Consider the following 72,089-nt stretch of genomic DNA (forward strand, 5'->3'; position numbering starts at 1 on the left):
CTCAATTTTGTTTTTGGTTTGCTCTGTTGAAGAGCTAATCCAGGAAGTGACACCTTCCATCACTGAGCTACTTACCCAGGCCCTCCATTTTCACTTTTATCCTGGTCCATGGGATCTTAGTGCAGAAGCTTAGTTCAAAAAGTGATGGCCTTTCATAATTTCTGTTTAATACTTTGAGTGGGAATAAAATGCTTGTGGTCTAAAATTTATGTGATATTCTCTGAAATCACTAAAGATGATATTCTAAATTCATATATATTTAAAAATTACACTTTAACTTGTGATCATTGGTACTATAATTTTACACTCTGATTTTCAATTTGTAAATATGTTTTCACAATTGTGAATAATAATTATTAGTGTATTAGTGAATTTTTTATTGCTTATTTCTTACAACTTTCTTCATACCAAGAAGCAAGCCTTCATTAAAGCTAATGTCAAGTCTCATCAAGAAACAAGGAATTAGATATGGGAAAATTAAGGAAATACATACAACAAATATAAATTTAAATCAGAATAAGAATTTGAAGATAGACTTAAAAGATGGTTAAGGCATGGTGGGTGGGGATTTCAAGGTGAAAATAACTTCAAGTGTCAGAAAAAGCCATTGAATTTAAAGGGTGGGAAAAACACAAGTGGGAAAAAGTACCAGAACATTTGAGGTTTCATACATCTCAAAAATTCTTTCTATTCCAGATTCCTTTTTTTACTGGCATAATATTTCTACATATTGATGGGTAGATTATTGTAATTTGAGACATGTATATGATGTGTGATTTAAATCTTGTCAAATATAAGCATTTCTGTTTGTTGGTAATATTCATATTCCTTTTATTTATTTTAAAATGTATAACTAATATTTCAAACATTTTCTTAACTGTTTTCTATTTTTTCAATTCACGATAGCTAAACTGTGGAACCAAAATAGATGTGTTTCAGTAAATGAATGCAAAAAGAAAATGTGGTGTACATACACAATGAAATATTACTCAGCAATAAACCGAATGTAATTGGATGGAGTTGGAGAATACAATGCTAAGTGAAGAAAACCTATCCAAAAAAAAAAGACAAATATTTTCTTTGATATAAGGAGGCTGATTTATAGGGGGGCTGGGAGGGGGAGAATGGGAGAATTAGACAAACTCTGGATAGGGCTAAGGGGTAGGAGGGCAAGGGAGGGATCATGGGAGTAGAAAAGATGGTGGAATGAGTTGGACATCATCACCCTAACTACGCGTTTGAAGACAAGAATGGCATGAGTATATTTTGTATACAACTACATATGAAAATTTTTACTTTATATGTGTAATATGAGTTGTAATGCATTCTGCTGTCATATATAACAAATTAAAATAAAAATATATAAAAAAACAACAAAAAATGTGCACTCTTTAGCTATCTCCTATACTTTTTTTTCCTGTCTTCAAACTGAAAACTGAGTATTTTTAACCTAAGAGAAGTTATGTTGTATGTACAGCTAAACTGTATGTCTTAGTAATAAATTAAACACATATCTTACCAACTCATAATGCATTTTCAAAATGAGACAAATCTGTATTGTAAGCAAAAATAACTGAAATTAGAGCAGATATCATGGGCAGTAATTCTGTTTATTGTTCTGTGTAGTCAATCAGTCAGGCACTGGAGGTGCACATTTTCATGGTGGAAAAATGGACACTGGGTACAAGTGGAGTCTGTGTTTTATATGTTACATTGAGGCTGACTTAATTTCTGGAAACTTAAGCAGAACCTGTCAGTTTGGGGAGTCAGGAAAACACTTATAAAAGTGTGAAAACCATTGTTACCAGCAAGGAATGAAAATGCAGAACCTGGAGCTCACTATTTTATTTTTTACACTGGGACTCATTGTTATCCAGAGGTCATTGTCTGCTCTCTCCCTCCAGGACCCATCCTCACTGGGACAAGGTGAAATTCCAGAGCCCAGGCTCACTATTTTACTCCTCCCTTCAGGATCCATTGTCCTCTTCTTTCCTTGGGTGTTGTTATTTTTCATATGTTTAATCTATCAAAATACATTTTCTCTGGGAAACATAACCAAGTGGATCTATAAAAGATAAACATTAACTTTGGCAGGTGTCAGTGTAGGAAATTCTATAACAAGCATATTTGCCCTTATTCCCTCAGAGCTGCTTAACTTTCAATTTAAGATATTTAAATGTTACAAATTTTAAAAATCTTTTCGACATTTTTTGATGTCAACATTTGTTACTCTTTACACATGATTATCAACCATGCTCTAGCACTTAAAATTCTCTGACTAGTCTTTGGGTGCTTAATTCCTAGAATCTGGAACACCTGTGGTGGCAGCATTTGCTGTTAATTCAGGCAACTACTTCTGCTGTTCACACACAGCAATTGCATTTGTCAGATGGTCTGCAGCTTTCTCAAGTTTTCCTTGGCTTATTAACTCTTTACTAGGCTCTATTTCTTCAAGGAAGAATTGCTGAACAGCTTCAGCTTTATTAATATCCTGTAAGTTGGAAAACCTCCTCTCTCCCCTTGACAAACTTCTGCTTTTCTCTTCCTCCCCAAAGTGTGCTCTTGAATTTGGAGTTTCTCAACCTCTTGCCATTGAAGAAAGTGCAAAAGTGGATGATGAGCCCTGAATTTTCCTGCAGCCAGGGTGCAGCTTACCTTTTTTCCCTAGGGGCATGGAGTGGTGCTTCCTTGCCCATGGAGTAGTAGTTGGTGGAGCCTAGAGAGAGTGGAATTTTAATAAAGTATTTAAAATAAATTTTACATATTGGTTGTCTTCTCTTCATCAGTGTTTGCTCTGCTTTAAATACAATGAACTGCATTTTCCTGACATGGCCTTCTTAGTCTCCCTTGCTGCTTTTTCTGTTATATGAATGTGTGTGTTTTCTTGTCCTAAGTCACCATAGCTGGTGCTTTAATCTATCATTATTATATTATATTAAGACCAAAATTGTTTTCTAGATGTGTCAAAAACTCCAAATTCATCCTACTTCTAAACCCTTGTCATTTTTTGTTCATGTTCTCTTCTTCCTTGTTAACTAAGTACCCAACAGCCCACATCATTCCCCTTCTTACTCAGTATGTTCTCCTTGCTTCTCCATTGATACACAATCTTAAATGAGAGTCCAAGATATAGTGTCAGAGTACTTTGGCAATAGCATAACTGCCTGGGGATTGTGCTCATGTGCATGATCTTCAAATAATTCACTGCCAGCCACTACCCTGCTGCACTATCAAGAGGACAGTGTTGATTAAAGGACTAACCCACCTAGCAACTAGCTGGTTATCTTTGCTGCTTCTTCAGTTTTACCATCAAGAAATACTGGCCAGTACCATGAGCATCATTGCTCCTGAAGCTATTGGGGCATCTTACATTATTACATTTACAAAGCATTTCCCAAACTTGGAAAATGACTGGCTTATCCAAAACATAAAAATAAAACAAATATTACGTTCTAAACATGTATCAGCACATGCATTCATTCTGTAAATATATCATTGTATATTGTGGAGAGGGATAGTTGGGGCTCACTTACCCACAACACTCAAATAGAAAGTCACATGTAGGAAAATAAGTATAAGTACATTTCCTCTAATGCTCATACAATTTTTAATGATGTTTTCTCAGAAGGAATTGTCCACAATCACAAAAGGAAAGTGGGCCTCATTTAAATGATATTTTCCCTATTGTCTCCTTAAGGAGTAAGATATAGACCTTGCACTGGAGTCATTATCTAATTGAATATATTTATACATGTTTTTACTTTTTCATTAGCCTATAGGCATCAAAGTGAAAATGACAACACATAAAGGGAAATGGCTTGTACTAAATTCATACATGTCAACAATGCTATTTTTCTGATAAATGTCATTAGAGGCATTGGTCACATAGCCTGGCTGCATATTCAGTGTGGTGAGTGCAACAACTGGGGACACAAGAAGCAATATGGAGTAAAGGTGGTCAGCTGCCATATATTTCCCCACCCAAAAGAATGAAAAAAAAAAAAAAACAATACATTTACATCTTGAAGGTTACTCCTAAGATGAAAACTAAAAATATATACATTCTTTTTCTGAGTATGTCATGTTTTACATGAGACAAAGGGAGAAATTATTGAATTAAGATTTTATACTTGCTAAAAGCTGCTTAATGAATTCTTCTTATTTGTTAGGACAAGAATTTCTGGGCTATGGCCAAGCAGATTTTAAGAGTTTTAAGGCACATTTTTGTTTTGTTTTGTTTTTGCAATCCCCAACAAAGTCATACAAACATATCTAATAATATATGAAGGTACTCATTTCACATTATTACAATATTGGTGGCTATAATTTCTTAATAATCTCTAATTTCATAATTTAATAATGGTCATTTGCTTTCCAGAGAAATTGAATGCCTTACTATAATGTACTTAAAGCCCATGATTTTTAGTAAGTGAATATCCTAAAATTATTCAAATATTTTATTAAATTCATAAACATATAATATTTATTTATTGTATCGATAAATGTATAGTTGACCAAATAGCATAGACAAAATATTGCCTTATTTAAAATTAATTATAACTGCATACACCTAAATAACTTTTTATGTGATTATATGGAAGATGTGCATATTATAATAGTTATTATTTTTTATGAGTAGTTTATTCTTTTACAGCATTTATTTTTATTACTAAAAATCATAACACATAAAAAAGAAAACAACAAAAGTATTTAAAAAATCACAGGAATTATTACAGTGGTTAACTCACCCAGCTCCTGCTTCAGCGTCCTGAAAGCCACTGTGATTTCAGGAATATGCCACCATTCCAGGAGAAAGTATGATATTTTAAGTGTCAGTGGATTTACAACTTGTTCAATGTTAATGTAAATTTGTCAAACTAACAAAAAACATTAATTCTTTACTTTTTATTTTCTTTTTCCTTTCAGCCTTTCAGAGGTTCTTCTGTTCATAGCTGTTGCTATGTCCATTCATATCCATCATTATATCAAATCCACACTTTAAGTCAGATTTATGTATTGATTTGTAAAGATAACAATACATTTAAGCAGTAAATTAATTTAATCTTTTATACTTTATTTCCTGTTGTTGTACTCTTCAGTGAATTACTTGTTTGAATTCAGATGTAGTTCAACATTATTTTTCAAATTATCATTTGTTTCCATCAAGAGATCCTTTCATGTCATTTGAGTTTGATCAAATTGTGCTTTTAACCAAATCATCTGGAATTTTAGAAAATCTATTACTCATATTTCTTTTCCCAAGCTCAAAGTTAATGGATCCAGAATGACAGGCATTTAACCCATTAACACTCATTCTTCTAAAGCCACCAGAATCAGTTACATTTTGAGGTCAAATGCCACCTTAACAATAGAGTTTATAGAAATTGACCAGCCACCCAAAGGATAAAGACAATATTAAATCCTAGGCCATAGTGAAGATAAGGCAGAAATTATCAAGGAAGGATAGGATGCATATTCAAGTATAATGTTCAAACATAGTCATAGGTGGGGCAAGAAATGGGATTCAAATATGGGATCCCTGAAACAGAAAGGAATAGCCATTTGCTTGTGCTCTGTGTGAAAGTCAATTACAAGATTAAATCCCTACTATAGGCTATTTGTAGTGAGTTATTTATGGAAATCAGGAAACAATCTAGAAAATTTTCAAAGGCACACGTTTCCTGAGCATTTCCAAATGCCAAGATCTAATCTGAGTGGGGCTGCAAGCATCTTGATAAGGCTTTCTTAAAATAAGAGACTCTCTGTTAGAAAGCATTTAGGGTCTCCTGGACTGTGGAGAACGGAATGTTTCAGCTGTTTTCCAAGAGCCCAGAAAACACAAAATCTATTATTGGATTTGCTGTTTGTCCTGTAAATTTTTTGAGATTGATTATAGAATCTTCAGGTGAGTACAGAATTTCTCAGATATAACTCATATTGCTTTAACTGAAAAGTTAAAAAGAAAACAAAACTATATATATATATATATATATTTTTGGGAGGGGGTGGTTACTGGGAATTGTATTTAGGGGCACTCGACCACTGAGCCACATCCCCTGTCCAGTTTTGCATTTTATTTAGAGACAGGACTTAACTGAGTTGCTTAGTGCCTTAGAGTTTAGCTTTGAACTCACAAGCCTTCTGCTTCAGCCTCTTGAAAGCCACTGGGATTACAGATATATGCCACCATGCCAGGAGAGAGAAAGTTATTTTAAGTCTCAGTGGAGTTACATCTTTTTCAATGTCAATGATAATTTGTCAATTTAAAAAAAATCAATTAATTACTTCTAGGTTTTTCCCTAAAGTATAGAACATAATTCCTATTATTGATTTGAATTTTATAGGTTTAATAGGGCTTTTAAAATTTGTGGTGTCATGTGTAGAAATTTCCTAAATTTATAAAGAGATTTCTCTTCAAAAAAAATGTTGTAGAAGGAAAAGAAATGACCTTGAGACATCAGTGTGTAGTCTTCTTTTTTAATAGTGATCTTAAACATCTAAAACTCCAGGATGGTGGAGAAAGGTGACAATGAGTAACACAATGAAGTTTCAAGGTGAGAGTTTCTGAATTCTTTTTGATCTACAAATCAGGAGCTGATTAACTTCACCTTTCAAAAATATTGCTAAAAAAAGGATCCCCTTTATTAAAAGTCTTGTATTATCTATCTATCTATCTATACATATACATTCACACACACACACACACAAACACACACACACACACACACACACACACACACATATATATATATATAATGCCTTGTACCACCTCATATGTGAAATTTAATTTAGGTCTAAAAGTTTACAATATATATATATATATATATATATATATATATATATATATATATATATATATACACACACACACACACACACACACACACACACACACACACACACACATGTGGTACAAGGCATATACTTATTATATTTGGACACATTACTTTTATTTTGTTCATTTTTATATGGTGCTGAGGATCAAACCCAGGGCATCACATGTGCTAGGTGAGCAATCTACTGCTGAGCCCCAGCTCCAGCCCTTGGCTTTATTTCCTGTTTACCAGAGAGATAACAGCTTTTTTTCATTTTTTAACTTTACTATACTTTATCATTCTTCAATCTTCTACTGAAATTTTTATTTCTGCTCCTTTTAAAAACCTAAGGTCCCTTTTATTCTCTGAATGTTTCTTTGAATAATTTCTTGAAATTCTTTTGGCAACTTACAAATTTATTATGCAAAATCAATACTATAACTCTAAACACATATTTTGAAAATACACAAAAGATTAATTGTGTGGAGTGAACAAAGACTATCTTATTTAATACATCTAAATTTTGCCATCTCCATCACTTTGGCACATATATATTCTTTTTCATTTTACTTGATTTCTTCATCTATGCAGTGAGGAAATAATAGCAAACATACCAGGCAGTGCTGTAATGATAAACATGGGAAAATTAGTGTAAAGCCCTGTGGAGGGAACCTGGGTCGTGAAAGTGCCATATGGGAACAACACTACATTTATGTGGCTCCACTCACATCCTAACACTGTAGGAAAATGGAAGAAGAACCATTCTTCTTCATTGGAATCACATTCCAAATATTCCACATCACATTTGGAAAGTAAATTTTATTTAATTTATATTTTTTTCTTAGATTATGTCTGTTATTTAATTTAGTCATAAAAATTTTGACAAAGTTGGAGGTGGAAGATAAAACTTTTCTTCTGAAACTTTTGAGTTAATGTCATACCCCATAATAACAGATAGGTTTATTTATTAATCTTGTCCTTTTGTGTTTTTTCATGAGAAAAAAATCTGTCTCAATTATTACTTCTATCACTTTATTAAGATTCATTTTTCTTTCCTGAGGACATTAAAGAAGTTGTGTATTTATTTATTTTTTAAAATTAAAACTTCAGTGACTTTGAAGTTTATTCTCTCTTCTCAGAGAAATCCCCATATTTTAATATTTTTATTTTTTGTTCCTAATTTTAAAATCTTCTCTTATGAAGGATTATTTTAATTATTTGGGGATGGTGAACCACACTTGAGCTCCTTTTTATTTTTTTTTTTTTTATTTAGAGACAGGATGTCACTAAGTTGCTTATGACCACACTAAATTGTGAAGGCTGGTCTTGAACTTGTGATCTTTCTGCCTCAGCATTGCAAATTGCTGGTATTACAGACATGTGCCACAGCATCCTCTTTTTTTAATCTGTTTTACACCAGACATGGTGGTGAACACCTGTAATTCCAGTGACTTGGGTGTCTGAGGTAGGAGGACTGCATGTTCAAGGTCAGCTTTGGCAACTTTGTGAGATCTGTTCCTCCCCACCAAAAAAAAAAATTAAAATATAATATAAAGAGGCTGGGTAGGTGCTCAGTATGAGAAAGCTTGAATACCATGTGTGAGATCCTATATTTAGTGTTCAGTACTTAAAAAAACACGTTTCTGAATGGTAAATATTTTTTAATCAAATTTGTTGTTCTTCCAAAGAGTAACAGTAAAATTATTTAAAAAAATATCTTTACATAGTGGAGTACAATATGCTGGATGATAATTCTTTTTTTTCCACCTCATATGTGAAGTCTAACTTTTCTCTAAAGTGTTTAAGTATTTTGATCTTTTCTTTTTGTTAATGCATTCTTTACTATTTATCCCAGATTTATTATAATACAGTCATCTCTTAGTATTAGTAACCTGTAAAGAAAAAAAAATCTGTAGATTCTTGAGTCCTTAATATGAAATGGTGAAATATTTACACATAATCTACATGCTTCAAATATCTCTGGGTTACTTATGCAATCTAATAAATGAATGTAAAAGTTATGTTACACTGTATTGTTCAGGAAATAAAAAGTCTGAACAAAACATGTTCAACATGTGTGTGTGTGTGTGTGTGTGTGTGTGTGTGTGTGTGTGTGTGTATATATATATATATATATATATATATATATATATATATACTGAATTCATAAATGCAGAACCCACAGGTATAGAGGGCCTACTGTAACTACTACTGTATTAATATATGCACCTTGAGTGTATTTAGAAGTTTTATTTTTAAATGATATAAATGCTGTCCCTTTATAGCTTAAACTTTTGAACTTAATTTTAAATTACTAAGACAGTGGTGAGAACCGCAAAACAGTGGCAATAGGGGCACTGAGAAGTTTCCCTGAAATATCCAACTCCAAGAGTCAGAACCCAAGTATTTGAACAATAATTTATTTTAAGTCATAGTTTTATGTGGCTGATTGTCTTTCATTTGATGCATCTTAAGTTATGAAATTTTTTCTAGTTAATAACTGTGAATTACCTCTGAAGTCTATCAGCATTACAATATTTTCCTATTTTCCACTTAAATTCATCAGTGTTACTAAGAACTGGAAGATCAACTACTCAGCATTGCTAGAATAAAGATTTCTGTTAAGATATGATTATGCATATTTTAGATTAAAATAAGTCTTCTCAGGCTGTGGCTGTGGCTCAGTGGTAGTGCACTTGCCTGGCAAGTGTGAGGCAGGGAGTTCGATTCTTAGCACCACATATAAATAAATAAAAATAAAGATCTATTTAAAAAAAGCAAGAAAGTGTTTTAAAAAAATAAAATAAAATAAGTCTTCTCTTTTGTTTTAAAAAAATTAAGAGGAACATATAACTTTAACTGTGCTCCAATTTTTCTGCCAGAAATCAGGATTATAATTGTTAGAGTACCCAAGAAATAAGGTTGTGATGAAAATAACATGTGAATTGTAATAAGATTATTTTTAAAAAATAATTTATCTAGTTTTTTAATACTCAAGATTAAAACAGAAACCAAACCAAACAAACAAAAAACATTTTTTTTTATTTCTTACCCTTACAGAAAACCTAGATTGGTTTTATTTTTTGAATTGATGTGGTTTATGTGTGCAGTGGTTAAGGTGAATTGTCACCTTGGTTGGATTAAGAAAGAAAGAAGATTTAGAGTTTTCTGGGTGGGTCAAGAGGGTGTGTCTAGGAATGATTAGCAAATGGAATAGCCAACTGAAATGAAGACTCTCCCTAACTGGGGGCAATACAGTCCAAAAGGGTGATGGATTGGATGGAATAAAAATAGGAAGAAGAAAGAAGCAACAGCAGATGCCATCTTGATCCTCTTTGAACTGTTTCTTGATTGCTGTTTTGAGCATCTGAAATTGTCTGATACTGATTTCTTCACTCTTCCAAAGCAGACTCTGCCAGTGATTCCCTAGGGAGTTTCCAGAAACTTGCAGTCTTTGACTTGGAATTGATACCTCTTGTTTTGAAGCTTAAGCCTCTTGAACTGTACAGCTAATTGTTCTTCCAACTCTCCAGCCTACAGGCATCCTTTGTGGAACACCCAACTTCTGGTCGACCTAAAAAAATACCATTTTATAATTATACTTCATATTGGTTTCCAATATATATATTTATCCCAGATTTATTATAATACAGTCATCTCTTAGTATTAGTAACCTGCATATATACATTTGATTTTGTGAGTTTTACTTTTAAAGAGCTGGGCTCTTTCTAGTGAACTTCTCATACTTCATTGGCCCAAGTAGACTTTCCCCAATAAACCTGCTTTCATTTTCCTTTTATTGAAAAGATGAATGGAAACAATTATAATTGTATGTAGGCCCCTTATGACCCAAGTCCTACACCCACAGCCAGATGATTAATATTCAAATTTCTATTATGGTGGGAGCAGAAACTCAGTATGGCCGGAATATGAGTTATCTAGTCAAAATTATGCCTGACATAATGCTGAAGGCTCTCCTTGTGCATCAGTTCTTTTGTGTTATAGAATAGAGTTTGTACTACTTTAATGACCATTTTTTAAGAAAATTAAAATGTAGTTATTACTCCCCAGGTATGGGTCTGAGGAACCATTTTGCCTAATCAGGCTCAGAAATAACATGTTGCTTCTTCTTCTTCTTCTTCTTCTTCTTCTTCTTCTTCTTCTTCTTCTTCTTCTTCTTCTTCTTCTACTTCAAAAATATGGATTGCAGAATCAAGCAAGCCTTCAGGAAGGAAATCATCTGCCCTATCTGCATAAAGTACTTTATAGATCCAGTCACCTTAGCCTGTGGGCAGAGCTTTTGTAGGCCCTGTATCTACCTTGGCTGGCATGATCTCTCAGTTCTTGTTACCTTCTCTGTATGCAAGCAGATGGTACAGAAGAAAGACTTTAAAACAAATGTTTGTGTGAAGAAACTGGCAGCCCTGGCCAGAAAAAAACAGTCTTTGGCAATTTCTGAGCTTGGAGTAACACATGCGTGAGGCTCATAAGGAGATGAAGAAGATTTTCTGTGAAGAAGACAAGAACTTTCTCTGTTTGCTCTGCTCTAAATCCCAGGAGCATGAAGCTCACAGACATGGCCAATCGAAAGTGCTTCTGAGGAGCACAGGGAAAGTGATTCCTCTGAAGATCCATTCTTAAAAGATCAAAGAAATCAACATGGGTGTGTTTTCTTGGGGGAACAGATGACTCTATGTTTCCCATTCAGAATGCCTTCTGGGTTCCAAGTCTCAGGCTTCCCATATTTGACAAACATCTGAAAGGAACAAAGAAAACATAATGACCCTAGTATTTTCAATGAGGTTAATTTATCTCTCATTTCTGATTTCTTCCCTATGTGAAGGTCTGAATGTTACACTATTATTTTTGCTGCTTCTCTAACTTATGGTTCTTGTACAGAATTATCTGCTGAAGAAAATGCAATGTTTATGGAAAAAATATTGTAAAAGTCACAGAAATCTGGCCATGGAGATATTGACAATGGACTCATGGGAGGTTAGTGCTATACTTCTGCCTTCAACATAAACTTAGGGGTCCGATATGCAATATTTAAAGTAGGAAATAGATCTGAAACTCTAGTGTTCTCTAGGAATGAACAAGAAAGGGGAGGAGTCAATAGTAAAAGTATTTCCTCAGTTTCTAGTTATAAAAGTTTGGCCCTTAGACAGGGTTTCTATTTGAGACACAGATACTATCAAAATCACTCTGCTTTACTACATGTAAAGGTACACTTAGTACTTACACAACAGGTATAAAAAACTAGGCCATTTCAAAATGTCATATGTGCTGGGATGATGTAAATGGCAGGAAAAGTGGCATTTGGTAGTTACTGAAAATTCAAATGTAGCTTCCAAAGCAGATTAAGCTGACTGCTAGTGAAAAATAAGTGGTGATAAATGGGTGCAAAATTCCAGAGAGAGGGATAAATGGTTCAAATATAAGAACAGTCTGAAATTACTCCAAAGAATTAATATTTAACAACATAATATAAAGTATGGAGGGGAAATATGAATAGTAAAGCAGCTTTGTGTTTGAGTAGAAGATTACAAATTTGATAATAATTTTTAAATAACTAATTTTCTTTGTGGATGTTTATCCTGAGTGTCTTATAATTTAAATTAAAATTAATTTAAAAATTGTTTCATGATAACTCTATTACAAATAATAAGCTAAATAACATGCAGAAAACAAGGCTGCAAAAATCTCTTATTGGAAAGGTTAAGATACAAATCAGAAAGGAAAATGACCGTCATGTAAATAAGTAAAGTTCTTGATATATTAGAGCATGATAACATTTTTTAGACTAATTAAGCAGGAAAGGTGAAAATGAGTAAAAGAGCACAGACTGCAAATTAGGTTTAAATTTTAAATAGTTGGTGGCAAAATTTTTAACTAAAAAATACTTTAAGATTAAGTTCTGAAGAGGAACATAGCCATAGAATGTCATCCCAGAGAGAAGCACATGATAAATAATTGCACTGGTATATTGGGAGGGAGGTTACTGAAGTTATGGTGAAGTTGATGTCATAGATTGGAATGACTTTTGAAGAGAATTTAAGAAAATGGTCTCAGAAAGATAATAAGATCAGGTGCTAAATGGCACTTCAGTATTACAGTTAGCTGGATGAAGTGCTTGGAGATGACTATTGTACTCTGAAGTTACAGTATGTAGGTGTAAGTGACTTGGCTTAAACTCAAGAAGAGTGAATGGATTTCAATCTATTCGTTGTAGTCTAAAGTCCTTAAGTATGAAATGGGTTATGTTTCCTCACATATGGGTTGGAAAGGATAAAACAAAATTTTTTGTGTGTGTGGATTATTTTAGAAAACTCTTTATTATGAATTAAGTGAATTTAACCTGTTGATTAAAACTGTTGGCCATGATGAAGAGAAAAGGACATGGTAGTGCAGTCTTGTAATCTCAGCTGATTGGGAGGCTAAGGCAGAAAGATTACAAGTTTGAGTCTAGCCTCATAAAATTAATTAGAAAGAAAAAAACGAGCCATGAGTATTTGTAAAAAAGGAACGGAATAAAAGTTTGTGGATTCTGAAAGTTTGACAAGATGAAGGCTTAAATATGATTGTTAATAATACAAATAAGAATCTGGGAGTTTATTTTATTTTTTGTTTGTCCTTTTAAAATACACATGACAGTAGAATGTACTTTGATCTATTATTAATACTTAGATTTTAACTTATTCTGATTAGAATCCCATTCTTGTGATAGTACATGATGTGGAATTCCAATGGTTGTATATTGATATATAAACATAGGAAAATGAAGTCCTAGAATTAGGGAGTTTCGACAGGATTTAGAGGGATAGGTTCATATTTTGATGAATTTAATTTTACTGCAGAACTAAATAAATTTAAGAAGAGAAGCAATCAGAGTTGAATATGGGAAGATGCCTCCATTTTACTATGAGGAAGAATGGCATCATTCAGACAGGATGCAGAAAGAGAGAAAAGACATTTTTGAGCAGCTCAAAGAGAGTATAACCAGAATGATTCATATGACAGAGATCTCAAGAGGACCTGAATGAAATATGCCACAGACAAGATGTGGAGTCACTCCAGGTAACTACTGATACATGGGGATATAGGACAGGCATGTATAGCTATTACATTTTACAACTGAAATACACTTCCCTTGTTGCTTCAAGTTTGGTTGGACAAACATATCTCTCCACAACTGTGATTACTTTGCTACGAGGTCACTTCTTCCATGAAATTCTAAAAATAAGGATCCCTCCTATGTTATCTGTAAGTAACAAAAATGTATGTAATGATTAATGGATAGTCCCCTTCTGAAAATCAATGACATATTTGGGACTTTTAGAAATTCACCAAGTTGTAAGCTGCACATTGGTATTCTTGTTTTTTTTTTTTATTTTTTTATTGGTTATTCAAAACATTACAAAGATTTCAGAATCACATCGGTTACACATCCACATTTTTACATAATACCATAATAGTAACTGTTGTATTCTGCTACCTTTCCTATCCTCTACTATCCCCCCTCCCCTCCCCTCCCATCTTCTCTCTCTACCCCATCTACTGTAATTCATTTCTCTCCTTATTTTTTTCCCATTCCCCTCACAAACTCTTATATGTAATTTTGTATAACAATGAGGGTCTCCTTCCATTTCCAAGCAATTTCCCTTTTCTCTCCCTTTCCCTCCCACTTCATGACTCTGCTTAATGTTAATCTTTTCCTCCTGCTCTTCCTCCCTGCTCTGTTCTTGGTTGCTCTCATTATATCAAAGAAGACATTTGGCATTTGTTTTTTAGGGATTGGCTAGTTTCACTTAGCATAATCTGCTCTAGTGCCATCCATTTTCCTGCAAATTCCATGATTTTGTCATTTCTTAGTGCTGCGTAGTACTCCATTGTGTATAAATGCCACATTTTTTTATCCATTCATCTATTGAGGGGCATCAGGGTTGGTTCCACAGTCTAGCTATTGTGAATTGTGCTGCTATGAACATCGAAGTGGCAGTATCCCTGTAGTACGCTCTTTTGAGGTCTTCAGGGAATAGTCCGAGAAGGGCAATAGCTGGGTCAAATGGTGGTTCCATTCCCAGCTTTCCCAGGAATCTCCATACTGCTTTCCATATTGGCCTCACCATTTTGCAGTCCCATCAGCAATGTATAAGAGTACCCTTTTCCCCATATCCTCGCCAGCACTTGTTATTGTTTGACTTCATAATGGCTGCCAATCTTACTGGAGTTAGATGGTATCTTAGGGTGGTTTTGATTTGCATTTCTCTGACTGCTAGAGATGGTGAGCATTTTTTCATGTACTTGTTGATTGATTGTATGTCCTCCTCTGAGAAGTGTCTGTTCAGGTCTTTGGCCCATTTGTTGATTGGGTTATTTGCTTTCTTATTGTTTAATTTTTTGAGTTCTTTGTATACTCTGGATATTAGGGCTCTATCTGAAGTGTGAGGAGTAAAAATTTGTTCCCATGATGTAGGCTCCCTATTTACCTCTCTTATTGTTTCTCTTGCTGAGAAAAAAAATTTTAGTTTAAGTAAGTCCCATTTGTTGATTCTTGTTTTTAACTCTTGTGCTATGGGTGTCCTATTAAGGAATTTGGAGCCCGACCCCACAATATGTAGATCGGAGCCAACCTTTTCATCTATCAGACGCATAGTCTCTGATTTGATATCAAGGTCCTTGATCCATTATGAGTTAACTTTTGTGCATGGCGAGAGAAGGGGATTCAGTTTCATTTTATTGCATATGGATTTCCAGTTTTCCCAGCACCATTTGTTGAAGATGCTATCCTTCCTCCATTGCATGCTTTTAGCCCCTTTATCGAATATAAGATAGTTGTAATTTTGTGGATTGGTTTCTGTGTCCTCTATTCTATACCATTGGTCCACCCGCCTGTTTTGGTACCAGTACCATGTTGTTTTTGTTACTATTGCTTTGTAGTACAGTTTGAAATCTGGTATCGCTACACCTCCTGATTCACACTTCCTGCTTAGAATTGCTTTTGCTATTCTGGGTCTTTTATTTTTCCATATGAATTTCATGATTGCTTTATCTATTTCTACAAGAAATGCTGTTGGGATTTTGATTGGCATTGCATTGAACCTATAGAGAACTTTTGGTAATATTGCCATTTTGATGATGTTAGTTCTGCCTATCCATGAACAGGGTATATTTTTCCATCTTATTCACAGACATAACAAGATGAGGTGATTCAGGAATATAGAGCTTATTGCTACTGCTTTGTGTCTGCTCACCTGAGACACAGGGTCTTTAGACAATTGCTGGGATTTATTTATGGTTGCAGCAGAACCCAGACTCCACAGCATCATCCCCTTCCCCACACACAGAATATTGATGAACCACACTTTACAACGATTCTATAGTGGACTGTGTTCTATTGAGTAGAAAAGAAGTTGGAAATGCACCCTAGGATGGAAGACAGAACTTCTTAGGAACTAGTAGCTTCTGGAGCTGATTCAAAAATCTCACACTGTACTTAATGGTAGAGGGATCTTGTAAAAATCACTCAGAATTTTTATTTTTCTTTTCCCAGGTCATTGGAGACACAATGTACAGGTGAATGTTTACATGCCTCCCAACAGATCCTTTTGCAGTTTTTACAGTACTTGTCAGGACTATTACAGCGCATGATTCACTGGAATACTCAGTCCCTCTTGTCATTGATCTACTTTTTTCTTCCCCCACCTAATTTGACATCTCTCTTAGTTCTCATTCTCAGTAATTTTAGGAGTAGCTTCAATTAAAATGTTGCAAAAGAGAAATTATTTCAAAATCCTTTCATTCCTGGTTTTCTTTCCAGTTCTGGAAAGCCTATGCAGATGAAGGAGAAATACTAAGTGTACACAAGGTTGATGAAATCAAACAATTCACAGAGCTAATAGTGGGAACACAGGCTAACAGGAGAGGTAGAGTGCTCCAATGTGTGAAACCTCTAGAGATTTGTTAATTTTGTATGTATAAGTTGAGAGTTTAAAATGATAGTTGAAATAAACTTAAAGCATTAGAACTCTGTGGGTCCTCCAGGCAGCTCAGCTTCAGAAACCAGATATCACTGCCTAGAATTCTTCTGACAGTCTCCCTGTGAAGGAGGCAATAGCCAGTTCTAGTTCTTAGAGACGCTTATGATTGCAGATAGGGAGATTTCAGTGCAGACTGGAAATGGACACCAGATTTTTACTCTTATATATATGCAAGTGAACAGAAAACTAAGCATATTTACAGAATTTGAGGAGTAACAGAAAGTATTAATATGTATTTCAACAGCATTTAAAATATATTTAAATATTTAGGAACTGTGAATAAGAGTTAATTTCAAAAAGTGATGATTTCTGTATTTCCACACCTGTGTGTTACTAGAATTCTTATAAAGGGTTATATCAAGAAAAGTCATGATTTTCTGACTTTACATATGTTCACTGCATCTTCCTTATTGCAGGATTGAATCTATGCAGCTGTATATAGCCCAGCCTCTGAATCCAGAACTCAGTGCAGGGCGCATCACTGGATTAATCCACAGCTCAATTGCTTTCAAGGTAAACATAAGCACTTTGGTAGTATTCTCATATGTATTATTTGTTCTTAGGACCACATGGGTGGTATTTCCCTTTTGTTAAATATCTTACTTATTTTTATAAATAAATAATATGACTGAAAATCCTTGAGTATGTATCTATAGTCAAATTTACACTATAAAGAGTGAAAAATATGGGGCTGGGGATGTGGCTCATGTGGTAGTGCGCTCGCCTGGCATGCGTGCAGCCCGGGTTCGATCCTAAGCACCACATACAAACAAAGATGTTGTATCCACTGATAACTAAAAAATAAATATTAAAAAATTCTCTCTCTCTCTCGCTCTCTCTCTCTCTCTCTCTCTCTCTCTCTCTCTCCTCTCTCATTCTCTCTTTAAAAAAAGAGTGAAAAATAAAAAAGAAAACTACATAAATATAATCCAGGCTCATATGTCCTGAGGTATATATAAAACAAGCAATATAAAAATTGGTAATTTTAATAAACAGAGCTATACTCAGATTTAAGTTTCATTATTCAATTTCACAAACAAATTTATGCAGTTGTTCAGTATGTTCAGTATTTAAAAAAAAATGGCCCTGGCATTTTAACTTGGGGCCTCCCACATGTTAGGCAAGCACCATACCAGTTAGTCAGATATGCAGCCCGCAGTATTTTTTGTAACAGACTCTCATGAATTTGCCCAAGCTGGCATTGAACTTTTTATCTGCTTATTCCAGTCTTCTGGGATTTCAGACATAAGCCACCTTACTCTGCTAAATTTGAATTGTTAGGAAAAGCTTTGGGGGGTAAATAGTTGAATAGTACTTTATGTTGTATATACCATGGGTATATATGATTTATATGACATAAAATTTTGAATAGCTATAGAAAATCTAAGAAAATAAATCAACTTTATCACCAAGAAAGGAAAATAAAAATAAAAATGATTTTAGTTTGCTCAATATAAATAGCTACACGTTAAATCTCATAAATTCAGGGCAGTGCAGAACATGCAGAAAACTTAGGGATAGTGAAAAGATTTGCATAAATAAATATTAAATTATTCTTTCTAAAATCACAGGATTTGAGGAATAACAGAAAGGATTGAAGTGGATTCCAGCAACATGTACAATATATTTGAATATTTAGGAAATGTGAATGAGAATTAATTTCATAAAGTGATACTTTCTAAAATATATAAATAGATTTTTATACAGTTGCTTATAAAAGCTTACAAGAGAGAAAATCTTCACCTCTGGTCCAAAGAATGACACCTTTTTTTTTTTTTTGAAATAGGAATTTTTTTTCTGATAGTTATTTTTTATGTCTTCAGAGAGTTCAGGACATCCTCTCTGTATCTATTTTGAAACAAAAATAAAATTTAAAAAATTGGTTTCATATTTGACTCAATATTTGATTCTTCACATTGTCAACAAATTTATGAGTCTGTGGTAAGGAATTTATTTGTTCTGTAGAATTACTATTCATGCCCATAATGTATTAGATTTTTACATCCAAAATCATTGTTGCTTTTACAATTTCACATTTCTCAGTAATATTATTTCTGCACAGGAAGACTTTTTTTAAAGACTTTAACTTCTTATTTTTTACATTCATGTCTGTAATATTTTTCTTACAGTTGCTATTACTCTGTGTCCTGAAAGAGCCAACTGCCACGTCTTCCTGTAAAGAGAGTTGAGAAGCATGAATGTTGGATGTGATCCACAAGGTGCCTCCTGGATCAATCTAACATCAGAATGCTTTCTTGCGTGGGGTACTCAGACTTTTACCATTGGCAGATATTACTGGGAGGCGAAGTGGGAGACCCTTGAAACTGGGCAACTCTTGGAACTGGGCTTTTGGAGTCTGTAATGATTATTGGAAAAAGAACAGAAATTACAAGATGGATGAGGTGGAGGGGCTCTTAGTTCTTGGAAGTGTTAAGGAAGGTTTCTATTGCACTCTCTTTGCCACCTCCCCAATTGTACTTCAATATGTACCAAGGCCCATTAGCCAAATAGGAGTATTTCTGGGTTATTAAGTTAGAACTGTGAGCTTTATTAATGTTGCTCAAATTTGCTGATATACAGGATTCATTCCTGTACCTTTTCTCCCTATCTTTAGCTTGTTTTCTGCTGTAGTCACTTCTGACCAGACATAGATAAGGACTATGCCCCAATGTATGGGAAATTCAATATCTAAGGAAGCCCTCCACCTTGGGTCTTATCAAACATGACAAACAGGTTGCATTTTGTTAATTTTACATTCCTTCTAATGTTGTGAAAATCTATTTAATGTGTTATTAATTATGGTGATAATATTAAAAGCCCATATATTCATAAAATTTATGTTTTTTAAAAATTTATTTATTTGAGGAATATAATTGCCTATGGTACATGAAACAGAATATACTTCCTGGTTTTACTTTATTCCTGAACTGTCACAAATGAAAGAATAGATAAAGTATGATTTAATAAAGTTAAAATTCAACCTAAGAGAACATGTCTTTTTCTCTAACCAAACAAGCATAACCATAAAGACTCAATGGTTGTAAGAACATAATTTTCTCCCTTCTTTTTTATCTAACTTTAATTTACTCATCTTGGTCCATTTTCTGTTGTTTTCACACAAAATCTGCAACTGAGTAAATTATAAAGAAAAGATTTACTTACCTCACAGTTATGAAAACAGGTAAGTTCTACGTCATGGTGCCTCAGTTTCTTTTGTGTTTCATGATAAATCTGCTCACAGCAGAGAAGCAGAAGGAGAAATCTTTCAGTGCAGAATGTTGGACGACAGGGGTGGCATCCTTCATAACAATGCACTTTCTTAAAAATAACTCTCCAAGGGCCCAGAATTCACTCTTTTATTTAGGTTCAGTCCCAGGAGAAAGGCACTGATCATTTTTCATGACTTAAAGGCCCCATCCCCAAACACCACTGCTCTATGAAATTACACTTTAACTTGGTTTTTATTGAGGACAAAGCATATTCAAACCATATTACTATATATTTATCCTGTCCATAATACTGAGTAATCATGCTTAATTGTTAGTGTGATGATTTCTTTTCTAAAATTATAATCATACATGTGAATATTTACAATTATTAGTATTCTCCTTTGCATTGGCAACCACAAGATAATCAATCTAGTGTTGAATCTAATAGTTATACAAGTGGACAAAAAGAAACCTGAGCCCTACCAATACATAGTCCTTTACAGATTGACTTAAGGCTCATAGAGAAATTGCCCAGACAAGACATAAAAACAATAATCATTGAGGAAAAATTCAATTGGTCTGAATTAAAATTAATGACTGTTTGCTTAAAAATACTATTCCTCAAGAGTAAACATACAAAACTGGAGTTGGAAAATTGCCATGCACTATAAGCTGTGCCTGTAGCTACTTGGAAGCCTGAATAAGTGATTGGTTTGATTCCAGGTGTTCAGAACAAGATCTTCTATCAAAAAAAAAATATATAACTAGAACCACGCATGATTGTAGATGCCTTTAATTGGAGCCACTTGGAAGGCTATGGCAGTATGGTCAGAGGTTTACCAAGGCTTTAAGCAACTTAGTGCGATATTTTCTCAAAAAAAATAGAAGTGACATGGTATGTGATTCAGTGATAAAGCTTCCCTGGGTTCGATTTCCAGTGCCCCTCCCTTCAAAAGAATATATTTACCAAGTATCTATGAAAGATACAATATATATGCATCATTGATACTATGTTGGTGGTTCTGAATTGTCAGTTTGGATTAAAGTATGCTTAAGTTTAGGATGCTTCTGGGAATGTCAATGAGAGTGTTTCTAAAATGATTGTCATATGCAACAGCAAACTGAAATACAGACTCACCCTATGGCAGCCATAGGTTGAGGCCCTGGATGGAATAAAAGTTGGAAAAATGAGGCATCAATGCCCTCTAGCTTGATTTTTCTTGAGGGGTTATAGATTGCTGCTGCAAAATTCTGAGAGCATCAGACTTCATCTCCTTTACTCTTCCAAAGTGGACTCTGACCAGGGAATATCAGGTTGTTTCCACGTCTTTGATCCCACTAGGGCTACATCATTAATCCCTCTTGTTCTGAAGCATCAGTACCTTAGACTCAGCAGCTATTGGTTTCTCCAGAACTCCAACCTGAAGATAGCCATTGTGAAATTATACAGCTTCTGATTCTGTAAGCCAATGTAATAATCCCCTTTCAATAATTATATATACCCTGTTGGTTCTGTTCCTCTAGAGAGCCCTGACTAATAAAGATGCATAAAGTTTGGTAAAAAAAAGAAAAGTAAATCTGCTAAAAAAATTAAATAACTTTTCTTGAATGGTAACATCACAAAACAGAAAACGCATTTGTAATCAGTGAAATATGAAAAAGTACTCACTTTTATGAGACATTAGATTATTGCTAATTCAAACCATAAATTGAATCACTAGACCTTGATAAGAATAAATCAAATTTAAAGATGAATAATATGTGTTGACAAAAATGTAGAATAAAAGAAGTTTACTCAAGGCTAGAGAAAATATTAATTGAAAAAAAATTTTTTGGCTTACTTACTGAGAGGATTTCCTAAGGCTTAGATATTCCAGAATGGATAAATATATATTATCAGCAATTTCTACATACACTTGTTAGGTAAAATTTATACGCAATGTTGCTTCTTTCAGCACTTCAAATAATGCCCTAAAATATGTAGGCAAAAATACTTACCAAAAGTAAAATAGATAAATAAATAGTTATAAACTCATGCAAAGCAATTCTATGAAGCAATGAAAATGAACAAACTCTCATTTCGAAAATGTGAATGAATCCCAAAAGCGTAAGCTGAAAAAAAATACTCAGTTTTTCCACTGTTTGTATCTAAGGAAAGATATATTGGATATTTACTAAGAGAATATGGTTTAGATAATTTTACAACACACACATGCACACACACACAACACACACACACAAACACACACACACACACACAATATCAATGGGGGATTATTTAAATAAATTGCAGACTCCATGAAATAACATTAAAAAAAATTTTTTTTGGCAGGGTGCTGGGGATTGAACCCAGGGCCTTGTGCATACAAGGTAAACACTCTACCAACTGAGCTGTATCCCAAGCTCCAAACTTAAAATAGTAAATAACTTCATAAGAAAATACTTATACAGGTCAGTAATAACTGGGAATAAAATATAGGACAAATTGCAATTGAGGGGAATATCTTTTCTTTATCAGGAGAATGATTATCTCTCCTGTTTTACAAAACTTTAAGCCACAAAGAGAAGAGCAAAATATATTATTGCCTTTGGGGAATTACAATTTTGGAAAGGAGAAATAAAGATATATAAAAATCAGTGAAAAACTTTAAAGCAGACACAAATATGTGATTAGTTAGACCTATAGGTAAAGATAGAAATGATCACTGATAAAGCCCCTCCTAAGACTCAGGGTCATGGAATGTGCTTAAGATCTTGGCTTTATTAGAATCACAAAAATGCTCCTATATCCTTCATATTTCCATTGCCCAATGAGACTAGCAAGTGATGAGAAACATGTAAAAGAAGTTTGTCTGAGAGCCTGAAAAGAGTTTATAAAGAGAAATAGAGTGTGGAGCAGTTATTGAGACAAACTGGTGAACCAGTCCAACCGTAAAAACAAAGTAATGCTAGGTGAATATGCAGCCCAAAAGCACTGAAATAATGACATCAATAATGAATTCCAAACCAACTCAACTTTTCACCAGATTAATTCAGACACTACACACAAAGGTAAAGTCTAGTATGTGAGAAAGCCTGTCAGTTTACATTCTACATTATCACAGAATTGTTAGATTTTATAAGAAAATTATAGCATATAAAAATAAACAAGAATAAAGTAAATCAAACACCACTCAGACACCAAGCAAACAACCATACTACATTGAGATGTGACACAGGTGCTGGAACTCTTTACAGTTAGATCAGTTGGCACAGTTCTATAAAAGGTGGGTAAGGTGTCCTTGCAATTTGTGACTTTGTTATCCTTTGTTTGAACTTTTAGGGTTACTTATATAGAATGGAAAGGAAAAGGGAATAATTTTCTTTTTGCATATGTGTGGTACTGGGAATTGAACTTAGAGGTCGTCTATCATTGATCTAAATCTCCAGGCCTACTAATTTTTTTTTTTTATTTTGAGCCAGGTCCTTGCTAAATTGCCCAACCTATAAACAAACATGTGATTCTACTGCCTCAGTCTCCTTAGTAGCTGAGTTTACAGGAGTGTACAACCATTCTAGCTACAAAAGTGACATTTTATACAATGTTTTCATAGATAGATCAGATTTATTACTTTTCTACAGATCACTCATTTATTTCAAGTATGCTAAAGTCTTTTATTTATTATTCTGTTTGATATTAAAAGGCAAATTTTAAAAGTTAAGCTATTGATATAAACCTTAAAAAATAAAAATAATGAGAAAGAAACATCGAGATTGAATTGTGTTCTAAAGGTTCATGATGTTGGCTACATGCAAAAGGATTAACAGTGTGCCACCCTGGCTGTCTGTGCAGAATGTCTGGGTTTTTAGCATGTAGCTTCCACCTCCTGCCTGTACCATGCCTCCACCAGCATAAGAGATAGAAGCAGTAAGTAGCTCAGAGGTTAAGTATCTTGATGTCACCGACTCACAGAGTATTTGACAGGTTTTTTCTCTCCCCTGTAATACTCCCAAACACTTCAACAGGAAGTAGTGAATGGTTTGCTGGTTCCCAGGTAAACTCAAGTTCATTGCTAAATTTTTAGCGGCATTAACATTGTCTGAAACCAGCCCTCCCAACCATTTTTTTTTTTTTAGATCGTCTTGCTCATTTTCACATTCTGGCCTTAAATTCTTTATCCTTCCGAATAGCCTCAGCCTCTTGAGTACTGGAATTATTGACATAAACCCCTGTGGACAGCAGCTGTCTCAAAATTTTTGCCTGAGCTAGACCTTTTAGATAACTGCTTTATCCAAGGTGTCAGAAATTACTGTGACCACATTGCGCGTTCCAGATGGGAAGTATGACTGCCCAAGCCAGTGTTCTAAAGCTTGTATCTCCTTGATTTATCTTTTAGGGAAGAAATTTAGCAAATGTAAACATTTGAGATCTCTAGAAATGAGGAGCTTTCCTCATCTAACACTTTGAAAATCTGGGGAAAAGAAACAGGGCCTCATGGGAAGCCTAATGCCTTTGTAGCTCAGGAAATTTCAGGGCAGCTACTTCTTCTGAACACTCTCCCTTAAAGCCCAGGATTCTTATATTAGAAATCAAAGCTTGAGACCTGCGACTCACCAGCAGATCAGGCCCAGCAACCCGCGGAGTGGCAGAGCCACCCCCGCGCCTGCAAGGTAGGCGCACTTGCCACCCACCGGCAGGTCAGGCCCAGCAACTCTCGGAGGGAAACAGCTGCTCCACACGCATGCAAGGTAGGCGGAACCGTGACCACCAACAAAACAGGCCCAGAGGCCCGCCAGACACATCGCCCCGGTTGGGGGAGGGGCAGAGCCGCCGGGCGCCTGCAAGGTAGGCGGACCCACGACCCACCAGCAGAACAGGCACAGCAATCCACAGAGCGGCAGAGCCACCCCCCAGCCTGCAAGGTAGGCAGACCTGCGACCCACCGGCAGGTCAGGCCCAACAACCTGTGGAGGGGCACAGCCGCCCCACGCACCTGCTAGGTAGGCAGAACCATGACCACCAACAGAACAGGCCCAACGGCCGGCCATATACATCGCCCTGCCCCAGTTAGGGGAGGGGCAGAGCCGCCTGGCGCCTGCAAGGTAGGCGGACACGCGATCCACCAGCAGAACAGGCACAGCAATCGGCAGAGGGGCAGAGCCACCCCCCAAGCCTGCAAGGTAGGTGTATTTGCCACCCACCGGCAGGTCAGGGTCAGCAACTCTCGGAGGGACACAGCTGCTCCACGCTCGTGCAAGGTAGGCGGAACCGTGACCACCGACAAAGCAGGCCCAATGGCCCGCCAGTCACATCGCCCCGGTTGTGGGAGGGGCAGAGCCGCCGGGCGCCTGCAAGGAAGGCAGACCCGCGACCCACCAGCAGAAGAGGCACAGCAATCCACAGAGTGGCAGAGCCACCCCCGGAGCCTGCAAGGTAGCCAGATCTGCGACCCACCAGCAGGTCAGGCCCAAAACCTGCGGAGGGGCACAGCTGCCCCACGAGCCTGCTAGGTAGGTAGAACCGTGAGCACCGACAGAACAGGCCCAGCGGCCGGCCAGACACATCACCCCGCCCCTGTTGGGGGAGGGCCAGAGCCGCCGGGCGCCTGCAAGGTAGGCAGACCTGCGACTCACCAGCAGATCAGGCCCAGCAACCCGTGAAGCAGCAGAGCCACCCCCACGCCTGAAAGGTAGGCGCACTTGCCACCCACCAGCAGGTCAGGCCCAGCAACTCTCGGAGGGACACAGCTGCTCGACGCGCCTGCACGGTAAGCGGAACCGTGACCACTGACAAAACAGGCCCAGTGGCCTGCCAGACACATCGCCCTGGTTGGGGGAGGGCCAGAGCTGCCACAAGCGCCTGTTAGGTAGACAGACCTTCATCCAAAAGACAGAACAGGCCTAGCGGCCAGAGGAGGGGCAGAGCTGCTGCTCACACCTTCAAGGTAGGCGGACCTGTGACCACCGAAAGAACAGGCCCACCGAAAGTACAGCCACAGCGGCCTGCCAGCATGGTAGGCACATTGCCCCAATTGGAGGAGGAGCAGAACCACCGCCAAAGCCTGCTAGGGAGACTTTGCAACTATACAACAGCAATATAAATATATAGGGGGAAAATCAATAACACAACAGTTTCACCAAGCAGAAAGAAACGTGATCAGTATGCAAAGACAAGGATAGAAAGGACCACAAGCAATGCAGGTCAACTCAACTTTAGAAGAGGTAATATCTGCAGTAGATGGAATGTCAGATAAAGAATTCAGGATATACATGCTTCAGATGATCTGGAGTCTCAAGGAAGACATTAGACAGCAAAATCAGACAATGAAAGACCACTTCGACAATGAATTACATAAACAAATCCAAGAAGCAAAAGATCAATTATACAGGGAGATAGAGGTTATAAAAAACAAACAAACAGAAATCCTGGAAATGCAGGAAACAATAAACCAACTTAAAAACTCAATTGAGAATACTACCAGCAGAGTAGAACACTTAGAAGATAGAACATCAGACAATGACGACAAAGTATTTCAACTGGAGAAGAACATAGACAGTTCAGCAAAGCTGTTAAGAAACCATGAGCAGAACATTCAAGAAATATGGGATAACATAAAGAGACCAAACTTAAGAGTCATTGGGATACAGGAAGGTATAGAGTTCCAAACCAAAGGAATGAGCAATCTATTCAATGAAATAATACGAGAAAACTTCCCAGACTTGAAGAATGAGACAGAATCCCAAATCCTAGAAGCCTACAGGACGACAAATGTGCAAAATCAGAAGAGATCCACACCTAGACACATTATAATGAAGATGCCCAACATACAGAATAAGGAGAGAATTTTAAAAGCTACAAGAGAAAGGAAGCAGATTACATTTAGGGGTAATCCAATCAGGATTACAGCTGATCTTTCAACACAGACTCTGAAGCTAGAAGATCCTGGAATAACATATTTCAAACACTGAAAGAAAATGGGTTCCAACCAAGAATTGTGTATCCAGGGAAATTAAGCTTCAGGATGGAAGATGAAATTAAAACCTTCCATGATAAACAAAAGTTAAAAGAATTTGCAGCTAGAAAACCATCTCTTCAAAACATCCTCAGCAAAATATTACAAGAAGAGGAAAAGGAAAATATCAATGAAAACCAACAGTGGGAGGTAGCATAGTAAATGGGGGGGGGATAATCAAAGAGGAAAACTAACCATGTTTAGTAACATAAATAAACAAATACGGCTGGAAGAACAACCCATATCTCAATAATAACCCTAAATATTAATGGCTTAAACTCACCAATTAAGATACACAGGCTACTAGAATGGATCACAAAACAAGACCCAACAATATGCTGCCTTCAGGAGACGCATTTGATAGGAAAAGACATACATAGACTGAAGGTGAAAGGTTGGGAAAAATCATATCATTCATATGGACTTCGGAAACAAGCAGGAGTGTCCATACTCATATCAAATAAAATAGATTTCAAGCCAAAGTTAATCAAAAGGGATGAAGAGGGACACTACATACTGCTCAAGGGAACCATACACCAACATGACATAACAATCATAAATATATATGCCCCAAACAATGGTGCAGCTATGTTCATCAAACAAACTCTTCTCAAGTTCAAGAGTCTAATAGACCAACATACAATAATCATGGGAGACTTCAACACACCTCTCTCACGACTGGACAGATCTTCCAAACAAAAGTTGAATAAGCAAACTATAGAACTCAATAACATAATTAATAACCTAGACTTAATTGACATATATAGAATATACCACCCAAGATCAAGCAGTTACACTTTTTTCTCAGAAGCACATGGATCCTTCTCAAAAATAGATCATATATTATGTCACAGGGCAACTCTTAGACAATATAAAGAAGTAGAGATAAAACCATGCATCTTATCTGGTCATAATGGAATGAAACTGAAAATCAACGATAAAAGAAGTAAGGAAAAATCATGCATCAATTGAAGAATGAACAATAGGATACTGAATGATCAATGGGTTATAAAAGACATCAAGGAGGAAATCAAAAAATTCTTAGAGATAAATGAAAACACAGACACAACATATCGGAATCTATGGGACACATTGAAAGCAGTTCTAAGAGGAAAATTTATTGCTTGGAGTTCATTCCTTAAAAAAAAGAAAAAAACAACAAATAAATGATCTAATACTTCAACTCAAAATCCTAGAAAAAGAAGAGCAGAAAAACAGCAAAAGAAGTAGAAGACAAGAAATAATTAAAATCAGAACTGAAATTAATGAAATTGAAACAAAAGAAACAATTGAAAAAATTGACAAAACTAAAAGTTGGTTCTTTGAAAAAATAAATAAAATCGACAGACCCTTAGCCACGCTAATGAAGAGAAGAAGAGAGAGAACTCAAATTACTAGCATACGGGATGAAAAAGGCAATATCACAACAGACACTTCAGAAATACAGAAGATTATCAGAAATTATTTTGAATCCTTATACTCCAATAAAATAGAAGATAGAGAAGGCATCGATAAATTTCTAAAGTCATATGATTTGCCCAAATTGAGTCAGGAGGATATTGACAACCTAAACAGACCAATATCAATTGAGGAATTAGAAGAAATCATCAAAAGACTACCAACTAAGTAAAGCCCAGGACCGGATGGGTATACAGCAGAGTATTACAAAACCTTTGAAGAGGAACTAATACCAATACTTTTCAAGCTAATTCAGGAAATAGAAAAAGAGGGAGAACTTCCAAATTCATTCTATGAGGCCAACATCACCCTGATTCCTAAACCAGAAAAAGACACTTCAAAGAAAGGAAACTACAGACCAATATGTCTAATGAACCAAGATGCAAAAATCCTCAATAAACTTCTGGCGAACCGGATACAAATACATATCAAAAAAATTGTGCACCATGATCAGGTAGGATTTATCCCTGGGATGCAAGGTTGGTTCAATATATGGAAATCAATAAATGTTATTCACCACATCAATAGGCTTAAAAATAAGAACCATATGATCATCTCGATAGATGCGGAAAAAGCATTTGACAAAGTACAGCATCTCTTTATGTTCAAAACTCTAGAAAAACTAGGGATAACAGGAACATACCTCAATATTGTAAAAGCAATCTATGCTAAGCCTCAGGCTAGCATCATTCTGAATGGAGAAAAACTGAAGGCATTCCCTCTAAATCTGGAAAGACAGGGATGCCCTCTCTCACCACTTCTGTTCAACATAGTTCTCGAATCACTGGCCAGAGCAATTAGACAGATGAAAGAAATTAAAGGCATAAAAATAGGAAAAGAAGAACTCAAATTATCACTATTTGCAGATGACATGATTCTATACCTAGCAGACCCAAAAGGGTCTACAAAGAAACTATTAGAGCTAATAAATGAAATCAGCAAAGTGGCAGGATATAAAATCAACACGCATAAACCAAAGACATTCCTGTATATCAGCGACAAATCCTCTGAAATGGAAATGAGGACAACCACCCCATTCACAATATCCTAAAAAAAATAAAATATTTGGGAATCAACCTAACAAAAGAGGTGAAAGACTTATACAATGAAAACTACAGAACCCTAAAGAGAGAAATAGAAGAAGATCTTAGAAGATGGAAAAATATACCCTGTTCATGGATAGGTAGAACTAACATCATCAAAATGGCGATATTACCAAAGGTTCTCTATAGGTTTAATGCAATGCCAATCAAAATCCCAACGGCATTTCTTGTAGAAATAGAGAAAGCAATCATGAGATTCATATGAAAAAATAAAAGACCCAGAATAGCAAAAACAATGCTAAGCAGGAAGTGTGAATCAGGCGGTATAGCTATACCAGACTTCAAACTATACTACAGAGCAATAGTAACAAAAACAGCATGGTACTGGTACCAAAACAGGTGGGTGGACCAATGGTACAGAATAGAGGACACAGAAACAAATCCACAAAACTACAACTATCTTATATTCGATAAAGGGGCTAAAAGCATGCAATGAAAGAAGGATTGCATCTTCAACAAATGGTTTTGGGAAAACTGGAAATCCATATGCAACAAAATGAAACTGAATCCCTTTCTCTGGCCATGCACAAAAGTTAACTCAAAGTGCATCAAGGAACTTGATATCAAATCAGAGACATGGCATCTGATAGAAGAAAAAGTTGGCTATGATCTACATACTGTGGGAACGGGCTCCAAATTCCTAAATAGGACACCCATAGCACAACAGTTAATAACTAGAATCAACAAATGGGACTTACTCAAACTAAAAAGTTTTTTCTCAGCAAAAGAAACAATAAAAGAGGTAAATAAGGAGCCTATGTCCTGGGAACAAATCTTTACTCCTCACAATTCAGACAGAGCCCTAATATCCAGAATATACAAAGAACTAAGAAAAATAGACAATGAGATAACAAACAACCCAATCAACAAATGGGCCAAGGACCTGAACAGAAATTTCTCAGAGGAGGACATACAATCAATCAACAAGTATATGAAAAAAAGCTTGCGATCTCTAGCAGTCAGAGAAATGCAAATCAAAACCACCCTAAGATACCATCTCACTCCAGTAAGATTGGCAGCCATTAGGAAGTCAAACAACAACAAGTGCTGGCGAGAATGTGGGGAAAAGTGTACTCTTGTACATTGCTGGTGGGACTGCAAATTGGTGTGGCCAATTTGGAAAGCAGTATGGAGATTTCTTGGAAAGCTGAGAATGGAACCACCATTTGATCCAGCTATTCCCCTACTCGGTCTATTCCGTAAAGACTGAAAAAAAAGCACACTATAGGGACACTTCTACATCCATGTTCATAGCAGCACAATTCACAATAGCAAGACTGTGGAACCAACCTAGATGCCCTTCAATAGACGAATGGATAAAAAAAAATGTTGCATTTATACACAATGGAGTATTACTCTGCATTAAGAAATGACAAAATCATAGAATTTGGAGGGAAATGGATGGCATTAGAGCAGATAATGCTAAGTGAAGCTAGCCAATCCCTTAAAAACAAATGCCAAATGTCTTCTTTGATATAAGGAGTGTAACTAAGAACAGAGTAGGGACGAAGAGCATGAGAAGAAGATTAACATTAAACAGGGATGAGAGGTGGGAGGGAAAGGGAGAGAGAAGGGAAATTGCATGTAAATGGAAGGAGACACTCAGGGGTATACAAAATTACATACAAGAGGAAGTGAGGGGAAAGGAGGAAAAATATAAGGGGGAGAAATGAATTACAGTAGAGGGAGTAGAGAGAGAAGAGGGGAGGGGAGGGGGGAGGGGGGATAGTAGAGGATAGGAAAGGCAGTAGAATACAACAGACACCAGAATGGCAATATGTAAATCAATGGTTGTGCAACTGATGTGATTATGCAATCTGTATATGGGGTAAACATGGGAGCTCATATCCCACTTGAATCAAAGTGTGAAATATGATGTATCAAGAATTATGTAATGTTTTGAACAACCTACAATAAAATTAATTAAAAAAAATAAATAAATAAATGAAAAAACAGAAATCAAAGCTTGCGTTTTCATACCATATGGTATTTTTAAAAGTCTTGATTTTACATCCTAAGATCATAATTAGTAACAACTGAACAAATTCATTCTTAATACTAATCTGTGTACAAGGCAAGTTCTAGAAAAGTCCATCCAGTGTATAAAGAGTCTGTGAAGGCTTTGTGGTGGCACCTTTTGCATTCCAAACAGGATGGGTTGGAGGATGTGTCCTCATCTGGTCTTGCAGTTTACTCTGAAAATCTGCCATTCCTTAAGAAGCCATTGCAAGGCAACTCCTTAGGTCTCTTACTGGAAAGCATTAGATTGAAGTGAGAAAAATAAAATTATTTACTTTATATTTTTTTTGTGTGTGTGTGTTTGTGTGCCTGTGTGTGTGTGTGTGTGTGTGTGTGTGTGTGTGTGTGTGTGTGTGTCTGTGTGTACCAGGGATTGAATCCAGGGGCACTTAACCACTGAGCAACATCCCAGCCCTTTTTCACATTTTAGTTAGAGATAGGTCCTTTCTGATTTGCTTAGGACCTTACTAATTGCTGAGGCTTGGGTTTGAACTGCTGAGCCACCTGCCTCAGCTTCCCCAGCTAGAAATATAGGCATGCACCCCCACATCTAGTGAGTATAATAAAATTTCTAAATTAAATCCCTCTCATAGTGACAGAATAAAACTAAAATCAATCTTAGGCAAAATATTTATAAATGATCAAATATATTTACTAAAAATCATATATTGATGACATCCTCTTTCTATGTTTTTAAAAGCCGAAAATTAAAATAACACAACTAAAAAAATAGAGATACAATCTGAAACTGAGGATTCACTTTTTTTTTTTAATCAGTGACTGTTGGTGAGCCTGTGGGGCTTTATTTATGAAGATTAGATAAGGTGATACATCAATATTCTGTATCTGAAATCTAATCAACCTCATACTTAAGCACCCACACTGATCCAATCACCCACACTAACCCAATAACATGCCCTAGCATTGATTGGAAGGATCTTGAAATCCAATCAAGGAAAACTGGATGTGGTCTTCAGCACTCAGTAAAAGGGAACTCCTGGAGACAAGCTCATCTTCTCTAGAGCACATTTTGAAACTCACCTTTCAAAGAGATATTTTAATCTACATCCTCTACAATTTGAGCACTTGATCCTCCAGCTGACTTCATATTTTCCCTTCTGCAACAAGCACTGGTGAAACCATGGACCCACTGGTTAGGTAAGTACACAATTTATAGTGGAACTGTAGCTACTTACCCAAGCCAAATCAAGTCAAATTCCATATTTTAAATGATAATCAAATTAGGTTATTTCTATGAAATGATGCTGTTTCTCTACTTAGTAAAAAAATCATTCTTCTTTCTTTGCTTGGATATAATTTGGAATTAAAGTGATAATTAATTTAATTTTGTTAGTTGTGTATCCCCTAGTTGGTCCTCTGTATTTTATAAGGACTCAGAAATTAGTTTCCAGATAACTTGAAATTTTGCACATGTAAAACTAAAAATATATTTAGGAATATTCCTTTCCTCATATTTCTAGAAATTCAACCACTCTAGAAATGAGAACCCAAAAGTTTAGCTAAATGAACTTATAAATGATGCCTTGTTTTCTGGAACAGATTAAAATAATTTCATATTTTCACAGTGTGAAGTGCTGCTTTGTAATAGTTTAGACTAGGTAGAGAGTGATAATCTCTTAAATGCATAATTTATTTGTGTTATCTGTTTACTTATTAATTTTTGTATTTGGTCATATATAAAACGGAAGTCTATTTTGCCATAGGCAGAAATGTGCTATGCAGTAAGAACTTGAGTAAAATTTTATTGAGGACGTTTTCTCTTCAAGGATAGATGAATAAAATCTATTGATATTCTTCCCTCAGAAAATGGACTTAGAAATCTCACATGCCTTCAAGAAAGAATGCACCTGCTCCATCTGCCTGAACTACTTGATGGACCCAGCCACCATAGGCAATGGGCACAGTTTTTGTTGGCCCTTTCTCTGCCTTTCCTGGGAACAAGCCCAAACTCCTGCCTATTGTCTAGTGTGCAGAGAGCCATAAAAATAGAAATATGTCAAAACAATATTCTTCTGAAGAATTTGATGTCCAATTACAGAACGGCCAGTCTCAAGAAATTCCTGAGCTCTGAAGAAGATGTGCATGATCCACAAAGAGACAAAGAAGATCTTCTGTGAAGAGGAAACCCCCCTGCTGTATTTGCTCTGCTCCAGCTCTGAGGAGCACAGGGCTCAGGAACTTCCTTCAGTAGTAGGGGCTACTGAGGAGTACCAGGTAAGTGAGAGAGGGAGCTCAGGTATTATAACAAAGATGAGGATCCTGATGATGATTGCCCTATTCTTTCCTGCATGCTACCTAATATTCTAAGTATCAAGGAATAAGCTAAGTACCAAATGTGTAAGCAATAAATAAAGTATAATAATATACCTGCCTTAGTGGAGCTTGCTTCTACAGGGCTAGTGATAAGGTACATGGCTATTTTAATTTTGAGTTTAACACTAAGGCATTTGAAAGTTCTCATTTCAAATGAGTTACATGTTACTAAAATAATAAATACAAAATATTTCTATACAGCATGCATAGGCACTAACACAAGGGAATAAAGAGCATAAAGTGCTTTGCAATTATTGGGAGAGAGCACCAGAAAAATCCCAATTTTCATGCCAATTGCCCCACTATCTGAAAGCTATATATCAATATTCCTGGCTATATTACATTTTATACTTTTTAGCGTGAAATTCATAATCATCAATGGCTAAAAAAAGAAAGTAGTATAATTTTTTTCCTACTAAATATTATTTGTTTAATCTATCCTTGTGAGATAGAAACAAATGTATTTTCTTCTCAACTTTATATGTGTATATATATATATATATATATATATATATATATATATATATATATATATATATATAAGGAGAAGCTGCTAAAGCAAAAAACATCATTATGGGAAAAGATCCATGTAAATCAGAAAAATCTAAATGAAGTGAACAAAATTATTAATCCATGGATGGTAAGTGTAAGACTATTTTTCGAACATTCAGCTTGAAAAAATTAGCAAACTAGAATCACTTTAGCATCATAGTGTAAGGATATTTGGCACAGCTTTTCTGATGGGTTTTAATTCTGAAAGTAAAATTTAACTATGCTGGTCCAACAAATCACCAAGCAGTGTTGTAGTGAGGTTTGAGATTGAAATTTATTTACTAACCATAGATGAGACTATTAAACTATTGCAAATAATGACGGTGACTCATCTATAAATTCTAATTGCTTGCATAGTTGATTTTATATGTGGGAGGATAAATTATCAATCAAAACTTTTTCTTTGGATATTTTACACACTGATGTAGCAGATAAAAGTGGATAAAAGCAGATAAATGGATGGCTTGATAACTTCTATCATTATAAAGAATAGAAAAACAATCAAGATTAAAGAGGAGTGAAATTACAATTTCTGAGAAAATGGGTAGATATGAATTCATGGTATATTTAACATACTGATAAAATGTCCTGGCCAAAAAGAGAGGTTTAAGTGGAGGAAGATAAAATCATACTGGAAAGGTGATCTAGACAACCTATCCATACAGTGCTACATGTAACTACAGAAAGAGATGATGAGGGCTGAATACAAGTAACTGTGTCCCATTCTTCTTTAGGAATAAAAACTATATGTAGATTCTTAAAAAGGAAAGCAAATGAATTTTAGAGCATCTAAAAAAAAGCAAAGCCAATTTTTTTCAAAAGAAGAAACAACTTAGAGAAGTACATAAGAAGCTATTGAAAAATTCCCAAAAACTCTATGTTGAGCTACTTCAGGTAAGCACTGAGATGGAGGTGACTGTGTTTTATATAATCTGAAATTCTCAATTTTGACCACATTATTTGTTGCAACATCTAGATTTTTACATCTCCTGCATCAATGATCAGGGTTATTTCCTCTTTAGATATTATCTAGGTAATATTTAACTTCTATTCTGACTACAAATAAGCAAAATTTATAGAATTTTGTGAGTAGCTGTCCTAGCAAATGTTTAATTCATAAATTGTTGTTTTGAAGCTTGCTTTCCTAAGAACCAGGAAATAACAATTTATTCATGAACATTTCATTTTTGCCTACCACTGGATAATATGGAGAAATTTTGTAAAAGTTAATTGCTCCTTAATTCTGTTTAGAAGTTGTGGGTTTGAAATGCCCTCATTAGAGACATTATCTACTCTGTGATACCGAGGTCCTTCCTACTCACTATTTTCTCACCCTCTGTGCACTGAATTCTTCAAGAATTCAGTTTCTTCAAATATGCTATACCAGTATTGTCCTGAGAGATGAAAATGAAAATGAATTTATAACAAGGGTTGCTGTGATGATATTTGATACTTACCTGAACTTTACAAAAAACAAAATACCATCACATTTATTAAGACATCTAAGCCTTTTTTTGGCAGGACTTGGGATATCTATTGACAAAGTTAGTTTAGTCTTTAGTGCAACTAGGGCACCATGTGATTATGAAAAGAATCAAGCCGTTTCTAACAAAGTGAAGAAATACTTTTTGTAGATAATAATAAACTGTGTGTGCATATGTTTGTGCAAATATGATTTCCTGTTCCCTTTATCAAAAGTTAGCTTCTCTTCTGTGGTTATGGGATGTATATTTTTCTGGGGTGAATGCTGGCATTCACAAATACAACTCTGTATGATTTTCTATTGTATATTAGAAACACTGAGGTGCATGGGATAGTTTTTCCTACTTAGGAAATGAGACTGGCACCCCTGAGTATGAGTAGTTAAAAGGCAAATAAAGTAATAAAGACTCCTAGGAAGAGTGCCTTCTCATGACCATAGAGGTACACTCTGTTGAGAAAAGGTTTTCAAGAAATATTTTCAATGGAATGGTAATGTAGATCCTTTAAAACTGTGATGACATCTTTTACATGAGAAGATTCATGTCCTCTTCCTTCTTACAATAGTGAGTCAGTGCAGCTGCACATGCCTCATCCTATAAAGCCAGCACTTCCTGCCCAGACCATCACTGTACTGAGAGACACGCTCAACTGCTGCCAAGGTGAGCATCAACCCACTGATGGGAGCACAGTATAGTGCTCTACAGTAATGATATTCTGTGGGAAATATTTAACTTTATTAACCTTTAATATCCCCCGCCCAAAATGGCCTGTCACTTGGTATCTATAATCACATTTAGTAATCTAGTTACCATGATTAAATAAAAAAAAAAAGTGCAGGGTTGTATAATAGTAAATGTAATGCAGGGTATAGATGCAAAATCATTTAAATAAGTCAGACAATTAAAAATTACTTTATAATTTATATATATATATATATATTAAAGTTACAATTATAAATTATTAATATATATATATATATATATATATATATATATTAAAGTGAATGTTCTCACTTTAAATTAAGTGAAGTTATTGATGGACATTATTTAAATATTTTCACTTAAAATATCTTAGTATTTCAATATTTCACAAGTATTATATTAAATGTAACATATAAAAATGTATTAAATTTAATATGTTAAAATGCATGAACAAACATAAAATACCTGAATTCACAGAGCAATACTTCACGAGCATCAAAAATAAAATGAGTTGGTGAATGTTGATGCCGTATATCGATTTCCAGAGTAAACCTAAATCAGAACGAAAGCAAATAGTTAATTATTTGGACTTAGTGGAAATGCAGACCTCCAGTTCTCAGATAAAATGAAAAGCAATGAGGAAGAAGTAGGCATGACCACCCTTTTTGTTACAGTGTCCATATTTTTAGCAGTGTTTTCACTGTGATTGGGCTCTTGTTTCTGCTGCAGGTGTTCTGGAACACTTGTAGTATACTCCAGACAAAATTATGCCATTACTTCTGCCTTCTAAACCACCTCTCCTCCCAAAAGTTTCAAAGGTATAACTTCTCATATAACAGGAATTTAAAAGATGATTTTGAGAGAAGATTCTCTTCTTTCCACAGTGAAATTTTTCTTTAAAAATGCAGTAAATGATGATAACATCAAGCTATTTGATGATGTGAGAAGTTTGAGATTTGAACATATCCATCCAGACTCATATTTGAATTATGATAATTCTAACTATTTTGCTGTGTGGGGAACAAAGAGTTCCCTAGGAAATATTGGAAATTTGATATGAAGGACTCTTTGCACAGGGATCTTGGAATCTGTAAGGATTCCTGGGTAAGGAAGAATAGCACACTGATTGACTCCAAAGGCATGTTTCTTCTTCTCTTTGTGAAGGAGGATGATCACCACAGTCTCTTGAACACCTCCCCAATGTTTCCTCACTACACAGAGAAACTTCAGGGCTAAGTGGTGTGTTTATAAATTTTAGAGCATGGAAGTGTGATTTTTGTGAATGTTACCAATTGTTCTCTTATATGGCAGTACCCTGCTGTCACTTTAAATTTTCCAGTCAGAACTTTTTTCATACTGGCTATAAATAATCAGGGATAAGTAAGAAAACTCTATGCCTAGGAAATCTGTAATTCAGGTAGCCCTTCCCAGTAAAAGTCAACAACCTTATACTTTAGTATTTCTTCAATATTTTTGACTTGAGCCAGGCATGATGGTACATGCTTATTAATTCCAGCAATTGTAGTAATTCAGGAAGCTGAGGTTGGAGGACCTCAAGTTTGAGGCCAGCCTTAGAAACTTAGCAAGACCTGGCCTCAAAAAAAAAAAAAAAAAAAGAAAGAATTAGAAAGGGGCTCAGATACACCTCAGTTGATAGAGTGGTTCCCTCACTTGCACATGCTCTGGGTTCAATTCCCAGCACCACAAAAAGAATAATAATAATAATAATAATAATAAGAAGAAGAAGAAGAAGAAGAAGAAGAAGAAGAAGAAGAAGAAGAAGGAGAAGAAGAGGAGGAGGCAGAAGAGGAGGAGGAGGAGAAGGAGGAGAAAAACCTTTTCTTGAATGTAACTTCATTGTGCATTTAAAAACAAAGACTGTGTGTTGAAGACAGTGTGAATGCAAAATTGTGTTGATTAATTTTTATTAAATGAAGATCATGTGCCGCAGTCTGACTGGGCACTAAATCATGAGCCGCTCAAGCAGGAACAAGTTTTATTTCCAAACCTCCCACCAATGGCATGCATGTGGCCTGCTCCCAGGACACACTACACCAACAGGAAATCCCTCCTCTGGAATTCCCTCCTACTGCACTTCCCCAACCAATGGGAACTCTCCTGGAGTCCCAAGAGAGCTCCAAATTAGCAGATCTAGGGAGACAGCAGGGGTCTAATCTCCAATTGAATGCAGATTTTAACATAATCATTATCATCTCAATGGCTTGATGGGGTCACCTTTCAACCAAAAGTGCCATGCATCATTCCTACTTGGCTATGGCTCTCAGCATCTCCCCACTTCTGTTTAATTAAACAACAAGCAATGTGGCTAGGGGACCGTGCCTGTTAGGTTGTCCAATACAACATGTGGTTCTTAACCGTCATCGGATGAGCTGACCTCTATGTGTCAGCCTCCTGTCTTAGGTTGGTACAACTGCAATTGGATCATACCCGTCACTGACTACCAGTCCAGCATACAGCCATACTTGTGGATAGGCCTATGCACCAGTGGGGTGGTGAGGTTCGTTGGCTCACCTCTGTTGGCCCCCAAATTTAGCCATCACTAGTAGAAGGGAGGAGGATACAGAAATGCTAGGACACCATGCCAATCGATGGCTCCTTTGGAAAGACTATATCACCTGTGACGCCATCAGCAAAGATACACCAGCACTACCACAATTTGCTTTTCCAACAGATAGTTCACAATGTATAAAAATGATACATAGTTCAGGCAAGTTCTGCAAGCAGTTCAAAGCGGAGGAATCTATCAATATGTCCATTTCCTCCTAAAGTAAATCGACTCCTTGATTGAGCATTACTTGTTGAGTTAATATTCATTGATGCATCAGTTTATACAGTTTACCGTGATAGCTATCATAGAAGCTGTAGTTTGGTTTTATCTTTGACTTCACTGGCACTGGGATGAAGATAGGAATTCTGGCAATGATGCTAAAAAAATTATGTAACATTCCAACAGGTACTAAGAAAACAATTTTCTTAACAATTTACTTTATCCTGAAGAGAATTATTAAATATAATAAAAAGGAAAGGTGAAAGTAAACGAACAGATGTGTTAACCTCCTTATTATTTAACATATTAAAACAATCCTCAACAGCTGTTTACCCAATTTAAATTAAACCATTAAAATCACGTGAATAAGAAAAAAATATTTGGATCCATTTTTTCACGAGCGCTCCTCATATATGATCTATGGACATATGCACATACAGACATACAACACAAAACACAAGTGTGTACACAAACATAAAACACATAAGACAATAGTAAAGGCCTTGTAGCTTTACACAGGTGAAATATCCATTGTAATGTTTAAAAACTCCACAGTCAAAAAATAAAACTGACCAGAAACACATTAACCTTGGTCAGTATGAGCTCAAAAAATAAAATAGAACTTTATGATGTGGGAAAAGGCAATAATAAAATAGATATTGTAAAAAGCATTCTGGTTAATCACTGTCGCAGAGGTAAAAGTAGCCAAGCTGGAGCTCTGGATATCAGCTGTTATGGATTTGAGTCAAATCATCTTCTTTTTGGTCTGTAGAATTGCTTTGGTTAGTCTCTCTGGAATCAAAATCGGCTGCTGTTCTCCCTGTGGAAACACACAAACAGAACCCCGACTCCAGACAATCACTGGAACAGGACCTTTCCATTGTCATGTTAGAATGTCCTTCCAAAGTACCTTAGGCTTATGTACATTTTTTGGATACATATGCCTTTCCACAGCACTAAGCCCTGATGAATCCAAATTTTAAAAGTTTAGAGTAAAAAGCGTTATTTTAAGTTTATCTTTGGGGGATATAGACCCCTTTCCAATTCCCTCTTTTTGTTTTAATAAGTACATTTTAATAGTTTGATGAGCTCTTTCAACTATGCCTTGTTCCTGTGGATTATATAGGATTCCTGTTATATGAGTAATGCCAAATGATGAGCAAAATTCTTTGAAAGAGGTGGAAGTAGAACCAGGGGAATCATCTGTTTTTAACTGTTTAGGAACGCCCATAGTGGCAAAATTTTGTAAGCAATGAGCTATAATATCTTAAGTTTTATTCTCCGGCATGAAGAGAGAGCATCAAAGATCTGGAAGAAGTATCAACTGAAACCTGCAAATATTTTAATTTTCCAAATTCTGGCAAGTGTGTGACGTCCATCTGCCAAATATGGTTAGGTATCAATCCTCTAGGATTGACCTCAAGATTAACTTGTGATAAAAAGGTCACATAATTTTGACATTGTTTTTTTTATATGTCTGGCTTGTTCCTTAGTTATTTTAAAATGCATTTTTAATGTATTAGCATTGACACAGAACCTTTTATGAAAATTTGTGGCTTCTTCAAGTGTAGAGAAAATATGTATGCCATGTGTAGTTTTATCTGCTAAATCATTGCCCAAACTAAGGGCTCCAGGCAATCCTGTATGTGCCCTGATATGTCCTATAAAGAATGGATCTTTTCTGTCCCAGATTAGACTTTGTATAGTGGAAAACAAAGAGAAAACAGTAGAGGAAGAAGAAATCCTACCAGCATCTTCAAGGGATACTATATCATTAACTATATACAGGCTATAAGAAAATAAAATAAATACAGAATCTTTAAACATTACAAAAGTGTGTAATACTGCATTAAGCTCTACCTTTTGACCTGATTGTTTGAGTACTAAAAATGTAAAGTTTTGATCAGGGATAACTACTTCTGCTGTACCATTATTTGACCCATCAGTGAATATATTTGAAGCAGTCATGATAGGTGTTTTTCTTGTCATTTTTGGAAAAACTACAGGATGCGAAGACCAAAAAGACAATAAAAAATTAGATGGTAAGTGATTATCAAACGAAACATTAGATTTACACATGATTATTGAACAAGTATTTAACTCATTAGCTAACTCATCTATTTGATCCATATTATATGGAGTAATAATTTTATTGGGAGAAATTCCAAACACTTTGTTTGCTGCTTTTATTCCTTTGAGTATTAATTGTCCTACAGCCTCAGGATACCTAGGAAGAATAGTGTTAGGAGAACAAGATAAATGTATCCACAATAATGGAACTTCTTGCCAAAATACTCTTGTAGGAATATTTTCGTTGCTATTAGAACAAATAATAAAGGCAAACTTATATCTCATTCCACCATCTTTTCTACCCCCATTCTCCATTCCTTACCTTCCCTCCCCTTTGCCCAATCAAAGTTCCTCCATTTTTGCACCTCACGCCCATTATGTGTGCAGAGAGCCATAAAAATAGAAATATGTCAAAACAATATTCTTCTGAAGGATTTGATGTCCAATTCCAGAAAGGCCAGTCTCAGGAAATTCATGAACTGTGAAGAAGATGTGCATGATCCACAGAGACAAAGAAGATCATCTGTGAAGAGGAAAACCCCCTGCTGTATTTGCTCTGCTCTAGCTTTCATGAGCACAGGGCTCAGGAACTTCCTTCTGTAGAAGAGGTTGCTGAGGATTACCAGATAAGGTAGTGAGGGAGCTCAGATATTATAACTAAGATGAGGATCCTGACGATGATTGCCCTATTCTTTACTGCATGCTACGTAATTTTCTAAGTATCAAGGAAGAAGCTAAGTACCAAATGTTTAAGCAATAAATAAAGTATAAAAATTTACCTGGCTTAGTGGAGCTTGCTTCTACAGGGCTAGTGATAAGGTACATGGCTATTTTAATTTTGAGTTTAACACTAAGGCATTAGAAATTTCTCATTTCAAATGAGGTACAGGTTACTAAAATAATAAATATAAAAAATGTCTATATAGTATGCATATATACTAACACAAAATAATAAATAGCATAAAGTGCTTTGCAATTATTGGGGGAGAGCATCAGAAAAATCCCAATGTTGATGCCAATTGGCACACTAACTGAAAACTATATATCAATTTTCCTGGCTACATTACATTTTATGCTTTTTTAGCCTGAAATGTTCTAAAATTCATGATCATCAATGGTAAAAAGAAAGTAGTATAATTTTTTTTTCTACTAAAGTACTTATATCTTATTTGTTGATTCTAACCTTGTGAGATGGAAACAAATGTATTTTCTTCTCAACTGTTTTAATATATATATATATATATATATATATATATACACACATTTTATATATATTTTATATTATATATATATATATATATATATATATATATATATATATATATATATATATATATATAAAGGAGTAGCTGTTAAAGCAAAAAACATCATTATGGGTAAAGATCCATGTAAATCAGAAAAATGTAAATAAAGAGAACAAAATTATTAGTCCACGGATGGTAAGTATAAGTCTATTTTCCTAACATTCAGCTTGAAAAAAAAAACATACTAGAAATATATCTATAATCACTTTAGCATCATAGTGTAAAGATATTAGGCATAGCTTTTCTGATGGGTTCTAATCCTGAAAGTAAAATTTAAATATGCTAGGCAAACAAATCACCAAGCAATGTTGTAGGGATGTTTGAGATTAAAATTTATTTTCTATCATAGATGAGACTATTACAGTATTGCAAATAATGATGTGTGTCCCATCTATAAATTCTAATTTCTTGCATAGATGATTTTGGATAAATTATCAATCAAAACTTTTTTTGGATATTTTACACACTCATGAAGCAGATAAAAGTGGGTAAAAGCAGATAAAAGAATGGCTTGATAACTTCCATCATTATAAATAATAGAAAAACAATCAAGGTTAAAGAGGAGTGAAATTGCAATTTCTGAAAAATGGGTAGATATTAATTCATGTTATATGCAACATACTGATAAAGGTACTGGCCAAAGAAAGAGATTTAAGTGGAGGAGGATAAAATCATGATGGAAAGGTGATCTAGACAACCTATCCATACAGTGCTACATGTAACTACAGGAAGAGATGATGAGGGCTGAATATAACTAACTGTGTACCATTCTTCTTGAGGAAGAAAAAACTACATGTAGATTCTTAAAAAGGAAAGCAAATGAATTTTAGTGCAATCCAAGAAAAGCAAAGCCAATTTTTTTTAAAAGAAGAAACAACTTAGAGAAATACATAAGAAGCGGGTGAAAAATTCCCATAAACCCTATGTTGAGCTACTTCAGGTAAGCACTGAGATGGAGGTGACAGTGTTTTATATAATCTGAAATTCTCAATTTTGACCACATTATTTGTTGCCACATCTAGATTTTTACATCTCCTGCATCAATGATCAGGGTACTTTCCTTTTTAGATATAATCTAGGTAAAATTTAACTTCTATTCTCACTACAAATAAGCAAAATTTATAGAATTTTGTGAGTAGCTGTCCTAGCAAATGTTTACTTCATAAATTGTTGTTTTGAAGCTTGCTTTCCTAAGAACCAGAAAATTACCTTTTATTCATGAACATTCCATTTTTGACAGCCAATGAATAATATGAAGTAATTTTGTAAAAGCAAATGGTTCCTTAATTCTCTTTAGAAGTTGTGGGTTTGAAATGCCCTTATTAGAGACATTATCTACTCTGTGCTACCCAGGTCCCTCCTACTCACTCTTTTCACACCCTCTGGGCACTGAATTCTTCAAAAATTCAGTTTCTTCACATATGCTATACCCGTATTATCCTGAGAGATGAAAATGAAAATGAATTTATAACAAGGGTTGCTGTGATGATATTTGATACTTACCTGAACTTTCCAAAAAACAAAATACCATCCTATTTATTAAGAAATCTAAGCCTTTTTTTGGCAGGACTTGGGAGATCTATTGACAAAGTAATTTAGCCTTTAGTGCAACTAGGGCACCATGTGATTATGAAAAGAATCAAGCTGTTTCTAACAAAGTGAAGAAATACTTTTTTTAGATAATAATCAACTGTGAGTGCATATGTTTGTGCGAATATGATTTCATGTTTCCTGTATCAGAAGTTAGCTTCTCTTCTGTGGTTGAGGGATGTATATTTTGCAGGGCTGAATGCTGGCATTCATAAATACAACTCTGTATGATTTTACAGTGTTTCTAAGGTGTATGGTGCTTCGCCCCTCCCCTGACTCAGGCAATGGCAAGGCCATACTGAGGTGGATGGCGCAAGGCGTCCATCCTCTGGAGGAGCGCAGTATGTTTCTGGGAATGGGCTAATTTGTTTTTGTATTCCTTTAATAAGTATAGTTGTGACTTATCATATGACCATTAAGTATGAAGGAAAAAACATGACATTCCCAATTAATACAACTACTTCTAAAGAATGGATCTGTTTGCTCTAAATTCAATGATTCAGCTGTGGAGTGTAAATTGTTAATGTCTAATGAAAAACTCCCTGTATTCCTGTCAAGGAAGTTTTTGAGAAATTAAATTAAAATCTAGAGAAGAAAAATTAATGTTACGAAGACAGATTAGTGCTTAGTACTAGGCAACTTGTTCTTGTTCCTGTGCACAATGGTTTGTGCTCTTACTCTTGTTTGATTAAAATTAATAACAAGTCAACCACTTGCCATAACCATGGCACCGGTTCCAGTCAGTAAGTCAAGGAAGAATAGTCAAGGTATAGGCCAATAGTTTGGGACATTTGTAACTATTATTAAAAGTTAACTAAGCAGAAACAGCTCAAAGCAAAACACGAACTGAAAGTACAAATGTTTGCTTATGCCTAAGCCAAGATACATTCTTCTATTCTGATTGTAGCTAGGTAATATTTTGTTTATTTGAATAATGATTCCTGTTTTGTAGCCACAAAGTACTGTGAGCCTGACAAAATGAAAAGTATATATGATCAACTTCACAAGTAAAGATGGGGATCAACACCTGCACTTTGGTGTCTGTGTTGTTTCTCCACCCCTCTTTCGCTGACTCCTCACCATCCGTTTGTCTCCTGAGACCCCCTGTTGGAGCTGGTCTCTGACACTAAGGGGCTGTTTGAATTTGGGAATCTGTACTCCCCTCATCTCCACATTTGCCTTGACATGTGTCCTGCCTCTGGAAACCTTTTCATGTCACCTCATTGTCTTGCTGAATAAAAGAGGGGATGTGAGGTGGGAGGAGGCTATGGGAGCGAAGTCAGGAAATTTTTTCTAATTTGCCTAATTTCCTCACTCAAGTGTATCTTGTGATTAAATATTGCTTCATTCTATCCTGTGTGCTTAGGCCAGAGGCCAGGGTTTTTTTTTTTCTGAACAGGTAATTGAGAGTATCTGGTCTTTCCATCTTGAGAATTCTCACTCCATTTTCTCTCTCTTTTTTATCTCCCACTCCTGGAAAAGCTATGGTCTTCCCTTCTGGAACCTATCTCCTCTAGAGAGAGCACATGGGTGGTGCCAAGTGTCAGTCAAAGGCAGTGTCCAATACAGAGCTCACTCAATGGAAAAGATTGCAATAACTTGGTCACGCTGCCCTCCCTTGCCCAGGGTAAAGCACCTGGCAGAGTGGGCAGTGGATATATAACAACAAGTCCTGTGTTCTCGGTCCTGGTCCTTCTGGCCTTGCCTGAGCCTGGACTCCATCACTGTGATCTCTCATGGCCCTTTACTTGCCTGCCCTTGGGGGTGATCCTGAGCCTCCTAGCCATGGCCTCCTCTCCTTGTATTTTTTTTCCAGGTTTATCTTGCAGTCACTCTTATTCAGGAATCTCCATGGCTCCTGTTACAGCTGGGTTAGGGATGGTCAGGGTGAGTCCACTCTTCTAAAAGTAGAAAGAGAAGATATCAGGATGTTACTGTCTATGAAGGAAGAAAAATTTTAAACTGTCTTCTAAAACATAGATGAAATTTACAGAGCTTACTGTATGCCAGACACGGGGCTCGATGCTTTATCCACCTGTATCTCAGTCTTCCTGAAAATTCCATGAGGTGGGTCCTATTCTTCCCACTTATTAATAAGGAATCAGCATAAAGAAGTTAACCTTGCTAAGCACATTTGGTCTGGGTGTGTACCACGGCCTTATCATTTTTCTTGCCGCTTTGTCTCTATGAGGTTTTTGGCACCAAAACAAGCATGCTAAATGCAGAGTAGGTTTCCTGATAAATTCCCCCAGAAGTCAACTGGGCCATGCATTGCAAACTACTGTCTCTCAGGTACAAAATGCAGCCCATGGCTCCTGGGTGTACCTTGGTTTTACAAGGCTTCCAGTTATGTGGAGTCTCCCACTCATCCCCACAGCCTGTTCTTTGATCCCCCAAACCACCATAGAATCTAGAACTGCATAAGTCCCACTTTACAGGTGTGAAATAAGCAGGGGGGTTGCTGGAGCAATTAGCCAAGGCTGTGGGGTGTGTATGTGACTGGACTGGAAAACAGACCCATGTTCTCACAGTTTCTGAAAGCCTGCAAGATTCACTCACAGGCTACAAAACACTGGAAAGTCACATTATTTTTCAAGCAAAAATAGCCATTGGAGATCTAAATCCTGAGCTTATAACGGAACAGTGAGAACTCCATTTTTTGTTTTTCTGCCCACATCTTTCCCAGGAGGTGATTTAAGGACAGAGTCCCTCTTGTAGTAAACACAGAATGATGGGAGTTGGAATTGCAATTCCTATGTACATATAATTAGAGGAACCACCCTCATTCTTGTATTTTAGTCAATATTTAGATTCAATATATCTCAGAACATTTGAGAGCCTTACAGTGACTATTAGAATCAACTTGGACAATGTAACAGAATTAGTTCATTGGGACTTACAAGCAAGACAAATTTATAAATGTCTCAATTCTATCATACCACTTGTTTTTGATTATATTATCATTTCAATCCCTGGATACCTTGCAAACACTTTGGTCTTAACCAGATGTAATTCAACTATGGTCACTATTGGTGGTTATGGAACAATGCAACAAATCACAATTAGAAGTGACTTTTGGACATATGTGAAGTCCAGCCTTTGGTCAATGGAATGGATGATTCACAGTGCCAAGCTTAGGCACCCCTTCCCCAGGATGTTCATTGTGAATCAAGTGGGTGAATGGTGAGAATGACTTTAGCCCTGAGCTTAAGCAACTCCATTTTAAAAACTCCAGTTTCAAACCTGCATTCTCACGAGGCACATTCACAGATCCCTCAAGTATGACCTCAGACAATTACTTCCCCTTACTCTGATAAACAGAGTGAAGACTCTGGCAGGTTGCCCTCTCCTGATAAGAAGATAAAGTGAGAAGATAAGGGTGGAGACCACCAGACCAGATGTTTCTGACCCCAGGGTAAATGATGTCCTGGAAAAATCTGGTGGTAGCTGATAAGGATAGCAAAGGGGATCATAAAGCCCCAAAATTTAGTGTAAAAATAGAGCTAATGAACAGGGATTCAGCCAACTGAAACAAGGATGCACTCGGGCTGGAAAGCCTGGTGAGGAACTGGACTGACATCTCATTACTTATCATCATTCTCCTGACGAGATCCTCATCCTCTCAAACTCTATAACCTCATCTGGATGGTGAGAGCCTCAACTTCTTTCTATGTCCCTCTCCTCAACAGGTCATCCACTCTATGCCAGGAAAAACCTGCCTTGGTTCTGGACCTGATTACTGTGAATCTTCTTCACATGATCTCAGAATCGAATAAATTAAGGTGGACTTGTTCTCATCAAGGAGACAGTATTCTAAAAGCAAAAGCAAAATCATTAAAAATATTTTCTGACTAGGTAACTGACAAGTACTCTTTTATAGCCACACATTTATATAAGCCATAAAAAATTAGAAGAGCCCTGACCCAAAGTTTGGAGAATACATTCTGCATTTGGCTAGAGTAGGAGTAAAATCGCATTACCAAATTTCTGTACACAGATAAGGCTAAGGACTACTGATATTATGGCACTAATTCTGCCTTTTGTAATAGATGAGGTTTATAAAGCTGTTCAGTATCAAAAAATATTTTCAAAGTCCCACAAGTACTGTGTGTCTGTGTGTGTTTGTGTGTGTGTGTGTGTGTGTGTGTGTGTGTGTTTATATGAGTGTAGTACTGGTGGTTAAACTAAGGGAATATCGTTCCTGAGCTATATATTCAATTTTATCTTTTTTTTTTAAATTTTGAGACAGGATCTTACAAATATGATTTCTTGTGTGTTCACAATTTTTAAGTACATATCAAGATCAAATATGCCTGACACAAAGGCAAATCTTATCTCCTTTAGGAGCCATGGATTCATCATTATTTTAAATTCTCTTAAAAGTTAAGTAGTATTTTTTTTTCAAAAAGGGAGGTTACACACATATGGTGTCTCATATCAGCAATCTTAATTATTTGGGAGACTTAATCAGGAGATTCACAATTTCTAATTCAGCCTAAATAATATGAGAGGGCCCCAAGCAACTAAACAACACTTTTTCTGAAAACTGAAAATAAAATAAAATACAATTAAAAAGGGCTGGTGATACAAGGGTTTAGGAGAACTATCCTGGGTTAAGTACTCATTCCTCTTCCCTTAAAAAGAAAAGAATAAAAAAACCAAAAAGAAACTTTTTATATCTGGTGTACTTTTTTATTAAATGGGGATAAAATGTTAGAGAAAAACTTCTGAAGCTTATAGCAAGGATTTAAAATAAACTTGGGAAATGGCTGAGAACTGAATTGAAAAATCAAGGACAAGCAATATTTTTAAAATTTCTTATTAGGAGAAACTTAAAAACAGATATATTTCATTACAGTCATGATAAAAATGCAGCATGGTATGGAAACTGCAACAAAACCACTGTATTTGTATCACAAAAGTTTTATAAATGGAGAATATGAAACATAAAACACTACATAAAAAAGTGAGAGAGAGACAAAATTAAGGCAATATATGTAATGTAAAATAAATAATACCCTAAATATCCACTATATAAATATTATCTGGGGAAGCTGCGACAGCCGCCCAGCCAGACCGGAGCAGGAAGCCGCGACAGCCGCCCAGCCAGACCGGAGCAGGAAGCCGCGACAGCCGCCCAGCCAGACCGGAGCAGGAAGCCGCGACAGCCGCCCAGCCAGACCGGAGCAGGAAGGCACCAGCCGCTCAGCCAGACCGGAGCAGGAAGGCGCCAGCCGCTCAGCCAGACCGGAGGAGGAAGTCCGGTCCCGCCCAGAGCGCTAGTCTCCAGGAAGCCCATCAACCCTTAAAACCCATCAAAGTGGGTGTGGCTACCAGCACAGTTGCGGCTGATCCAGGTACCCGGTTTCCAACTCCCCCACCCTTAGCTGCGATAACTCAAAATATTTCCCACAAGCTTTTGGGGATTGTAGCTATCAACACAAAACAACAACTGTAGAGGCACCTGGTTTCTACCCCAGAGACTAGAGTAGGGAAGATACAGGTGGAAGCTCATTTCCCTTCACACTGGCTATACCCACCACCCTGAATACAGAGGCTCAAACTAGGAATAGACAACGCCACCTACTGGAAGCAAGGAAAACAGTGTTCTGAGAGACTTTTTTTTTTCCCTCTCTTTCTCTTTTCTTCTCTCTCTTCCACAACTTCAGCATATGTGAAACCAAGAACTGAGCATGAACAACTGAATTACCAAAGTAATATAATATAGAGGAATTGCATATACCCCACCTCCCCCCATTTTTTTTCTGTATTTCTATCTTACTTCCCTTTCCCTTCTCTTATTTCTCTTTTCTTCCTTGTTATTTCTTTTCTTTTCTTTTTTTTAAATTCATATTCTCTCTATACCACTTTCAATCTCCTAACTTTTGCTATCTATACATAGGGTAACTATCTAAATAGGAGGTTGAGTCTATACATTCTTCCATAAATTACCAGTCGAGTGGTTAGAGTTCTCCAAAGGTGCTGTTAGTTTAACCTCATTCCCTCACTCCTTTCTCTTTAAGTATAACATCCTTCATCTGAAATTAAGTTTTCTATATGCCACCAGATATGGTACGCCTTTTATGAAACTAAGGAATATATTCTTAAGTAATAATTAAATCCAACATCTATAGTCTTAGAATCTAACTATAAATGTATTAATAATGAAAACTTGTCCTTAGATAATGTACTGTTGATATTGGGATCTGTTAACATTGTCTTTCTCCGAAAAAGAGGGATATTGGAGTTATTCAAGAACAATACAAATATATAAGGGGAAAAACATTAACTCAACAGTTTCACAAAGCTAGAAAGAATCATGAGCAGTATGAAAAGACAAGGAAAGAAAGGACCACAAACAATACAGGTCAATTCAACATTAGATGAGGTAATATCTGCAGCTGATGGAATATCAGACAAAGAGTTCAGGATATACATGCTTCAGATGATCTGGAGTCTCAAGGAAGACATTATTCATCAAATTCAGACAATGAAAAATCACTTGGACAATGAATTACATAAACAAATCCAAGAAGCAAAAGATCAACTCTATAGGGAGATAGAGGATATCAAAAACAAACAAACAGAAATCCTGGAAATGCAGGAAACAATAAACCAAATTAAAAACTCAAATGAGAGTATTACCAGCAGAGTAGAACACTTGGAAGATAGAACTTCAGACAACGAAGACAAAGTTTTTCAACTTGAAAAGAACATAGACAGCTCAGCGAGAATGTTAAGAAATCATGAGCAGAACATCCAAGAATTATGGGATAGGATAACATCAAGAAACCAAACCTAAGAGTTATTGGGATACAAGAGGGTACAGAGGTCCAAACCAAGGGAATGACTAATCTATTCAATGAAATAATACTAGAAAACTTCCCAGACTTAAAGAATGAAAAAGAAATCCAAATACTAGAAGCCTACAGGACACCGAATACACAAAATCATAAGAGATCCACACCAAGACATATAATAATGAAGATGCCCAACATACAGAATAAGGAGAGAATCTTAAAAGTCACAAGAGAGAGGAAGCAGATTACATTTAAGGGTAAACCAATCAGGATAACTGCTGATCTTTCAACACAGACTCTGAAAGCTAGAAGATCCTGGAACAACATATTTCAAACGCTGAAAGAAAAAGGGTTCCAACCAAGAATCATGTATCCAGCGAAATTAAGCTTCAGGATTGAAGATGAAATAAAAATCTTCCACGATAAGCAAAAGTTAAAAGAATTTGCAGCTAGAAAACCAGCTCTTCAGAACATCCTTGGCAAAACATTACAGGAAGAGGAAATGAAAAATAACAATGAAAACCAACAACGGGAGGTAGTACAATAAAGGAAAAACTAAGCATAGAGGAAAAACTAATCATGTTAAGTATCATACATAACCAAATATGGCTGGAAATACAAACCATATCTCAATAGTAACCCTAAATGTTAATGGCTTAAATGCACCAATCAAAAGACATAGGCTAGTAGAATGGATTAAAAAAAAAGATCCAACAATATGCTGCCTACAGGAGACTCATCTGATAGGAAAAGACATACACAGACTGAAGGTGAAAGGTTGGGAAAAATCATATCACTCATACGGACCCCGGAAGCAAGCAGGGGTGTCCATTATTGTATCAAATAAAATAGACTTCAAGCCAAAGTTAATCAAAAGGGATAAACAAGGACAATACATACTGCTCAAGGGAACCATACACCAACAAGACTTGACGATCATTAATATATATGCCCCAAACAATGGTGCAGCTACGTTTATCAAACAAACTCTTCTCAAGTTCAAGAGTCTAATAGACCACAACACAATAATCATGGGAGATTTTAATACACCTCTCTCACCAATGGACAGATCTTCCAAACAAAAATTGAATAAAGAAACCATAGAGCTCAATAATACAATAAATAACATAGACTTAATTGATATATACAGAATATACCACCAACATCAAGCGGATACACTTTCTTCTCAGCAGCACATGGATCCTTCTCAAAAATAGACCATATATTATGTCACAGGGCAAAGCTTAGCAATTACAAAGGAGTTGAGATACTACCATGCATTTTATCTGATCATAATGGAATGAAATTGGAAATCAATAATAAAATGAGAAAGGAAAAACCCTACATCACATGGAGATTAAACAATATGCTACTGAATGAACAAAGGGTTACAGAAGACATCAAAGAGGAAATTAAAAAATTCTTAGAGGTAAACGAAAACTCGAAATCTTTGGGACACAATGAAAGCAGTACTAAGAGGAAAATTCATTTCATGGAGTTCATTCCTTAAAAGAAGTAAAAGCCAACAAATAAATGACCTCATACTACACCTCAAAGCCTTAGAAAAAGAAGAACAAATCAGCAGCAAATACAGTAGAAGGCAAGAAATAATTAAAATTAGAGCAGAAATCAATGAAATCAAAACAAAAGAAACAATCGAAAAAATTGACAAAACTAAAAGTAGGTTCTTTGAAAAATTAAATAAGATTGATAGACCACTAGCCACACTAAAAAAGAGAAGAAGAGAGAGAACCCAAATTACTAGCTTACGGGATGAAAAAGGCAACATCACAACAGACAATTCAGAAATACAGACGATAATTAGAAATTATTTTGAAACCCTATACTCTAATAAAATAGAAGATAGTGAAGGCATAGATAAATTCCTTGAGACATAAGAACTACCCATATTGAATCAGGAAGATATAAACAACCTAAACAGATCAATATCAAGGGAGGAAATAGAAGAAGCCATCAAAAGACTACCAACCAAGAAAAGCCCAGGACCGGATGGATATACAGCAGAGTTTTACAAAACATTTAAAGAGGAACTAATACCAATACTCCATATTCTATTTCAGGAGATAGAAAAAGAGGGAGAACTCCCAAATTCATTCTATGAGGCCAATATCACCCTGATTCCCAAACCAGAGAAGGACACCTCAAAGAAAGAAAACTACAGACCAATATCCCTAATGAATTTAGATGCAAAAATCCTCAATAAAATTCTGGCAAATCGTATACAAAAACATATCAAAAAGATTGTGCACCATGATCAAGTAGGATTCATCCCTGGGATGCAATGCTGGTTCAATATACGGAAATCAATAAACGTTATTCACCACATCAATAGACTTAAAGATAAGAACCATATGATCATCTCGGTGGATGCAGAAAAAGCATTCGACAAAGTACAGCATCCCTTTATGTTCAAAACATTAGAAAAACTAGGGATAACAGGAACTTACTTCAAAATTATAAAAGCTATATATGCTAAGCCTCAGGCTAGCATCATTCTAAATGGAAAAAAACTGAAGGCATTCCCTCTAAAATCTGGAACAAGACAGGGATGCCCTCTCTCACCACTTCTATTCAATATAGTTCTCGAAACACTGGCCAGAGCAATTAGACAGACGAAAGAAATTAAAGGCATAAAAATAGGAAAAGAAGAACTTAAATTATCACTGTTTGCAGATGATATGATCCTATACCTAGAAGACACAAAAGGGTCTACAAAGAAACTACTAGAGCTAATAAATGAATTCAGCAAAGTGGCTGGATATAAAATCAACACGCATAAATCAAAGGCATTCCTGTATATCAGCGACAAATCGTCTGAACTGGAAATGAGGACATCTACCCCATTCACAGTATCCTCAAAAAAAATAAAATACTTGGGAATCAACCTAACAAAAGAGGTGAAAGATTTATACAATGAAAACTACAGAACCCTAAAGAGAGAAATAGAAGAAGATCTCAGAAGATGGAAAAATATACCCTGTTCATGGATAGGCAGAACTAACATCATCAAAATGGCAATATTACCAAAAGTTCTCTATAGGTTCAATGCAATGCCAATCAAAATCCCAACGGCATTTCTTGTAGAAATAGATAAAGCAATCATGAAATTCATATGGAAAAATAAAAGACCCAGAATAGCAAAAGCAATTCTAAGCAGGAAGTGTGAATCAGGAGGTGTAGCGATACCAGATTTCAAACTGTACTACAAAGCAATAGTAACAAAAACAGCATGGTACTGGTACCAAAACAGGCGGATGGACCAATGGTATAGAATAGAGGACACAGAAACCAATCCACAAAATTACAACTATCTTATATTCGATAAAGGGGCTAAAAGCATGCAATGGAGGAAGGATAGCATCTTCAACAAATGGTGCTGGGAAAACTGGAAATCCATATGCAATAAAATAAAACTGAATCCCCTCCTCTCGCCATGCACAAAAGTTAACTCAAAATGGATCAAGGACCTTGATATCAAATCAGAGACTATGCATCTGATAGATGAAAAAGTTGGCTCTGATCTACATATTGTGGGGTCGGGCTCCAAATTCCTTAATAGGACACCCATAGCACAAGAGTTAAAAACAAGAATCAACAAATGGGACTTACTTAAACTAAAAAGTTTTTTCTCAGCAAGAGAAACAATAAGAGAGGTAAATAGGGAGCCTACATCATGGGAACAAATTTTTACTCCTCACACTTCCGATAGAGCTCTAATATCCAGAGTATACAAAGAACTCAAAAAATTAAACAATAAGAAAACAAATAACCCAATCAACAAATGGGCCAAAGACCTGAACAGACACTTCTCAGAGGAGGACATACAATCAATCAACAAGTACATGAAAAAATGCTCACCATCTCTAGCAGTCAGAGAAATGCAAATCAAAACCACCCTAAGATACCATCGCACTCCAGTAAGATTGGCAGCCATTATGAAGTCGAACAATAACAAGTGCTGGCGAGGATGTGGGGAAAAGGGTACTCTTATACATTGCTGGTGGGACTGCAAAATGGTGAGGCCAATATGGAAAGCAGTATGGAGATTCCTGGGAAAGCTGGGAATGGAACCACCATTTGACCCAGCTATTGCCCTTCTCGGACTATTCCCTGAAGACCTCAAAAGAGCGTACTACAGGGATACTGCCACATCGATGTTCATAGCAGCACAATTCACAATAGCTAGACTGTGGAACCAACCCCGATGTCCCTCAATAGATGAATGGATAAAAAAATGTGGCATTTATACACAATGGAGTACTACGCAGCACTAAGAAATGACAAAATCATGGAATTTGCAGGGAAATGGATGCCACTAGAGCAGATTATGCTAAGTGAAGCTAGCCAATCCCTAAAATCAAATGCCAAATGTCTTCTTTGATATAATGAGAGCAACCAAGAACAGAGCAGGGAGGAAGAGCAGGAGGAAAAGATTAACATTAAGCAGAGTCATGAAGTGGGAGGGAAAGGGAGAGAAAAGGGAAATTGCTTGGAAATGAAAGGAGACCCTCATTGTTATGCAAAATTACATATAAGAGTTTGTGAGGAGAATGGGAAAAAAATAAGAAGAGAAATGAATTACAGTTGATGGGGTAGAGAGAGAAGATGGGAGGGGAGGGGAGGGGGGATAGTAGAGGATAGGAAAGGTAGCAGAATACAACAGTTACTATTATGGTATTATGTAAAAATGTGGATGTGTAACCGATGTGATTCTGAAATCTTTGTAATGTTTTGAATAAAAAAAAAAATTAAATAAATAAATAAATAAATATTATCTGGGAGCATGTCTACAAAACAACACAATACTCCTTGCATAAACAGAGGATTTGTGAGAGTCTCAAAAATAATTTCACATCTGTGGCTGCTGTGTAGGGGCTCATATCAAAAAAGCAATGTTTGGGGTTCAAGCAGTTGAAAGAAGATGTGAGGAACTTTTTTTTTACCATGTGATTTATTTTCCTTATTTTATTTAGTCATGCATGAAAGCAGAATGTATTTTGACATATAATACATACATGGAATGTACATACATTAATCATATTGTCTATTCTATTCTGCTGCCCTTCGTATCCTCCCTGCTCCTGCCCTCCTCTCCGATCCTTTCTCTTTATTCAATCTAATGTGACACACTGCCACAGTCTGTCTGGGCACAAATAACCAAGCCGCCACAAAAGCCTTGTAGGTTCAAACAGCAAGTCTTTATTCCTGAACTCTCACCGGCACTCTACACACACTTCTCTGGAACACACTCCCTCCACCAGGTTCCGCGTGCCAATTCTCCCTGAATCCCATTGACAACTTAATGGGAACTCCAAAGTAGTGGGCTGCCAAAGGCAGCAGGATCTGCCCTATTCCTGGAGCAGGGTCACCTTTCAACAATTTCCTCAAGCAAAATGCCAGGCGTCATTCCAAACCCTAAACTGTGGCTCTCAACAACACACATTTTTTTTCTTTTTCTCATCACAACATCATATATGTATTCTGTATAACAATGAGGTCCTCCTTCCATCTTCTGTGCAATTCCCCTTATCCCTCTTTTTTCCTCAAACGTGTCTTCCCTAATAGTGGTAATCTTCTTCTCATGCTCTTCTTCCCTATCCCATTTTGAGTCACCCCCCCCCTTATATCAGAGAAGACATTCGTCATTTGTTTTTTAGGATTGGCTAACTTCACTTAGCATAATCTGCTCCATTGTCATCCATTTGCCTGCAAATTCCATGATCTTGTTATTTTTTAGTGCTGAGTAATATTCCATTGTGTATAAATGCCACATTTTTTAATCCATTCATCTACTGAAGGGCATCTAGGTTGGTCACACATTCTAGCTATTGTGAATTGTGCTGCTATAATCATTGATGTGGCTGTGTCCCTGTAGTATGCTCTTTTTAGGTCTTTTGTGTATAGTCTGAGAAAGGGAATAGCTGGGTCAAATGGTGGTTCCATTTCCAGCCTTCCAAATTGGATGCACCAATTTGCAGTCCCACCAACAATGTGTGAGTACACCTTCCCCCAACATCCTCGCCAGCAATTATTGTTTGACTTCATAATGGCTGCCATTCTTATTGGAGTGAGATGGTATCTTAGAGTAGTTTTAATTTGCATTTCTCTGATTTCTAGAGATGGTGAGCATTTTTTCATGTACTTGTTGATTGATTGTATATCCTCTTCTGAGAAGTTTCTGTTCAAGTCCTTGGCCCATTTGTTGATTGGGTTATTTGCTTTTTTGTCGTTTAACTTTTTGAGTTCTTTGTATACTCTAGAAATTAGAGTTTTATCTGCTTTTTGAAGGGTAAAAAATTGTTCCCAGGATGTAGGCTCCCTATTCACCAGATGTGAGGAACTTTTGAGATGGTAGGCTTGCTACATCTGAAGGCAGCAATAGCCCATAACCAGCCTCTAGCTTCTACCCCCAGCCCAAAAATTTATTAAATAGAATTTTTTTTTTATGCAGGTCAGACAAAGAAGGCACATCAATAACATTTGACTGATGTAAGAGCATGCTCACAAATGTTTTTGACCTTGAGTACATACATTGAATCTGAGTGTTTATGACATTAGCTATTTGCTAAAAACATAGCTCTCTGGAAGCTCTACTAACACACTTGTTCTTTTTGGTCTTTTTTTGGCCCTAAATGCCTCATGGAATTTAGCATTTTACAACTTCTACTATAAGGAGCAATGCTAACCTCACCATTTTTAGGGTGCAACATAGAATGCTATTTATCTCTAATTTTTATAGACAAAAAATAATAATCTTGCTCTCTTGAAACATGGGTAAGTTATTTTTTAAGTCCATCAGTTCTGCTTAACAGGTAAAATATATTAAACTTGGATGCCTGCACTGGCGATGCCAGTTGTTCACTGGAACCATTGGCTGCTGTTGTTTCATTTTATGCATCATCCAATGACTGGACTTGAAAGCCTTTATCCTTCTTCTTCTCTACAGACTCAACATCACAATGGGTAAGGTTGATAGGTATTTTCAAAATACAGAGATCTTACTCTACTGGGTGTATTTTGGATCCTAGACCTCTTGATTATCTTGTAATTTCTCATTCTGGTAGTCTCTCATAAACTTGCATCAGTTTTTGCTCTCAGATGTATAGAAACCATTCATCCCATGGTGAGAGCAGCTGCACATGATTCATTTGACTACTTCTCCAAATCATCTATGCCATTGCTGCCACTTTTTTCTTTGGCCAGGGGCTGGGGCCTAGGCTTCAATACTTCCTTGAGACTTCAACTTGAAGGGTTCATGTTTGCCCACAGTGCAGTCAGAATCCTTATTTCTGCTTACAAGGAACTAATCCCAGTATATCATAACTCTCCATAGGAGTCCACTGTAATAGAACTGAGGCAACTAAGTAGTGTATGCTTCTTCACGTCCATAGGTGCTACCACTCCCCTAACAACCTCTATTAATCTATCAGGACTGAGATATCTCTCACCTGCAAATATCCTAAAGACTTTGACAGTTGCTGTGTGGATGTTGAGACCCAGGATGTAAAATTCGGGTCTCTAGCAATTGAGAGATGTGAGGCAGAGTTGGCAGTGTTGTCATGTTTATGCAAAAAAACACAATAGCTCCCAGACATCCCAGAACCTTCAGCCCTTAGATTCCTGCATCATGCCATTGGCCTTTTCATATATAGGACAGAAAACAAAGATGAATGGTCAATATTTTACATAATGAACACATTCTCAAAAGAAAATTTTTATGACAATGAATTAATACACTAAATCAGGGTATTTATTACTTCAATAAATAATAATAACAACCTGTTGGAAGCATCAACAACAGAGCAGCTATAGCCATGTTTGGCCTTTCCAATGATCCACACTTTTAGGATTCATCATCAAAAAATCTACACTCCTGAAGTCTTCTGCAATGATCTATTAGCAAGGAAGTAAGAGCTCTGCATCCACAGGCCACGAAAAATACACTGTATTGTGATATGACTAGAACACAATCCCCCCTGCCTAGGATTACTAAAAGCGATCTCCAGATGGTATCCTGACAAGCTCATCATTCTTTCAACTTATCATTGATCAACTGCTGTGTGGCTGAAACTAAAGATGTAATATGTTTTGAAATAATATTTATATTATTTTGATGATTCAGAATATACATACAATTGAATAATGCAGGAATCCATTCCTGTACTGCTGTTAACAAACCAAGTGCCATGTGATTTTGCAACACAACTTTTTGTATTTGATATTTTTCTTTATTAACTAGAGATAGAACCTGCTTTGTATGATTTAAGATTTGACTGTGCACTCTATCTTATTCACCCAGGATACATTAAAAAAATACCTCATTCTTGTGAGTTTAAAATTTTATTTATCATATAGTCTTCTCTTTAGCTATAACCACACCTTAATTTTCCATAGGCTGTAAGGTTTGAACCTAATATCTTAATAATGCCAGCAGAAAAACCAGAAGTTGAAATATATTGAGTAACCTTTTCAAATTAAATAAATGTTTAGGCAGTAAAAAAAAAAAAAAATGTCTGGATAGAATGGAGATCAACATACCTTTCACTGAAATAGATAATGTTACCTTTAATATAGATTGAAATATGGGTTTCAATATTTAATCCTTAGGAAATAAGCCAGAATTAACAAAGGGGTAATTATAACAGCTGTTTCTCTGCTTAGGATTTCAATTTTGCCTGTTCATAAACCAGGAAACAAGAGCCAATATTATAGTGCATGTCTGTAATTTCAGTGACTCAAGAGGCTTAGGAAAAAGGATTTTAAGCTCAAGGCTAGACTCAGCAACTCAGTGGGGCCTTAAGCATCTTAGTGAGAACTTGGCTTGTCTTTAAAAACAAATGGGCTAGAGATGTGATTTGTGATAAAGTGTTCTGAGTCCAGTCTTTGGTACAAAAAAATATTCTGCTTTTCTGTGTCACGATCTAACTTCTAAGACAATAATGAAAAATTGATAATTCATGTAGTCTAGAGTAGAATGATACCGAATGCCAATATATTAGTAATTCTTTAGCCCTATCTGTACACAAAAAGTTGACAATGTGTTTTTAATCCTCTTGTAGCTAAAGTGCAGAGTATATTTCCCACATTTTGGATCTGAGCTCATATTTTTAGTGTGTGACTTATGTAAATCTGTGACTATGAAAGTGTATTTGTCAGGAAACATTTTGAATACTTTGATTTTACTTTCATAACACTGTCACCTCAATGAGAAGAGACCACCTTAGTTTATTTGATTCTGAGAAGTAGGGTTCTTTTATTGGCAACCATATCTCCCTCTGAAGTACAGTAACCTTACAAACTATCAACTAATGCAGTAAAAAGATCCCATATAAACCCAGTCTTAATTGATGATAAGCCCACACTTGAGACAATAATTTGTATATAGTTTGTTTTATTCAGTGATAGATATCTAATTTACTAAACATTGTTTGAATGCCAGGATTCAATCAAATGTGGAACAGAAATTGTGTGAAAAACATATTGTGCCTTATAGGTACTGGTTAAATTTTTATTAATTTAAATTTAAACTTTAATCTCTTGACAGGCTTTATTGAATTATATGGAAATATGTGTAGACTTCTATGCCCTTAATGTTGGATGATATTCTCAGTGTACCCCATACTAAAGAAGAAAACTGAAATCACAACCCTGCATTAGGCTGAAGACAAAACTACAAAATAAATTTTAAAAAAAATGTTTAAACTCTAGTTTCTGGGTTACTGATGATCTGATGTCCTAGAGTCTTCTCTCCAGTGACACCAATCTTTTTTTGTTAAAGTATGATATCTAAAATGAAAATGGATCTGTGCCCAGAATCCTGTGAGAAACAGTGTCCACTTTTGTACACTTCTGAGTTGTAGATGGCTGCTCTCTCAAATTGCAGAGTCTCTCCTGCTCTTTGGTCCTGAGAGAATGTTGTTTGGTATGTTTATTCCATAACTTATGACACAGAACTGAGTTGTCCATTTTTTTCACCTTGCTGATGTCAGAGTATTTATAGATCTCAAACATGGAATATAGCTGTGGTGAACATAGATATCTCTGAGAGGTCAAGAGTAAATTTTAGGATGAAGCTTGAAAAATACATTAATTTAGTAGTCTATTGATATTTTAAAAAATAATAATATTTTGGATACAGTGGTTTATGTTATTAAATTGATTTAAGCTGTCCTTCTTAATTTTTATTATGAATACTAGAAATTTTTAAATTATATTAGTGCATTATAATGTTTTTCCCTCTGGGAAAATATTAATCCCTTAGGACATTGCTTAGAAGTTTAAAATAAAATTTGCTTTCTCATAAGACAGCACAAAAGTTAAATGAAATTTTAATGTAATTTTGATAAAATTTTTATTCATAAAAGTATATATTTTGGGTGTGTGGGAGATCTTGCCTTTTAGTTTTATTTTCCCTATTGGGTTTCTCCCCACTGAAATTAAGTTTTCATCACATTAGTAGAACATCACAAAATCTTTTAGCTTTCCCTGTCTCACTAAGGTGTGGCTGTAGAGTTTAAGAATGGTGAGGATAATACAAATGATGAAAAGTGATGATATGTCATTCCAAGTCCTCATCAGCCTCCCCAGCTCAAGTGCATTTTTTCTTGAGCTGGATGAACATCTCTTCATTTGCTATACTCTTCATACTAAATTTTGTAGCTTTTTTACCCTTTTTTCAATCCTTGTTAGTTACCAACAGATTTTTCCATGACATCATTTAATCTAGGGCCAGAAACATCTGGTCTGGTGGTCTGCACCTTGGTCTTCTCACCTTTCCCTCTTATTAGGTGAGGACAACCTGACAGAGGCCTCACTCTATCAAGGTGAGGGGGAAGTGATTTATTTATGTCTGAGGGCAACACTGCAGGGCTTCTTTAGGCATGCCCTGGTGAGACTGCCTGTTTCAAAGTGAAAGTCTTAAAATGGAGATTTTTAGGCCGGGACTAAAGCCATCCTCACAATAGTGTAGTTAATTTGTCCAAAATTAAGGTTTTTTCTTTGTTGTTGTTTGTTTGTTTCTTTAATGTATTTGTCCTCAATTGAATTTTTTGATTTTTCTTTTCTTTTTTTTTTTTTTTTTTGGACCAGGTTTTAACTCAGGGGCACTGAGACACATCCCCATTCCTTTTTTTATGTCTTTAGAGAGAGGGTCTCACTTAGTTGCTTAGTGCCTTGTTTTTGCTGAAGGTAGCTTTGAACTCATGATACCCATGTAAAATTCTTCTGCGCCACAGGGGTTATGGCCTGTGCCACTAAGTTTTCTTTCAAGTAAGTTTTTAAATATGTAAGACAACTTTATTAAAATGACATTTAGAAGCATTCCTAATATTCAAGCAAACTCCTTTATCCTGGTGTGGCAGGAAACAAAAGTGGAACTGAACTTTAATTTAAATAATAAGAAAGTTCAATTGCAAGGGCTTAATTAGAACACAGATAATTAGAAGGTTACAGGCCATTGCACTGTTGTACTTTTAAAAAATAATTATTTTTCTTAGTTGTGGATGAACAAAGTATCTTTATCTTTATTATTATTATTATTATTAATGTGGGTCCAGTATCAAACAGACTGCCTCATGCATACTAGCCAAGCACTCTACTACTAAGCCACAACCCTAAACTCTTACCTGGTATTTTTTTAATATTTTATTTATTTATATGTGGCGCTGAGAATTAAGCTCAGGGCCTCATATATGCTAGGCAAGCACTGTACCACTGAGCAACACCTTCAGCTCTTTCGTGGTACTTTTTAAATACCTGTTTTACATAAATTTTAATTAGTAGCTTTAACCCTTTCCCAATATCTGTTTGGATTAAATCAATAACCTAGAAATAAGTGAAGCAAAGTCTAGTTTTATCTCAAACTTTGATTTTATATCCTCTTTCTTCCCCAGACAAGACACCTTATCACAGTGTCTGAATTAAATTCCCCCTTGAGGAATTTACTGTATGTTGTTCACATTCCAAACTCCAAAATGTACCTATTCCTTAGTTTTGGAAAATTCTTATACAATTTGTCCAGAGGTACCAAAATTGCTTGGAGTACTCAGAAGAATCCATATCTGAGTCTTGCCTTTTAGGGAGCAGTTTGAATTTAAGTATGAAGCCTTTAAGGCAAGTAGATGGATTATCTGGAGCTGGAAGGAACCTTTTCATCAATACCTTGCATCTAAAAGGCACTTCATTTGATCCCTTTTATTAGATACTGTGAATCAACCTAAAATAAAAATGGCAGTGAAGTAATTTCTTTAACAAAAATGTTCCAAATTCTTTAGATATTTATCCAGAATTTTAATTGCTGGGTTATAGGGCATTTTTAAACCAAGAGTTGTTATTTATTTTTATTTATTTAGGCACTTTACCACTGTGTTACATCCCTATGTTTTTTAATAAGACAGGATATCACTGAGTCACTTAAGCCATTGCCAAGTTTCTGAGGCTGGTCTTGCATTTAAGTTGCTTATGTTTTATCCTCCCAAGCCACTGAGAGTACAGACATTCACAATAATACCCTGCTTCAAAAAATTATTATTAGTGGATTATATGACATTTTTATTTTGAACTCTTAAGAACCACCTATACTCTGGAGTCCCTACTATCTTTCAGATATTTGTTTAGTTTGGTGTGGTTTGGTGCTAGGAATTGAACTCTGGGAGTGCTTAAAACTGAGTTATTTCTGCAGTCTTTTTTTTTTGGAAACAGGTGATATATCACTAATATCTCAATAAGTTGCTTATAGCCTTGCTATGTTGTTAAGGCTGTCTTTCAAATCACAATCCTCCTGACTTGCCTCCACAACTAGCTCTTTCAAATTATTATAATAACCTTTTCAACAACACTGCTCAGGCTACAGAAAATCTCTTTGACTGATGCATTTTATCCCTGTGGAAAGTTTATATGAAGTAGCCAATGTAGGACTATTTTGTAAAGATTTTTTGAAATAAACAGGGATCATTTTTTTTTTTTTTTTTAGTTTTCAGCGGACACAACTTCTTTGTTTTTAATGTGGTGCTGAGGCTCGAACCCGGGCCGCACGCATGCCAGGTGAGCGTGCTACTGCTTGAGCCACATCCCCAGCCCGGGATCATTGTTTTTTAACCTCCTTTTTGAACTGCTTTTTGGTATCATAGTTCATAAAAGTGCTGGGAAAAAGAATGCAAATTTATTTGTTTGAAATCTACAGAGATTTACACAAGCTCAATCACCTTTTGTTCTAGAGTTTGGAACTTCAGAACACAGTAACTTAAATCAAATATGTTAAAGTTGAGATATTTAGTACACACATCGACACTCACATCCACACACACACAAAAAAAAACTTTCTAGGAGCAATTGGTAGTTCTTTCATAATTACTAGTGTATCAGGGACATGTAACATAAACAAAATATGTTAAATTTGAAACATTCAATACACACATACACACACCCACAAAAAAAAAAAGAAAAAAAAACTTTTTCTAGGAGGAATTGGTAGTTCTGGCCTTATTACTAGTGTATCAGGGTTGGGGCAGGATTCAGGAAGTGCTAAAATCTCAAGCTAAGAGTGGTTTACTGGATTCCTCCCTATTTCACCAATAATACAAGCTAGAGTGAACTTCATCTGTCAGCAACAGCAATTGGGAAAATATGTTGGCAGATTATTTTTTGAGATAAATTGACAGTTTTGATATTTGGGTGTTTTTTTGTCTTGGTCACACCTGATGGAACACTTGTGAAGGATTTTATAGCTCCTAGATATCGCCATTTTTTGTATCATTTCTTTCATATTTCCTTCTTTCTTTTTTTTTCTTTTCTTTCTTTCTTTCTTTCTTTTTTTTGTGGTGCTAGAGATTGAACCCAGGGCCTTGTGCATACAAGGCAAGCACTCTAAAAACTGAGCTACATACTCAGACCCTCTCTCACATTTCTGTTCACTAGAGGCGTTGATGGTAATGAGGGATTTTGTCCAAAATGTGGTACATTTCTTAAGACCAGACTAATATCCAGTGTATCTAAATCTCTCTACTCATTCATGATTTTGCCAAAGAGACACTTACAGTAGTTTTTTTTTTCCTTAAATGTATATATAGATGGAGAAAGAGTGTCTCATTTAATATACTGTTTTATTTTCAACATCATTCCCTCTTAATATTTGCTTTTTATAGTGTTGCTAATGTTGGAACTGACTATCTTGCCCATTCTGCACACACACTCTAACAGTGAAATTTGCCACTATAGGTTAGATAGATTCATTCATTCACGTGTAATGTTATTTTTCATATTGTCGGTTTTACATATACTTTTCTATTGCTCTTAACAATACTATTGATCTACATATGGTTTCAGATTTGATTCATATTTTGATATATTGGTCTGTATTATTGCAATATAGTTTCATAATATACATTAAATATGTCTTATAACAATAACTATATTATTTGTGTTTTTTTTTTTATTAAAGGTTTTGAGGTATTTTACATATATTTTATTTCTAACATAATTTTTTTTGGTCCCTTCTTTTATTTTCTTTTATTTGGTACTTGGAATTAAATTCAGGGGAATTGAGCCACATCCCCAAACCTATTTTGTATGACATTTAGAGACGGTGTCTCACTGAGTTGCTTAGGATCTCACTTTTGCTGATGCTGGCTTTGAGCTCACAATACACCTGTCTCAGCCTTTCAAGGTACTAGGATTACAATTGTGCACCAACAGGTCCAGATCTCTTCTTGTATTTAAAGAAAAACATGCTAAAATTTTGATTAAAAATATTATATATTAAATTTAATTAAAATATTTGTCTTTGTAATGATTAGTTTTATTTATGCACATGCTATTTTATGTGCTTTTGTAAATTTTTATTTAGTTTTGATAAGTTCCACATATTTTCCTTGAAATCCATTATACATGTGATGTATTTAACAGATGTAACTTCAGTATAATACTTATGTGGTATTTCGTACTCTTATTAAACCAAAAATCTTTCTGGGCTCCAGAAACCATGTTTTCTCAAACTTTATTATTTTTATTTTTCTGAATCACCTTCTTTTTTCTCCTATGCCACAAATTTGTACTGTATTGACAAGTATAGCTCAAGTCTTATGCTATCACATACTTGTACACTGTCATGGTACACACATACTATAATTTCTACAGGTCTAAGCTGCTTGGTGAGGAGTATTTCATATATATATATATATACAGTTTTCATGATGAAATAACAGCAATTATTACTCCATCTTTAGTTCATGAGAATTTGTTCTGTGTCCTCATCAATACTTTGTATTCTTTTTGTTGTTGTTATTTCTTACTGGAAATTTAAATCAGGGGCACACAGAGACTGGGTCACACATAGTTTCTTAGGGCCTTGCTAAATTTTTGAGGCTGGCTTTAAACTCAGGCTTTAAACTTGCCTTAGTCTCACAATCCAATGAAATAAGAGGTGTGTGCCATGGAACCTGGTTCTATTTTATTTTTATATTGAAATATATATTACTTCTGAAAATAATTTATTCTTGATATTAAGAAAGCGTAGAATACAATTTTACCCCACAAACACCGCCCCCCTTTTTGGAAAAGGGGTCAATTTTCTTGCAAAAGATGTCAGTAGTGCTAGATGTATAATTTATTAATGTCTAAATGACAAGTTTATTATTATTATTATTATTATTATTATTATTATTATTATGCTATGTATTAGTTACAAAACATTATTTGTTCATACTATTATAAGGTATATACTCTTTTTCTGTAACTTCATAACATACATCATTGGGTATCAAAATGAACTTTTGGGGGTTGGGAGGTGAGGAGAGAGATCATGGGGTTAGAAATGATGGTGGAATATGATGTATTTTGTTATACTAAGTATATGTATAAAGAAGTGAATTCATGTAAGTATATTTTGTATAAAACCAGAGAAATGAAAAATTGTGCTCTATATGTGTAATAAGAATTGTAATGCATTCTGTTTTCATATATAATTAAAATATTTAAAAACTAAAGATAAATCATGTCATTATATTCTTACAGAAAATAAATAGTACTCCTTTTAAAAATTAAAAATAAAAAAGGTCTGTTTGTCAGTTGTAAACTTTATAAAGTACAAAATGTATCCTGAACATTTGGTAAAACATAACCCTAGATTTAGGTATTTATAGTGTTGTCAGCAAAATTAAAAAAAAAAAAAAAAACAACAACAACAACAAAAAACACAGTAGAGTTCATATGTATACTCATAATTATATGAGATGCATTTTGTACATATACATGTATACTACCATGATATATAATTAATAAATGATTACTGCATCTCACATTAACTACATTTACTTCTAATTAATTTGTCTTTTGAAAGCACTGATATATGATTCTCTTTGATATGTACACTTGGTGTGTCTTCAAATTTGTCAATTTTGTGTATTATGTTCTTTTCTTTATTCTCCTTTTTATAGAATTTCTTTTTCCAAATTATTGAGATTAATGAATTTTAAACAATTCAGTATAACAGAGCAGTCTGTAGATTTTCTTTTTTTAACCTAACACAAAATACATGCCAATTTTTATAGGCTTGTTTTTATGTAAATGACTTTTAAAAACCTGCATATATGACACCCTTACCTGACCTTACTCTGGACTATTGATATCTGGGTGGAGGGAATCTCAAAGTGATCCATGGAAGAGGCAGAACAGGGATGGGTCAGGATGTGAGATTTTTGGATACTGAGTATGTAGTAATGAGTATTCATGAAAAAGTATTGGTGGGATATGTACGCATAGAGAAAAAAATGCTGTGAAGGAAAGAGGGAAAGAATGACCAGCTCAAGAATTCAGATTTTAAAAGTCTAATGGTGGATCAATGGTAGTATGAGGATAAAGGATAGTTTCTTTGGAGGCAGAAATAAGGTAGAAGTGAAAGAAGAAGGTAACTCTGGCACAGTACCCAAGAGAAAGAGTCAAATGAACACTACCCTCTCTCTCTCTCTCTCTCTCTCTATATATATATATATATATATATATATATATATATATATATATATATATACACATAATGCAATCTTCTATAACATTAAAGTCAGCTAGCCTAAGCAACTTAGTGAGGCTCTAAGAAAATCAGTGAAACACTTTTTCTTTATAAAATGTTTGATTAAAGGCTGAGAGTGTTTCTTAGTAAAAAAGCATATCTGATTTGAATTTGTCATGAGAGAGAAAGAGAGAGAGAGAGAGATAGAGAAAGAGAGAGAGATCTTGAAAAAAATAAAAAAAGTAATTAGTGACACTCTTAGTGTCAAGGATGTAAATAATTTAAAGTAACAGTGAGCTAGTTGGAAAACTCATCAAGGTTATTAACTACTACTTTGGAAGTTAGTCTACTCTCCAAAATATAAAAGTGAGAGAGGAATTATTTATTAAAGTGTATATAAAAAAAGAGGACTTTTTACACAGCTTTTAGTTGACACAGACTGGGTCAACTTTAGTGGGTGATTAGGGTTTTGCAAAAATGATGAATCCTTGAGTTATTTGGAATAATGTGAATTTATCTAGTCTTCATAAATGAAGATTGAGGTCTAACATAAATCATGCTTGGCAAAGGAAAAGCATTTCAATGAAAATAAATGTATGAATAAACACAAAACAATATTTAACCAAAAGTCAACATTCAGAATATTTATGCTATTATGTAATCACCAGTAATGTAAAAATGATGACAACTAAAGAAAAAGTGAACTAATAAAAAAAAATAATGTAATGAATTAATTAATGAATGAATAGCTAATAAGTGCAAAGATGTAATGTGACTGGAATTGTCAAAGTCAGCTTGTAGCCATGAAAAAGTGTTAAGGTACATAGAAATGGTGTTTTACTACTTACTGAGACATAACCTCTGAACTATAAATTCCATCCCTAGGTGGGAAGAGTTAAACACAGAACCTATTCACTGGCTCTCTCATTTGGGAACTCTGCAAAAAATTACCTTTTCTTTACCTCAAATTTTATTGCTGCTTCCAAGAACACTACCCTCTATATTCACACTATCATTGTAGACTTGTAGCATGTAAGCCCCTCTAGTGTTTTAAGTTTTCTTCTTTTTTTTCATTGCTCTTCTTCTCCCTACCCCCATATCATCCACCAATACTTATTTTGTATAGCAAAATCTACATACTCAGCAATCACCAGTCTTATATCTTACTATATCAATTTCCTACATTGTGCATGAACACTTTGAGATCCCCTCCAACAAAACATCAATCATCCAAAGTGATTAGAATGGGGGTAAAATTTGCAGAATATTAATGGTCAGTTACATAACAAGAAAGCTATAAAAAGTGGGCTTCATTTAAGGGTGAAAATAAAAAGAAAATTGTTAGACTTCACAAGTTAAAATAAAGGATCAAAAATTTATGAGTCTCAATAATTTGAATTATTCTTGTGAGTCACTTTTTGGGGAAGGGATATAAGGACATTGCTAATGAGTTCAAAAGCTCAAACTGTTTTTTTTAGGAGACAAAGAATTAAAAATTAAATAATATATATTAAAGTAATTGTGATATCATTTTCATAAAAATATATATACATATTTATTCACAAATTGTTTTAATCTTATAAACAGTTATAAGTGTCAATACATTTCTCTCTGGGCTCGGTTCTATTATTGGAAGAAAATTTTGCCTTAAAATAACCCCATAAGAGGCATTTAATGCAATTAACAGGCCTCAAATAATAATAATAATAATAATAATAATAATAATAAGTGAGTTGTGGAGGATTTCATGCTTGTGAAGCACACCAGTAATATTAATATAAGTTACTTGAAAAGACATCACAGTATAATGAGAGCAACTAAGAACAGAGCAGGGTGGAAGAGCAGGAGGAAAAGATTAACATTTAACAGAGTCATGAGGTGGGAGGAAAAGGGAGAGAAAAGGAAAATTGCATGGAAATGGAAGGAGACCCTCATTGTTATACAAAATTACATATAAGAGATTGTGAGGGGAATGGGAGAAAAATAAGGAGAGAAATGAATTACAGTAGATGGGGTAGAGAGAGAAGATTGGAGGGGAGGGGAGGAAGGATAGTAGAGGATAGGAAAGGTAGCAGAATACAACAGTTATTATTATGGTATTATGTAAAAATGTGGATGTGTAACTGATGTAATTCTGCAATATTTGTAATTTTTTGAATAACCAATTAAAAAAAAAAAGAAAAGACATCACAGGAGAATTTATACACTGTCTGAAGACGTATATGTATATATTATTTATAAAAATGTTTATGAGTTCTTTAGTGAGGGTGCACAAGCCCAATACACAGTCTTTTTTTTCTTTGTAAATTTTTTGTTGTAGATGGACACAGTATCATTAGTAGTTTGTTGGCTTTTTTAATATTTATTTTTAGTTTTTGGTGGACAGAACATCTTTGTTTGTATGTGGTGCTGAGGATCGAACCTGGGCCGCCCACATACCAGGTGAGTGTGCTACAGCTTGAGCCACATCCTCTCTTGGGTGGCTTTTGAATGAGGTGCTGGGTGTTCAACCCAGTACCTCACGCATGCTATGGAAGTTCTCTACCACTGATCCATAACCCTAGTCCCCAAAGTCCTTTACTTAACCTTTTTTTTTTTTTTGGGGGGGGGGGAGAGTGTGTGCTTGTAGTGCAGGGGATTGAATCCATGACCTCATATCAGCAAAACAAGCACTCTACTGACTCAGCTGTATTCTCAGCCCTTATCTGTAGTCAGTTAACAATGACAATGGAGCAGCCTGTAATTCAGACTTTGATTGTGTGCCCGCTTGGCTCAGGTTGGAGGCAGTGCCTGAAGCCTTGACCAATCAATAACTTATGTGAGAACTCTCCAATCCTCAGGCAGCCAGTGATGAGGGGGAGGGCTTTTAAAATCTTCTGTTCCCTTTGTGTCTGGAACCCGCCATTTTTTCAATCTTTTTGTAGGATTCTGTCCTGGATCCGGAGCCCAGGTGTCTGTGCTATGCAGAATCTGAAAACAAACCACAGGGAGAATGCTGAGAACCTTGAGAGCCAGGAAATGGTAAGTGTGCCTTGTTATATTGAGCCTGCATAGGAAGGTGGCTTAAAGCTGACAGGAGTGGCAATGGTGGAAACTGGCAGTCCTGGCTAGGGACTCCTTGTGGTTCTCTCCCGAGTCTTGTGGCCAGAAGGTCTCTCTGTGGTAGCTTAGCCTTCACCTCCATCTGACTAGTCTAGTGAGGCTTAGATCATCAGTTAAACCTGGGCATTTTGTTCCATAATTGTATGGTGTTTTCAGCTTCTTTCTAAAGCCCTTTGTGGGCTTCCATGTGCCATGAGTTCAGCATGTCTCCAGATTGCATACTGAAGACTGAGATAATTACCAGGAGAGAACTCAAAATCCATTTATTGTATTCATGCATGAGAGAGGCTGTTAATTTTAGGGTTTGTTACTGAAGAGGGTTTGTTTTTTTGTTTGTTTATTTATTTATTCATTTATTATTATTATTATTATTATTATTATTATTATTATTATTATTATTATTATTAATATTATTATTTGTGTGTGTGTGTTGTTTTCTCTTTTGTACCAGAAATTCAACCAGAGGTGTTCATCCACTGATTCACATTCCCACTCCTTTTTTAAAACATTTTATTTAGAGATAGGGTCCCTTTGAATTTCTTAGGGCCTCACAAATTTGATGATGCTGGCTTTTAACTCATTCTCTTAATGAGTCCTGAGATTTTTAATTGTAGCAGAAGCAGTATCTCAAATCCAACACAAAAATCTGAAATCCAGAACTTCAGTTTAGCTCAATATAGAACTCAGAATAAACCCCTAGTTTTCTAGCT

At 35.6% G+C, this 72,089-nt stretch overlaps 1 pseudogene; it reads left to right on the forward strand.

The window, feature by feature from the left end:
* The first annotated feature begins 11,014 nt into the window (after positions 1-11,014).
* LOC143640454 (E3 ubiquitin-protein ligase TRIM48-like) lies at positions 11,015-19,034 on the forward strand (annotated as a pseudogene).
* The last annotated feature ends 53,055 nt before the right edge of the window (positions 19,035-72,089 follow it).

The sequence above is a fragment of the Callospermophilus lateralis genome, unplaced genomic scaffold, assembly GCF_048772815.1.
Source record: "Callospermophilus lateralis isolate mCalLat2 unplaced genomic scaffold, mCalLat2.hap1 Scaffold_282, whole genome shotgun sequence".
Classification (NCBI taxonomy): domain Eukaryota; kingdom Metazoa; phylum Chordata; class Mammalia; order Rodentia; family Sciuridae; genus Callospermophilus; species Callospermophilus lateralis.